The 72,089-nt window shown below is 36.9% G+C and overlaps 2 protein-coding genes across 2 annotated transcripts in view; both read left to right on the forward strand.

Moving 5' to 3' along the window:
- The window catches only part of LOC113232400 (attractin-like protein 1), a 14,567-nt gene extending 9,672 nt beyond the window's left edge, over positions 1-4,895 (forward strand). Inside the window, exons 2-4 of the mRNA XM_026467106.1 lie at positions 541-687; positions 2,922-3,147; positions 3,983-4,895. Coding sequence (XP_026322891.1) covers positions 541-687; positions 2,922-3,147; positions 3,983-4,178 — 569 coding nt within the window. The 3' untranslated portion in view covers positions 4,179-4,895. The remainder of the gene's footprint in view (positions 1-540; positions 688-2,921; positions 3,148-3,982) is intronic.
- Positions 4,896-7,487: 2,592 nt separating this feature from the next.
- On the forward strand, positions 7,488-56,926 carry LOC113232402 (attractin). The gene is made up of 25 exons (XM_026467107.1): positions 7,488-7,766; positions 17,799-18,011; positions 22,245-22,411; positions 24,023-24,103; positions 24,294-24,558; positions 28,132-28,275; positions 28,848-28,990; positions 31,624-31,742; positions 33,379-33,528; positions 34,891-34,999; positions 35,547-35,658; positions 36,556-36,663; positions 37,927-38,074; positions 38,782-38,851; positions 39,019-39,131; positions 39,218-39,331; positions 39,421-39,506; positions 40,137-40,251; positions 41,364-41,605; positions 45,291-45,454; positions 46,525-46,674; positions 49,455-49,680; positions 54,393-54,603; positions 55,674-55,779; positions 56,712-56,926. Exons 1-25 carry the CDS (start codon positions 7,534-7,536, stop codon positions 56,918-56,920), a joined length of 3,798 nt encoding a protein of 1,265 aa, XP_026322892.1. The 5' UTR covers positions 7,488-7,533; the 3' UTR covers positions 56,921-56,926.
- Positions 56,927-72,089: the final 15,163 nt, after the last annotated feature.

Here is a 72,089-nt window from a genome sequence, read left to right on the forward strand (position 1 = left end):
TTTTGTATTTCTAACTACGTCATACATTGGCCTCTAGTATCAGTCCACAGGGTCATTGTGACAGCAAAACAAAATAGATATGGATATTATCTATTAGTTCATACGCATTATAAATCTGTTGTATCAATTAAACTAATCCATACTTGGTATAAACGGCTGGCGTCCACAACTCAACGTCAAAGCGCCTATGGTGTACTTTAGCCGTAGCCGTCGGACCTTTTTCTTCTCATTACAGCCATGGTCATGCAATGAGAAGAAAAAAGGTCCGAAGATTTTATTTGGGACGTTATAGTCAAGTTGGCATGCATGCAATCATACTATTTACGTGAAAGGGATAAAAAAAAAATTTTTACGTATTTCATTTGTTGTTATAAGTCCGATCACTAACTGCAACATGATCTCACCTTTTTGTCAAAAACTGAAACAAAAGTAACTTTTTTCGTCAAGATTGTACGTTAGGGATCGAGAATAAGGAGATATGTTAATGTTTTAATTTCCAAAAATAAAATGATTAATAAAGTAACTTTTCTAATATAACAGCATGCGATTGCGGCTCAAAGGCAGTTGGGTGCGCTCCGGACACAGGCAAGTGCTTCTGCAACACCAAGGGCTATGTGGGAGACCGATGCGACGAGTGTGACAACAGGAATCATTACTACGCCGATGTACACAATAAGGCCTGCTACTGTGAGTCATTCTTCCCACAATTTGGGTATAGCATAGAAATTACACGCTAGACCGATGTGTGATCAATCATCTCAATTCCTCCCCATCTTGACACCCCTTCGGCCATTAAGTACTGTGGCGACAGCGTTTTTTTTGTGATACACGAACAAGTCGTGCCCCTGGTGGTAAGCGACTTGCCTGTCCCATAGCAATTACAGTGCCATTCGGGGCTTTAAATCATAAAGATCTGAAGAACACCGCAACTGCGCCCGTCACCCTGAGGCATAAATTAACAAGTCCCATGTGCCTGTAGTTTCACCAACACCCTTACACCAAAACGAAACGCAGTAATGCTCGTATTATTGGTTGGTTGATGGCCGAAATAAAAACCAAATTTTTTAAGTGCTCCACAGAATTATGTTTCTTTGAGTTGTACGCAAGGTATACCCCGTCGGCCTCTAGGATTGCATCTTAGGGCGCGTTCCCATTATGTCGTGACGACAGATAGTCGTGCAGTTTAAGGTGTCGTGACTTGTATATTTAAATGAAGTTGCTTACTTATAGTAAAACACGATTAACTGTCGTTCGTGACTTTTTTGACGTTACAACGACAGACTGTCGTGGTAATGAGAAGAGCTAGAACGACAGTCGTTTAAAATGTCACGATAAAAATGTGACAGCAAATAATCGTAGCTTCAAACGATTCTGTCGTGCAAACGACTAGACATCTAGAATCGTCGTCACGGTCTAGTGGAAACAGCTAGACACGACAGTCAATCAACGATAAAATAAACGTTCAAGAGACGCAGTCACGACAGATAGTCGTGATAAAGGGATTAGACTAGACTAGACTTAATTTTACATTGCTATATTGCAATGTAAAATACAAAATAAAAACCTATCTATTAAAATATTCCATCAAATAATATCAAACACGTAATTGATTTTTATAAAATAAATAAATGAAAGAGTTGTTTTAAAATTTGATTGACAGGCAATATGAATATCATGGTGGTCAAACATCCTGACATTCAATAAAAAAACTTAATTACAATTATTAAAGTGACATCTTTAGTCAGCGGCTGGTAGCTGTAAAGGTACGTCGCTAAGCAAACAAAAACTTTCATAGATTTCTCACAGATGAACCTACGGCAAAGAAGTCGATAAAGATCTGAAACAAACACATGGAAAAATTCGTGAGGTCCATTGCTTCGTTCCGTCGTCGCTTAGTTGGCATAGCGCAGCTTTTTACTTTTCACTTTTTATTTTTATGGCTCCATCATTACGTAGAATGATGATTTTGTGTCATGTCACGGTGGAAAGAAAAATTATCAAAAAAAAATAACCACAGATCTATTAGACGTTAACCGGTGTTGAGGTGTTGATGGATTGTACAAGTGAGAATCTAAAACAAAAGACGGCACAAACATGTAACACGGACTTATAGGTATATATTATTTAACTACTACTGTACTTAGGGTAGAAATATAATAGGGGAAACACAAAAGCTAAAAGATTATTTATGTTAGTGGGGCGGGGGAATTTATTTATTTATTTATTTATTTATTTATTTGCATATACACGTTATACAATTTTGGAAGAAGTAAGTTATAAAGTGGAACAGCAATATTAGGGCAATTGAAAAAGAATGTGTTCCAAGCTACCGTCTCGTCTAGACCGCACTCGCACAGAGAGTGATCTCGGACTCGTGATTTTACGCAAAAATACAGGGGTGCAAACATAGCCTAAGCGCAAACGTATAATGGTGGAAGTGATGGCGTAGCGTCTAGCACGGTTTGCTGGGAGACGTTGGTTCGAATCCAACCGGATTGAAGTGAATTTTTTTAAATAAAAAAAGTTTAGTGGCAGTAGAACTCCTTGTGAAAGAGTTCGTCCAGAGAAGTACTGCCACCTTACCTATTTTTGCCGCCAAGCAATAATGTCAGCATTACTGCGTTCCGGTTTTGAAAAGTAAGGGTGCTGGTCAAATTACAAGCACATGAGTCTTATCAACTTATGTCTCAGGGTGACGGGCGCAGTGGCAGTGCCCTTCAGATCTTTACGATTTAAAGCTTTGAATGTCACTGCAACTGTTATGGACAAGCGTGTAGCTTACCATCAGGCGCACGACTTGTTTGTCCCTTCACTTGATGTTATAAAAAAAGATCAGATTTTTTCTAAATGTCCGATTTTTGTTTAATAATTATAACAAGCCTGAGTGGCATCATCAAAATATGCACCATTTTCTTTCACAGATGAACTAGCAGTAGACTACCAATACACGTTTAATCTGTCAAAAAAGGAAGACCGACACTTATCCGCAATCAATTTCCGCAACGCGCCCGTGAAGCCGGACGTAGACGCGGACTTCAACATCACGTGCTCGTCTCACGCGCGGATGAACCTCACCGTGCGGACGAAAGGAGATCCCACTGAGCGGACTCTGTTGAGTAATGTGAACTGCACTCATTTTAAATACAAGTGAGATTTTGTTCTTTTTTAACTAGATGGAATAGAGATTGTTTTGTCATCAAAAAGATCTGAACTTGTGATCATTTTTATACATAAGTTCAGAATTGCAGAATTTGACATAAGTAATACTACAGACAATCATCATCACATAAAAAACCAATCATCATCTTCAACTCGACTGGTCACCTCAGTAGTGTCGGCCGTAACTCATCTGTGTTGTCGCCACTTCATCTTCTCTCACGTCCCGCAAACAATATGAATAAAATAATAACAGGTGGAGAAAATTTAACACAGATCTGACGTCGACAAGCGTCCGATGGTAACTGATGGGGCAGTGGGCGGCGCGGTGTGTCGTTAAACCGCTAGGCAATTTACAAATTTTGGGATAAATGTGAATTTAATAACTACAAGGCTTCAGTTGAAAACCAAAATTGAATAGGTCCTCTGTAGTACTTGAAAAGAAATATATCCTTATACAAATTACGTAAACGTTAATATTTTATGCCTAAATTATTCGTTCTAGACTTTTATTGTAGCCTGAACCATTGACTTACTCTCGATCTCCGTCCGAAACAATTACTATCAAATAAGTACTACTCTACCAGATTGAAGTTTCATAGTTTTAGTTTTCAGGTGGTTTTATGATCGGATAGAGTACACGTACAACGAATTAACACATTCTTTAGAAAATATCCTTAGGTGTATCGTATATTTAGGCCGTTATTCAATTGTAAATACCTAATTATTTGATAAAGCAATACAGTTTCTCACCCTAAAATAATAAATAAATAAACTGAAACTTGAAATAATTTCCATATGAGTAACCCCCACCTTTTAACCACAGGTTCACTAAATCGGAGCACGCGTTCGGCAGTGAAGACAACGTGACGCTGACCACGTTCTTCGTCTACGTTTACGACTTCAAACCGCCACTATGGATACAGGTTTCGTTCGCGCAATACCCGAAATTGAATGTAGAACAACTCATCACAACTCTCGGGACGTTATCGGTATTACAAGGACTAAGGGGCGGGCAATGAAATCTTACATGCACTGTATTTTATTTAATAAAGTACAAAGAACAGCTTGCTGGATTTTATACTTTGGCCTTTGAGCCGTCTTCGCACACACTCCACATAGCCCCGCACTAGGTTGACCCTGTGTCGCGAATACCATAGACACCTACAAAGACAATCACTCATTACACCCAAACTCACCAGAGAAATAAATGCAGGTCATGCAAATATATCTCCCGGCCCGGAAATCGAACCTGGGCCCTCTGTATGGCAGTCCTGCATAGTAACCGTTCGGCCACGGAGACAATTAAGAAGCTTCTCTTTCTTATCGTACAAAACTTAAGTCTATAAAGAAAGAGAGAAAGAAAGATAAACATTTATTCATGAAATTGAGTCACTATACACTCTTAAATCTAATACTTAACACTAAAACAACAAATGGCTGCGTGATTTTAAGTTAGTAAGTGTGTATAGTGGCGCAAAAGAAGAAAAGCATACGACTCAGCAATATTCCTGTCTCAGGCGAGACATACGCTGATTTTCAGTCGTTGGTGTTTCAGCGTCGGCTGAGACCTAAGGAAATGGTACATGCTCTGTGTATCCTCTGTTTTATGCCACACTACACATTTACAATACACGTGTGCTACATGTATACTATATTATATAAAAGCTACAAGTAAACATACATAAATATAAATCGGTTAGAAGACAAGAGTTAGGAACATCCGGCATCAGAGCATACGCTGGTTTTCCATCAATTGATTTTTCATACGTTTTCTAAATGCGGATTTTGAGATAGTGCACACAATGATCGTTGTAAGGACAACAACCTTACTCATTAATATAAATCTATGAAATAAATTTTGTAGCAGTTGAGGTAAAAAATTTGGTGTGGTCAACATCAAAATACACTTTTTTATGATACCTGGTGACAAGACGAACAATCGCACGCCTGTCCATAACAGTTGCAGTGCCATTCAGAGCTTTAAATCACAAAGATCTGAGGGGCACTGCCACTGCGTCCGTCACCCTGAGACATAAATCGACAAGTCTCTGTAATTTCATTTCACCAGCACCCTTACCCCACAAAACCGGAACGCAGTAAGGTTCACATTGCGGCTAAAACACATCACACATCTATACATCGTCAAATGAAGTGTCACAGTCACAGGGATTATCCTAATTTGCGTTTAGTATAATAATAAATAAATGTATTTTAATTTGTTGTTGGTTAATATGTATTCTATATCCTAAGATTAAGGGACATTAAAATTGAATTTTATAGATGCAATTGTCGGTTTATTGTAATACCTCTAGTTTTCAACGTTGTGAAAATGGAACATGATAATGTTATTACGTATAAAATCATAACATTTTATTATAATTTAAAAAATTCCCACCGTCAATATAAGCTAATCCTCCCTGAACCCAAACTAGAAATGTTTAAATAAGGTCCTTTGTATAGTTCAATTTTAATCTATAATAAACTCCCAGTGTTTATTAGACAAGAGGGTAACATTAATGCATTTAACAAGCCTGTCGGCGGTTTAGGGCCACAATAACAAATGACAACATCTTCAAATAACCACTTCTACAAATGACCACTTCTTGAAACTACCATTTCTTTAAATGCTACTTCTACAAAAGAACACTTCTTGAAATGGCTAGTTCTTGCATTGACCACTTTTACAATTCAATTTATTTCGGCTTCGGATTAGGAACATTACCACAAGTTTGACGATGGACCTCTAAGTATATATATTGCTTGTTATCGCCCTGGAGGGTAACATCCCTCCGTTTATCGCAACTGGATTTCGCAACCGTTTGACAAAAACAGGCAAATAAAACATTTCAAATAAGTTTTTATTCAATACAACTTTGTGTAGGTGAAGGAAAAAAAATGGCATATCTAGGCATGGTCCTGAAATCTCCATGGCAAAACGGTTTAAAAATAGTGAAAAACCAATTTCTAATTAAAAAATAAAGTGATCAATTCAAGAAATGGTAAATTTGAGAAATTGTCTTTTTTAATTGTGGTCTTTTCTTATTGTGGCCCTAAACCGCCGAAAGGATTTCAAGTGGCTAAGAGTCGTATTCTAGAACTCTATTCAATGCTCAAGTCAGGATTGCACTGGAAATACGACCCTAATGGCAGGGACTTGAGTATGATATCAAGTGCTTTAAACCATACTCAAATCCTAACTTGAGCATGGAGTAGAGTTCTAGAATACGACCCTAAGGATCGTATTCTAGAACTCTACTCAATGCTCAAGTCAGGATTTGAGTATGGTTTAAAGCACTCAAAATCATACTCAAGTCCCTGCCATTAGGGTCGTATTTCCAGTGCTTGTGTTTCCAGTGCAATCCTGACTTGAGCATTGAGTAGAGTTCTAGAATACGACCCTAAGGGTCGTATTCCAGAACTGTACTCAATGCTCAAGTCAGGTTTTGAGCAGACTTGAGTATGATTTCAAGCACTGGAAATACGACCCTAATGGCAAGGACTTGAGTATGATTTCTAGTGCTTTGAATCATACTCAAGTCCTGACCTTAGCACTGAGTAGAGTTCTAGAATACGACCCTAGACTAAGAAAATGCATAGAATTTTTAACTTGTTTAATACTTGGGACGACATCTATCGGGAGGTGTGAAATACTTTGCCGAATAAGTGATTAGATACATCTATAGACCTGAAAAGAGGGCGCGCTTTGTGATTGTTGATCTCATAACACTGTAACCTATTTTTTTATGGTACTTAAGCTCGAGCTATAGTATTTTTATCATAATCGTTAATAATTAGAAAAAGAATATTTTATGTTTGTGTGGAATGTGAATTAATTTAACATTTATTTGATTTCTGTGGTCACCAAAATATTTTTAGCGGCAACACCTAAATGTCAAAACAAAATTGCCAATTTAAAAAATATTCCCGATAAATGAACACTATTTCAAGTTTACTTAAACTTTAAGAATAAAATTTGAAAACTATTCCTAACTTCAATAGTATTTAGTACTCTAATTTCTTTATTATAATTTGATTTCGTAATTTACAATAGCTACTTAAAATGAATCGAAGTAAATCAATGTGTCTCGCGTACGTAATTTCAACGTTATTAAATAAGCATGTTTTGAAACGAAAAATGGTGGCTATTGATAACTTTTCACGTCAACGTTTATTGTTAGTAGTTGATTTATGGAAAATTATTCAAATTCCTTTCATCTTGACAAGACGTAACCAGCAAACTTGAATAATCACAATGTAGGGTACTGTTAACTCTTAGTGTGACAATCCGAAATTTAGTACCGTTCAAAATTTGTAAGACGTCTCCCAGCTTCACGTTTTGAGCTACCAAAACTCGTTGAAAATGCATTCATCAAAATGGTAGAATCGTTGCAAATGTTCTTATTTCTTTTCAAATCAAAGTACAGACGAAAATGGTCGTGGTTCTCGCCGTTTCTGTGTTCAGTTTTAATAGTGTTATTGTTTTGTGACGGTGCCCACAGTAAGTGTAATGAAGAGAATTGTATAAACGGTGTTTGTAATAATGAGACTTGTGTATGTTTTGAGGGCTGGCAAGGTCCAGAGTGCCAGTACTGTGCCGGGAAAGTCAAGTGAGTGCAACGTAGCTTATGCCCAAAAAATGTACACCACTAGAGCAATGACCTATTTGACAGATCGTTTTAATGTTTTCGCTAGAGAAATCAGTCAGATTATCCAATTATACGCTTTGGCTTCTTTTTCTAAGCCTATTCACTCATAACATTACCCTTTGTACGATATACATACACTACATTATTCTTCTCTTACCTTTGCTGACTGTTTTTCGTAAATTTTGGTTTGCCTTCGCAAAGTACAGTTACAAAACAGTAAAGTGTTTTGTTTTTTGATAAATCGAACTATTTTTGCACACTGAGAACATTAACTCACTGCTCTTAATTTAAATTTAAACCAGCGAATGGATATTATACATTTGTGTTCAAAAAATCCAGGAAATTCACATAACCTATGAAACAATCACGAAACAAATGTTACAAACAAACATAACCATGGTTTCCTGTGGCTTCGAACATTATGTGCAAATTTCCAAACTGACTACAAGAAGCCCTAAATTAAACAGGATATCCGTAAGGCAATATTGATGGCATCTACAAATACTATTCTAATAACAAATAAATTTGAACTACCTCAATTGTATTATTAAAGTATTGCTACCTTTTATCATCCATGAAGTATTTTTCTGAAATTTACTAGGGTTCTATACTGTTTGGATGTTTAAACAGATCTGCACTCTATCTTCAAGTTTAATGCACTATTCTGAGATATATATTACGATGTTGCTTTCTCTTTCACACCACACAGATGAAAAATACGCTTTCTTCTCTCCTCCAAAAATTATATGAGTTTTTAGATATTTTGCTATAGAGCATAAGTACTCTAGTGAAAGTGCGGTAGAACATTAATTCTTAATCTGGACTCTGTAGACCCTTTATAAAAATTTCAGTACGTCCAGAAGTTTTGTTTATAAAGTTGAGTAACATTTTTCTTTAATTCTGAAGGGTTCTGGGTGTAGTTGGTAAACACTGTCAGAGACCTAATTAAGCGCATTAACAACTGTCAATTGAAGTGTAAACACCTTTTTCAAACACTTCTGGGACGTGCAGCCCCTTATAATTATTCAACTTTCATATTTACCACAGTACCGCACTGGTATATTCTATATAAAGTGTTATCCGTTACACTGGTACAATGCTGATTACTACTGACTACCCTAAGATACCTGGCCCCTTAACCCGCTATTTGGTTCTGAGTAAAAAGGTTTTAAACAAACAACCTTTTACTTGTGCGTCATAAAATTCAAATTATTTAAATTATATTAAAAATTATGTTTTAAGAAACTTTTGAAATAAATTTGACCTTTAATTATGTTACATAAATATGTACAAATTTTAACCAAAAAGCTGACATGTGTTACCCTTTTTTGTTGAATGCGTAGAAGTAGTCAGACAGGGCATCAACTGTACTTTTCACCTTTCATCTAAGCCTCTTGTACATGCAGTGATTCTGACAAACTTAATAAAAATCATGATTATAAAAGCAAATAATCTTTTATAATACATACTCTGGAGTGATGATTCCCGAAGGGGTCCATATAGGTGTCCACTCTAACCTACAAGGGGTCCAAATGAAAAAATAGCAGGTGCATAAGATGTTAATTGTGGTCCAAGAAAGTGGACCTAATTTGGGCAGATTGTCAAAATTTTGGCTTTCCGTAAACCTATTTACTGACATAATACTTTCTTATACCAAATAAGATAGGTATTTATTGTTATTCGTAAATGTATAAAGCTTATACCAAATAAGATAGGTATTTATTGTTATTCATAAATGTATAAAGCTTAACTAATGTGTTGTTGTTGTTTTTTATATATATTCTCAATTGTTTAATTCACTGTGTTGGTTTTAAATAGCACATTTGAAGTTGAAGAATATGTATAAAAATCTGTATGGCAAAAGTGTCCAGAAAATAGAAAAAAATAGCATGAGATCATGAAGACAAAAAAGTTTGGGAACCTTGGCTCTAGCAAATTCTTGGTATCTGAGGTTTTTAAGCATTTTTAAGCAACATACTAGTACAATAATGCCTACTGTAGATTTTTCAATCTCTCTAATACCTCATAAACATTGTACATAAAACCATTCAAATTTAGTTAGTATCCACTGCAAATGATAATAAATAACAAATTAAAAACAATTATTTTTCAGCTTTGTTGCGTTTTATTTGTAAATAGACATGTAAAGTTACATCTCATTTAGAAACAAAACATTTCTTGTTACAAAATGTACCTACTGAATACATATTTTTAGCCTAGTAGTAATGAAAATCGTCATTATCGACTACAAGGTAGCTGAACAGAGGCCTCTGCAATAGGTCAACACTATTCACAGGAAGGAGAAAACAACTAACATTTTGGCAAAACAAAAAACATAAACGGGACCTAAACAATTTATAATATATTTTAAATCACAAACATATGTTTCAACATGTATTATTATGCACAGTATACTGTGCTATATAATCCTGATAATAAGGTTTGCCCGTTGCCTTGAAAATCACACAATGAAGACATGTATGTATTGTCATTTAAAGTAAGCTAAATTGACTCAATGAATGTTGCATGTATTTTGTTGTAAAATATTAAATATCTATTAGGTTAGTGAGTATTGATATTTCTCAATATATGGCATTGAACACATTTTCTGTTTTATAAGAATAAATGAAATAGTTTTTAATAAAACAGAAACTGCTTACAAGACAATTTATTTTTCTACGATTCTTTTAATTTTTTCTGAAACTGTCTTATAGCTGGGCCAAAACCTCTCCTATTCCCTCCATTTCCCTGTATTTAGGGCACTTCTGTATTCATTATTAACAAAATTCTATAAGGGCCGAACCGTGTAGCTTGAAAACCAGTAATTGAAATGCCAAATCTAAATAACAACTTCTAAAATCCAGTCTCTGAGTTTCAAAACTTTCAAGTACTACAAAATGAATTTCGACATGTCTTGTCATTTCACCTCAATGGGCCGTCAAAATTGACAGTTAAGGGGCAGTTTTTTTCGACCTCCACTTCATTTACCTTACTGTGCTAAAAATTTGTATTCTTGTCGAATACTGGTAGATTTTAAGTATTTACAATCTTTAAGGCTTCAATAATTGATATTCTTCATTACGAAAATGATGATTATTGCAGAATAACGAATGTTAATTTTATTAGTGTACTGTTTCAAAAAGATATAAAATTTCATTTGATGGCCAATAAACGCATCATTACTGTTATTAGAAACCATGCCTTAAAGTAGTGCCACCCCACAATTTGACATGGTATTACAGACACCAGCTAATACTTTCAGTGCAACTTACAACCTGGTAGATGCACTATAATCAATCTTAGAAATTTTGTAGCAATAGAGCTTCTTGTGAATGAGTTTGTCCAGGAAATACTGCCACCTTTCTTATTTCTGCTGACAAGCAGTAATATAACTGCGTTTTGGTTTTGAAAGGTTTGCTGGTGAAATTACAGACACATGGGACTTGTCAACTTATGTCTCAGGGCGTGGTGGCAGCACCTTTGCACGGCAGCACAGCCACTATTATGGCGAGGCGTGTCGTTTAACAGCAGGCGTACGACTTGTTCGTTCCGTCGCATAGTATCATAAAAAAAGATAAATTGGCCATAATTGGTACTTTTTTCAAAGGGGATTATTAAATTGCTAAAAGTAGAAATTCGTTTATGGCATTTCATTACTCATAATTTAAGTATAACTACAATTGTAATTAATAAATAATAAATATTGGACAACATCACATACATTGCTCTGATCCCAAAGTAAGTAGTTAAAGCACTTATTAATGGAATTCAGAAACAACGATGGTACCACAAACACCAACACCCGAGACAATATAGAAAAGTTCTACACTGATCAAACCCGGGACCTCAGAGATGGCGGTGAGAAAACCGGTGTGCATATAAAATGACCATTTTGTGGACTAAAATGCATTGATAGGTGTTGCGTAATTGGAATAAAAATAAAGACTGACTAATTAAATTTTTTTAAATTGTCAAGATCAAAGTAATCTATCTCTTAATAGGCCACATGTGACCATATTAAAGTATAATGTAATTTTATAAATTTGGTTGATACAGTGAAGAGCACAACGCGCTCTTATTGCATCTTTTGGATATATCTGCAAAAGAATCGCTTTGCCAGCTGAAGACACACGAAATTGGCCTACCTGATATTTTTAAATGGTTGTAATACTTTCGCGGGCTTTGGGCACAACAATTCACGAAAGTTTTCTCTATCAAATTGTGTCAATAATACTGGAATGCACATAGAAGAAACATACTAACATTCATTTTGAAATATACTGGGTTATTTGTAAAATACTAACAACCTCACAGGACTATATTACTAACATCATAAACAACAACTTTTATTCCATGACTTAATTTTATCATCAGATTTTACTTTTGTATAAAGATAAAAATATTTCAATGGACCACTCTAAATGGTGATAACTCTGTGCAGTAGCAAAGAAAGCACCAACCACCAAAATTAATTTTATGAATGACAACATGCAGTAGGCTAAAAATACATGTCTAAAAAGTGTAATATTAATATTGTTTGTAATTTAGTCCTGTAATGTTGTTAATATTTTATAAATAACTCTGATATAATATTCATTGTATTAATTCTGTGGTGTAAAAAATTCAATTGCTAATTAATTTTTTGATGTTTTGTTATACAATATTTGTGTATAAATGGCGAAATTAAAATTGGGTAATTTGCATATTTACAATAAAACCCAAAAGTTCCGTTGTTGTTATCAAGAAGCCAAACTGAAATACCCATGGATATGGAATCATTCTCTGTTTTGTAAAATTCCGATTTACTATAATAACAATGTATGTTCTACTATTCTACATTGATACAATATAATGTAATATTAATGAAGAATTAACTGTACTGATAAATTGTAAATTGTTTAGATTTTTTCATTAATAAAAATAACAACAATTCTTGCTTCCGTAATAAATAAAAGTTAATACAACTACATATGTATCTTGTTTACGACTGAGTTACATATTCTATTTTTATAGAGTTGTACATTATACCTATTAAAATATACTTTAGTGCTTAGCGCAATAACTGCAGTATATTTACGTAAACTTCAACTAATACACAGAGTGGATAATAACCCCCCTGAAATCCTGGAATTTAAAAAATGAAAAGTAAAATAGTTATATTTTTTATTCTATTGAATATCATGATGTTTTTCTTCCTTAATATATTTTTTTTAATAAAATTACTCCACTAGTTTTTTAATAATTACAAATACAAAGATTGAAGACAAAGAAAAATACTTTACAGCGGTAAAAGCCGAATAATCCCAATACAAAAGATCTGTAACGAACTTTTTGCTGGACCTGTAGTTCACAATCAAATTCAAATCTCAATTGTACTATTATTTTTTTGAATTTTAATTAGGGAGCTATGTTAACTGTGGTTTATCAAACCACTCCTTAAAAACTTTAGCAAATGAATTTGAGTACAAAACATATGAGTAATAACGTGAGACTGTGTCAGCTGGTGGACAAAGTTGCCTTATTTGTTATCAACCCGAAACCCCCTTGTTTTCCACTCACATTTTCATTCTTTCTTATGGCGTCACTAAAGTTAATACTTTATAATAATTTGCCAGAATTTTACGCATTACCTGTGAAATATATAAATAAAAATTATACAATATCACATACGTTGTTCCGATCTCAAAGTAAGTAACTGAGCACTTGTGCTATGGAAATCGGAAATAACAGCGGTACCACGAACACCCAGACCCGAGACATTATAGAAAAGTTACTATTTATAACTTTACCCGGTCCGGTAACTCCTCCAACAACAGAAAACCGGCGTACAAAAGTAAATCTTAATATCTCAGCATTGAGGTCCAAAATGCTCTTCACTCGTTCAGCGTTTACCTATGACAACCTCGGTGGCCTAAAGGTTTACGTTTTAGGGGCTTGTATGCGGAGGTTCTGGGTTCGATTCCCGGTAAGACCAATTTGGGAATTAACTTTTCTAAATTGGTTCTGGTCTGTGTCTGTGGGAAGTGCCGAAGAATTCTGTAGCTCTGATACTCATAGTACTAGGAATTCCCCAGTTTGAGACATGGCAATTGGTGTGGTTGTCTAGCACGTACCTATTTATGCGTTCTATACAACCTGACACTGCTAATTTGTGGCGAATATGAAGCGTGAAGTATTGATCGTCTTTTAATTTGCTAAGATGCCTATAGCTCTCTACACTAATGTTAAGATAACAATTTCAAATGTCATTCGTTCAATAAATTGTGAAATGTGTACAGATGCTATGTAACCAAAATACTATTAATAGACCGTACAAATTAATAGTCGGCTAATTATCTCTGGCATTGTTTTCCCTTGTCAATGCCACAGGGTCACGAGGACATCAAAACAAAATAAAAATATCTTTTTATTCACCTGTATTGTGAATTTCACGATCTCGGTGGTCCGACAGTTTGCACTGTAGACGCTGGATGAGGTCCAAGGTTTAATTCTCGGTAGGACAAATTGGGAAACAGTTTTTTTTATTGGTTCTGTTTGTTGAGTGTCTGTGCGTTGCTGGCTGTTCCATAGATAGTACCACGGAGTACATTCCATGGCTCTGGTCTTGACTGCTCCACCGGAAAAAAGGCGAGCTGAAGGGTCTTAAGGGCGCGTTCCCATTATGCCGTGACGATATATAGTCGTACAGTTTAAAGTGTCGTGACTTGTATATTGAAATGTAGTTGTTCACATATAGTACAACACGACTTTTTTAACGTAACAACAACAGATTGTCCTGACAATGGGAAGAGCTAGAACGACAGTCGTCTGACGATAATAATAATAATAATAACGCACATACTCAACATAGTCCCGCACTAGGGAATCCCTGTGTCGCGGGTACCATGGACACACACATAGACAACCACAAATTACACCCAAACTCACGAGAGAAATAAATATAGGCCATACAAATATTTCTCCCGGCCCCGGAATCGAACCTGGGACCTCTGCGTCGCACTCCGGCATAGTAACCGTTCGGCCACAGAAGCAGTTTACGCCTCGGTTACGCGTTATTTTACGATAAATAAAACGTCACGATAAAAATGTGACGACAGATAATAGCAGCTTCAAACGATTTTGTCGTGCAAACAACATAGGCGGCTGCAGTGAACCGATCAACTGTCGTCACGATCTAGTGGGAACAGACTAGACTAGACACGACAGTCGTTCAACGATAAATAAAACGTTACGAATTAATGGGAACGTTTTCTGACCCATTGAAAATAAACTAAAACTAAATTAAATACTAAGTAGCAGGCTTGCGAGCGACCAAGCCTGCTACATAGTATTTAGGGTTACCTACCAGTAGTGTGAAATTACATTTTCCAGAAATAACGTGTGCTCGAATTTTCATAACCTCGAAAGTAATTTTGATAGGAAAATGTTTTTTCTTTTAAACCTAACTTAACCTAACCGAACCTAATCGTATCTTTGCGATAAACATCCAACAATCCTGAAAGAACAACAGTTTCGTTATCGGTTTTCGGAGTAATGAAAATTCGAACAAACGTTATATTTCGGAAAAAAAATTCAAGTTTGTGATAGATTACCCTCTCGCACAAGTCGCGCCCTGTCGTGCTAGCCCTACAGGTATTTTGTGGGGTTATAGCTAATTTATTATGGGGTTAAAAACATTACGACACATTTTTTGTAACAATGTAATAGTAATACGTTTATTTATTTAAAACATGACAACAGAAGATATAACAAAAAGTGCCAGTGCAATCACGGTTTGCTTAATTAAATAGCACGCAACGCTAATTATGAAATATTAATGGACTACTACAATGTCACAAGTTACAATTTAACAAACTAAAAATGTCAGGAATGTAGGAAATTAAACTATTTTTTTTTTCGGATTTAAATCGCGTATATTAAATTAGTTTTTTCAAACAAACCAACGTTTCGGGCCCTAAGTCTCATGGTCACGGTTGACTGTAAAGGGCCCGAAACGTTGAGTTGTCTGAAAAAACAAACATACACGATTTGGAACAGATCTGGCTAATGCGCCTGTTTACGAAAGACTCGTGTGCAGCTGCACAGTTGTGCGATCTATTCGCGTGCCGTTAGCGCGCCGCTATAATAGTAACATGTATTTTATTGCGCGCATATGCAGCACCTCGTGTGCTGCAAGCGCGCAAGCACAGTTCGCGTTCTTAGGTTCGATTGTTACACATAGGAAATGAAATTATTTTTCCGGAATGAAATTGCGTTTATTTGTATTTTTTTTTAAACAAACCAACGCCCTTTACAGGTCCCATCGTCACGGTTGATTGAAGTGGTACAATCATCAACCAGTTATGTCGAATATTAATGCAAACTACTCTATCATCGGTAGGACATATTTTGAAGGAATTCTTGGAGAATTTTCTTAACCTTTATGTAACAAAAATGATATATGGCCAGTTTGGCGTTTAATTTATTGTACAAAATTGGACCAAGAAACACAAAATCTGGAAATAAACACATGTTTTGATGATACAATTTTGGGGCACACAATATCTTTCCGTCTTTTGTTAGTGTTTTCAGTACTATATGGGAGTGCAATGTGCTGTTTGAGAACTGTGGACTTAATAAATAATTGCCTTACAGTTAGTACCTTACACGACTTATACAGAAGGTTAGTAGGGTAAAGGAAAGGGCGGAAGGTAGAAACCTTTAGAACCGCTGGCTGGGCTCTCTCAATAGTTACTAATGAAGTTTTAGCAATAATACCCTAAGATGTAATGCAATATGTAATAATTGATTGACATATGGCATAATACACTTGCCTGATTATTTTGAAATCAGCAAAAGCGCGTAGTTTTTTAAACACATACATTAGCTTATGGATACCGCTTAGTGCTTCGATATGGTGCTTAAAAGAGAGGTTATCATCTATTATAACACCGAAATACTTTACCTTGTTAGTAATAGCAATGTCTGGACACTTGCACAGGTTGCTAGTAGTCTCCTTACAATGGTGAGCATTAAGTTGTGTGTTAGTTATAACAGACTTTGGTTTTCGCATATAGAACTGCATGAAACTAGTTTTATCCGCGTTTAGTGTTAATAAATGTTGCTGAAACCAGTTCTTTACGACATTGAATGCTCGCTGAGCATACTCATAGACTTCCTTATCAGAGTTAGCAGAAAAATGCAGACCAGTATCATCGGCATAGGATATGATCATACCGCCATCTAATTCTAGATTACAAAGGTCATTAATGTAGAACAGAAACAGAGTAGGGCCTAAAATACTTCCTCGGGGAATTCCAAATGCCGTACTCTTGAGATCAGAACTGAAAACGTCACCTATTTTGACACATTGGGAGCGGTTCTCCAGATAATCTGCAAATAATTTTAGCTGTATACCTCTTATACCTAGGGATTCAAGCTTCTGCAATAGGATGGGTATATAAACTGTATCAAAAGCTTTCGCTAGGTCCAGAAATATCCCCACTGAAGGACTTACTTTGATCAGATCAGTGATGTCCTCAAAAAGGCTGGAATCCGAAGTGACAAGAATAAAAGAAGTTGTATGAAAATGGTAGTTGATGTATGTGAGGCTCGAGAGTTGAGTCAGGATAGAACAAAGTGGCGCTTCGTGATCTCTGCCTACCCCTCCTGTGGGACTATGGCGTGAGCTTATGTGTATGTATGTACGTATTTTAAATTTTACAAAGAAAACATTATAATTTAGGCTACATTATGTTTTACAAATTATTTAGGTAAAAAGTAAAAAGTCAAAGTACAAAATATTGGTTTGTTTGAAGACACAAATATAAGCGATTGAAATCCGAAAAAAATGTTTCATTTCCTATCTATAGCACAGTTATTAAGAGCGGTGGTCCTGGTGTGACAACAGACGTTGGTTCGATTGCAATTATACCGAAAGATTTTTTCTTTGTGTTGTTTAATCTATGTGCCAATAAAAACACAAATAATTAATTATTTCTTTTCAAATTTCAGGCTGACATCCCCGACAGGGATCATCACAGATGGTCCAGGTAACTACAGCATAAGCACTCAATGCTCCTGGCTTGTGTCTCCTCCGTGGCTCGGGCCTGCGCCCCCGGCGCTCCGCGTGCGGCTCGAGAGCTTCGCTACTGAATGCGGATGGGACCATCTATACGTGTATGACGGTGATAGTGTACGAGCTGAGAGGCTACTCGCTGTTTTTAGGTAAATTCACTCAACAAAATCACAGACACAAGCAATACTTAAGTTCGTATCCTCTACGACGAGCAAATGTCAATATACCGCGGGAACTAATCAGGTTGGCCGTCAACTAATTTGAATATAAAAACAATATTGCACGTTAGAAACATACATTGGAAGTTACTACACGAAATTCTCGCTTTTGAATTTTAAATTTTGTTTCATAAAGTTGACTCTTTCGTTTAGTGACGGTATCAATGTCAACGCGCGATGTGTATATTCTGTATCTATAAAGATGGTTTGGCCTCGTTCCCAATATCCGTTCGCCGGACCGGCGAATTTACCGGGTCGGTAAAACTGGCGGAAAGGCCAGTGGCTGTACAATTTATATGAAGCTGTTCACATTACGCCGGACCCGACATTCTTGCCGGATTCGGCATTTTTGCCGGAGCGTTTGTCACTGCGGGCCTCTGGCAGAACGCCCGGACCGGAGTAATGTGAACGAACTTCCTTCCCCACCTACTCCCCGCGTGTCATTTTTGTCACCAGTTTTCTTGCGAGATCCGGCATAATGTGAACACCTAGTCCGGGAGCCGGTTCCGGCAAATTCGCAGGTCCGGCATAGTGAGAACGAGGCCTTATACGACAGCGAGCTCATGTATAAATAAGGGAATTATTTATTTGTTTACCAGCTTCCGCCATCTGTTAAGCCATTTGGCATTATTGAATAACGAAAGAGTATACTCATAGAAATAAATAAAATAAAATTTCACTTTAAATTTACCATGAGCTTTTCGGTGGAGGAAAACATCTTGAGGAAAAATAAAAAGCAAATTTATTATTATTAAAATTGCACTAAATTAAAGACAGGAGCAAGAATATAAATTAAACGCAGCTCAAGCAAACAAAGGGTTGTCTCTTAAAAGAAGTATCTTCAGATTGCATGTGTTGATACAAATATTTATTTCACATCAACATGACGCTCAGTTGCATAAACGTGTGGCCGAGGGCTTTGAGAAATAAAATGAAAGGCTCCGTCCGCATCATTTATTGTAAAATAGGAATAGGTAAAGAATAGGAAAAGGAAGAAAGGTAAACGCTGTAACAAAATAAAATAACGGTATAAACACAGGTACAAAACACACCCTACTTAAATTACATACAGGTAGACGTGGTAATAAGGAACTTACCCCAAAAGGGCCTGTTTTTGTACAAATACAATGCTTTACTAGCAGTTAGGTTGCATTATTTTCAATGGTATAATCGATCAGAATTTGATGTGAAGTCGAGCAAGTCTGCTCGGTTCGGATATTTAGTAGCAAAGTAAGAATGATGAAGAAACGTAATTATTGAACGATTCGGCCACCAGTGGCGGATTTTGCAGTCTTGGCTGCCCTAGGCCCCAGGCCATGTAGTCAGTACCAGCATCCGTAGTTTTTGAGTTTATCACGATCAGACAAACAGACAGACGTAGTGATGTAGTGATTGTTATTATAGATATGTAACATGTTTATATTTTATACATAAAATGTACGAAACTGATTTAGGAAGATTATTGTTGTACGATGCGGTGCAGTGCGGCCCGCCATAATGTCGTGAGCGTTTATATTATTTAGGTACTTTGAGTTATTTCTTGTTATTATCAGTGAATTTTTTGTCACGACTGGCCACCCCTAAAATCTGACCGCCCTAGGCCCGGGCCTAATGGGCCTTAGGGCAAATCCGCCACTGGTGACCACAGTAGACAATTAGTGTTGTAATAAAATTTAAGAACATTTTACTGGCGTTAATAATTTATATAATAATAAAAAATAAATATAAAAAATATTAGACGTCACATACATTGTTCTGATCCCAAAGTAAGTAGCTCAAACACTTGTGTTATGGAAATCGGAAACAACGACGGTACCACAGACACCCAGACCCGAAACAATATATAAAAGTTAGTTTTCTCTCTCACTCTCTACACTGACCAAATCCGGTGAATGAAAACCATGAAAACCTGTGTGCAATCCACTCGACCACGGAGACCGCCAAATATAATAAATAAATTTTTAACAGATTGTTAACTGTGTCATTACTAAGTATTGACCAAGGCCGAGATCGGTAACTATCTAAAATCGCGGATGACCGCGGTGTTAGACAGTTACCGATCTCGGTAACTGGTATGAAATATGAGTAAATGTATGAACGTTTACTCACTTTTTGCCTGAGCAAAGCGATATTGACCATTCTAATTTATACGTTCTAAAAAGACTGAAATTCCGGCGCATAGCGAAGAAACTAAATAAAAAATGATTATCAGTAATTTCAGGTTTCTTACCACGGTAGGACTTCTTTTTATTTTCCCGATATTTCGGAACACTTGCACGCTCCATAGTCACGGGTCGACTGGACGGCGGTAGATGACAACTTTAAGAGTCGACAACGCAAGCGAGTAGACATATCTGTCTACCCGCTTGCGTTGTCGACGACTACTACCTTCATCGCGATTTGTTGTGGCGTTACCATTGTCACTCAATTTTTTCACACAAACCACACGCACAGTATCCACACGCGAAACGGAACTCGAGGTGTTTTTGTTATTATTACTGCACGCACTAAGGACCCGATTCCTTGCACTGGACAGTTTAAAACCGTGATCACGGTTAAATGTTTTGTACTTCGTGATCACGATGGCTTCTCGTACCAACCGTGATAATTAGTGACGTTCTGACAGTACCTGGGGGCTATGCAACTCGATCCAGTGGTTAGTGTCAGTCTGTGTGAGATGTTGTGCTATATCCGACTTCTGTGTATCATTGTCTTTTACTGCTCGTTGTGTTCTTTATACGACCGACAATTGTTCATTTAGTCTGACCGATATACGAGCTCCCACAATACAGTTCACTTTATAGACACCCGGTGTTTGTAAAGGACGGTGGTCTTTTGGTGAACGTAACATTTTTCCTACTTTGGTTATACTTAGCAACCTGGCTATTTTATCTGTCACCGCTTGTACATAGAGCAGAAAAACTGGTAGTCGCTGTACGTCAATTTGCTTCTTTCTTTTTTGTACACTTCTTTACAATGTTTACGCAAACGGGTAGACAGATATGTCTACCCGCTTGCGTTGTCGACTCTTAAAGTTGTCATCTACCGCCGTCCAGTCGACCCGTGACTATGGAGCGTGCAAGCGTTCCGAAATATCGGGAAAATAAAAAGCAGTCCTACCGTGGTAAGAAACCTGAAATTACTGATAATCATTTAGTGAACAACCACGAAAGCCTTAAAATCTATATAAATAAAAAAAGTCCTCACAAGCCTACACCGCTACAGCAGCATATATAACATGGGAAATAAAAATATAATTAATTCTTAATTCTTTAGAAATAAGACGCAATTATGGCCTATTGACTTTTGCTGGTGGCATCTTGCGAGGACATCCCGATTGGCCAGAATTAGTGGCGCAACTGGTGCGCCTGTTCGTCCTCCCGCTAAATAAATTTAATCTACAGCCACGCGTTTATTATCTGCTGGCAGTGCCGGCGGTGCGCACTGTGTCTCTCAGTAAATCACCGCTTGCTCGCACTCTGCACTGTTTTAATGCGCTTCTCGTATCTACCAGACTGATGTTTTTGTCAGTGGATAGGTTGCTGTGTGTGATGAATGTTTGAGGTTTTGTGAGAGGATGGATGAATGACATCTTCTGTGAATTATTAATACAAATTGTCTATTTATGAATTTCACAGTGCTCTGGTATTTTGCTGTAATGCTGTGTAATAGTATGAAATAAGGGAAGATGATTTCTCCGTACCACTAGTTTGGGATCAAGTATTTCCTCTGATGAAAAATCCCAAACAGACATAAGACTGCAGTACTAATTAATATGTTTTAATTTATTCTAATTTCCATTATTAATTAATAATAAATTTAACTCATAAAAATACATATTGTTAAAATAAAATAATTTGTTGAACATAATGTAGCGTAAATTGGAATGTTTCTTAGTAAAATTAAAAATAAGGTGTTTAATTAATCATTTTTGTAAGTATAGTAAAAAAATAGGGTGGTTTGCATTAATATTAGACATAACTGGTTGATGACTGTACCACTTCAGTTAACCGTGACCATGGGACCTGTATAGGGCCCGAAACGTTGGTGTGTTTGAAAAAACAAATATACGCGATTTGTATCCGGAAAAATAGTTTCGTTTCCTATGTATAAAATAAATGAATATTTATTTTTCTTTTCTGAGTCACAAGGTCTATTTTTCAGTGGCGTCCTCGAGAACGGCGAGTCGAGCTGGACTCGGCAAGTGATAGCGCGATCAGGCAGTGCGTTACTCCATTTCTTCTCCGATGACGCATATGCCATGGAGGGATTCAATCTTACTTACGCAGCGTATTCCTGCCCTTCCGATGACCATCGCACCAATTGTTCTAGTAAGTTAATAATAATAGTAATATCGTTTATTGCAAAACATGTTACATTTAGGTCTTACAGTAGTTGGGAAAGTATCAGACATGTGCCCTGTAAGGGCGCAGCAATGTCAATTTTAACATGAACATTATTAATTATAATATTATTACTATAAAAATAAATAAATGTAAGCAAATACACCCAGAAAATCAAATGATTTAATTTTAAAATGACTGTCAAATTTAAATTTAAAGTATTTTAAAAATAAATCAATTTATTTATCAGTAATTAAGTAGTTAATTATTAGCTGGTAGTATGATACTCAATTTATTTTTCGACAATGCATATACTTTGACGGATTTAATCTCACGAGCAACTTATCCATCCTATCAGACGACCATTGCACTAATATTTTTTTATTTGTTCTAAGAATTATTAAAAATAAACTGCCGGTTATTTTTGAATGTCGTCTTAACAGAGTCCTAAGTTCATTTGAAGGGCTATGTAGTCGCTTCTTTATTGAAATTCCAATTGATATTCACAATTTGCTATTTACGAGCTTAAAACTATAGTGAAATAAAAACTTTATATTAAAGATCATTATACAGCTTCCCGTTTCACTCTTGCAGGTTTCGGTGATAATGTTTGAAATAAATATGCTTTTCACTTCTCATGCTCTTAAGTCTCTCTTCGTATTTATGCTGGGTGTAGGATTTTGAAAATAGGATTTCATGCACTAGTGCATAAAATAAAATCGTCGTTTAAGACCGAGGCTAAGACGCCTGCGCCACACACACTGGAACTTTATAAAATAAAGTTTTACTTTTATTTTTTTTTCATCCGTGTTATATTACAAAATTAAAAAAATAGGTAATAGTAATTCTAGTAATTTATAAGAAATGGAAATGCATAAAAATAAAAGCTTGTAAAATATAACTGAGCATTATGTAGTCCGACCTTGTGTCACATGTAGAATTGACATTCAATTTTAATTAAATAACCGTTTAACTGTAATATTGCTGTTTAATTTCCTCGCAATCGAAGTGAAAAGCAGAGTGTATAACTCGTTCATAAAACCCATTTTACCCTCGACTTGAGTATCCACCCTCGCCTGCGGCTCGGATATACTCGTCTCGGGTAAAATGACGCGTTTTATGCACTTGTTGTACAATCTACTATAATGATAAATGTCAATAAGCCTTTATTTACAAAGAGCAAGTTTCCTACTCATTTTTCTCATGAGAATCCCACTTACGAAGTAGTATAGTTTAGTGAATGTGACAGTTCAAATGTGATTTGTTTGCCTATGAAATAAAGATATATTTTAGTTTAGTCAGTTTAGTTTTACCACACTCCCCTAGAGCAAAATCTGTCTTAGTATATGCGACTTAAACAAACTCCAAAACCAAATGTTGCTGCAGATCAATTTGTAAATAATCTGCGTGAATATATAACCGACCAGCAAACAAACACTTTTTTGATATTTATCACTCCCTATTCTCGTACCTCCTGTACACATTCAGATTCACTTTTAAATTCAAGTGTAAAACGACCACTTCTTGTACCAAGCCACTTTGTTATAAGGACGATACCGTAGGCAAAAGCTAATATATTGTTCGTTTGTTGCGTTACAGATCATGGTGAATGTGACGATGGAACTTGCAGGTGTGAACCATATTGGACAGGAGTCGCCTGCGACCAACCCCTTTGTCCAGGTAACCTTTTCATACAGGTATTTTATCTAATGGTAACCATCTCATGGTACTCTGTAGTCCGGTCAACTTAATCTGTTTTTGAAACATTATTACATTACATTAATGTAAGTAGTATTTGTGATCGGATTTTGTGCTTAAAAATGAGTCCTTCCGCTGCTTTTTGGTTCGATTATCCTTTATCGGCTTTCAGACGATTGCAACGCAGCGTACGGAGCAGGGTCTTGTACGTCACGAGGATGTGAGTGCACTCCATCACGGACGGGCGCCGATTGTGGGCGCGACACGGCAGTCGCGGGGTGGGGGTGGGCGTGGCGGGAAGCGGGGGAGGACGCGGGAGTGGACAGGCAGGACGACACGCAGCCACCTGCCGTTGCCGGGCATATACTGTTGGTGTACGGCGAAGACTTGTTAAGAGTTGGCGGGGAGACGTTTTCCGATAGTGAATTTTTATACAGGTGAGAGACTTACATATGTCGGAGACAGTAGTGGGTACTAACACTAAACCACGGAAGAAAAAAACCAATGGAAGTGCCTTAAGGCTCGATTACTATCAGAGTCGATGTCGCCAAAACTCACACGTTCTTAATTTGCAACACACAAATTCTTGATATTGATTGGTCGTAGTTTCAAATTTAAAAAAGAAATAACAAATTCTGGATTGTTAATATAATTTTAACTTTACCCTGTTGGCATAACGCTGAAAGTTCAATATCATCAATACCTATTATTACAAGTTACGACATTTAGATATCATATTGAAATTTCAACCAATGTGCTGCCATTTATCAATTTCATTGCAGAACAACGACGAATTGGAGTCATTAATTTAGTTCTCCAAACAAGAAGCGACCATACTGCAGGGGTATAAGCTTTACTTTCGTTTCTTGTAACAAAAAAAAATTCAATAAACAGAAAATTGAAAGTGTATTAAAATAAGGCTTTCCGGTGATATAAAATACCACCTCGGGTAATATTTTTGGTGCGGCTATCATTTTTGCACTCCAAAATAGCACAATAAGGCAATTCTGTATGATTTTAGTGAATTTGCACGAAGTAATGACACAACCATACCATACAAAGTGAAAATGGCGGACAGAGCTCAGATAGGTCTTTCGAAACCTATAGTTGGCATGCGTCAGATGCTAACTAATCACTGTATTTATTGTTCTGCGGTGTAGTTCGCACAACGACGTTTCCCGCGCTTCGACAGAGTCGAGACGTTGTTGGCAGGCACGATTGGACACATTTTTCGGTCGGGTAGGGTAGTCGTCGTCATGGGCCTGTTCTACGTTTCGCATAGTGCCTATTTCGATCGTTAAAATTAATAAAAAGTACAAGTTGTTATTCGACTTCATAATGGTTAAGATATACAGTGTTATAATTATTAATACAAAGATCGAATACTCAGAAAAAATTCCTTAGATCTGGCCGGATTCGAAACGACGTCTTCTAGCTTAGCGTGCCAGACGCTATATCAACTTACTATTAAAGGTATTCTCATTGCGCGATCCGTAAATCTGCCTAAACGGTGTCTAAAGATTCAGTTCTAAACCATGGCGGTTCCGACACATATAACTGTCAATTTAAAAAATCCTAGTATATGCATGTACATTACAGTACGGGCACGCTATGATGGCCGTTTTGACAGATTACAATAATGAGGTCAAATCTCAACTCATTAATTCGAAAAAACTATAATCAAATGCGAGTCGCATCTATAGGTTTTTAGATTTTTAACTAGTATTGTAAGGGGTAGCTGATTAAAAAGTTTTAATAAAACGAAAATAAAAATGGTTAACTTAGTATTTCGTCAATTCGAAACAGCTGTTTGCATTGAGCTTTGACGCGAGTTTGCTTGAGATAGAAGTTGGGCTGGACAGCGATCCTATAAGTGACGATCGTATTATTTAATTTTTTTAAATTTCGATTTTCGAAAAACAAATGCCGACTTGTGTCGTAAAATTATACATACATAAATTTTATTGCACGTCACTATTGACAACAATGTACGGACAACGGCACACCAGATTACAAATTTTTGTACGAAAATCGCCTCCAGTGCAACGGAACAAGATACGTCAATGTGTAGCTTGATGTGCTGGCGTGTTTACATCAATTAGCTCCTTCAACGCTGAGACTGGAAACTAAAGGACATGTTATATTGACATATATAAATCAGACGTTATATGTATACGAGCCCTATACCCCACCTATTGCGGCGCGTGGTCGCTTTCAGATGTTCATGTGTCTATGTTCATGGTGATTGACACTTTATTGCTTATCAAAATCCAATTAACCATTGCTTAAAATGCGTCGCTGTGGCAGTAGAAAAGGCGGAAATCAACCGAATGTTACATTACACCGGCATGTCCGGCATGTGCTATTTTTTTGTCCATAAATCATACAATAGCCCAAATATCTCATGCAGTTAGACTCATTTAAGTAGTTTATTCATAAGTCTTGCCGAATTTTGCTTTGGTTACTTTATATTACCTGTGTCTTAGTATATTTGATGATTGTTGATAACGATTATTTTGAGATAGTGTTGTTCTTGTAAGCAGACATATTATCGATATTCTGTTATTAAAACAATTCACTACGAGGTTTTTATTTTTTCATTAGTATTATTTTTATTTTTAAACTTTAACTACAATTGAAAAAAGAAAGAATGGTTGGAAATTATAGGATTGCCGAACATAAACATTGATCAAATATCATTTTCGTTTGTTCGCTCCATTTTGAATAGTCAAATTTTAATAGAACTTTGAAAGTAACTAGATTACATGATAATGAAATTCCATCGTCGCATTTATTGGTAAATAATTTTATATTTAATTTTGAATAAACACGAGACATTGCTAGACATTCTCAGTTCCTTAAAACTGTCCACTCGTTTCGATTTTTCCCCACTGACAACTCTAACATTATATAACATATATTAGATGCATTGACGTAATAATTATAGGCGCCCAATAATAAATAGCAGCAGCTGCAATAACTTGTCATCCATATAGTTTCAATGTAAATGATAAAATGATAACTGACAGCGACCAACGTGTGGGCAGCTACACAAAACTCATCTACAATGGCCGTTTGTAATGTTCTTTTTCAAACTTGTCGAGCGTGTAGACAGCAGCACTAGCTGTATATCAATTTGCTGCGCTCGCGGTGGCCTAGGCTCGACCAATATATATTGCAAGAATACTTGTTTACTCTACAGCCAACAGTACAGCCAACAATACTTCTAGAATGTTAATTGAAGTGCAGAATATGCAGACAACAAATGCTGTTACCAATACATAAATACAAAACAGCTTAAACTATTTGGAAACCTTTTTAAAAAATCTAATATCAGCCTTGAGATTGGAAATGTGTAGAGATCTCCTGATTTATATTATTTTTCGTAATATTTAAGCATTTATAAATGGAAAATAATAAATTCAAAATCTCATATCTATCATCCCGGATATTTCCATATGACAATGAATATTGATTTACTTTAATTAAACATTTTAATCATACTTTGATTACAGTAAATAATATAAATTACAAACATAACAAAAAAAAACAGTTTCAATATTCAAGCTATGCATTTGCATGTCGATATTGACTTATCGATGATTATGGTACAACACTAAAGTAATCCGACATTTGTGGTGGACGTTTTTGGTTTAGGTAGGGACGTTTATTCCGTATTTAGGGCAACTCCTTTTCTTTATTTTTTTCTATCCTTTAAGCTTCAACGTGATTATGAATTAATACGATACTTGATAAGCGGACAAACGTCAAAACTGCCATCATGGCGTGCCGGTACTTTAGTTCATATTGATGAGTACAGACACTTCTTTAAGGGCTAAGCCATATTAAAGATAATATTATAATTAATAATCTCGAAGAGTACCTAAATATTTTGATTCGTTTTTATTATTCGCTTATAAGATTGTGGAGCATAATTTAGGTATTACAGTGCCTGTTTTTGGTTTGTCTATCTTTGCCTTCAAGTGGTTGTTACCTCGAACAATTTACAGATACCAGACTACCCAGAAACGCTGGCAGACTGTGGAGACAGCGGGCGAGCAACCGGCGGCGCGATTCGCGCACTCGGCCGTGCTGTTCGGGCACGAGCTCATCCTGTACGGGGGCGTCGTGGCCTCCGACAACCCGGAACGCGGGTGAGGGTCTACCTTCTGAGAGTCAACAGTGCCTCTACCATTTTACGAGGTCGCGGTCGCCTTTCACCTATGTAGGGTTCGAAACGTTGCTTTGATTGAAAAAACAAATGTACGTGTTTTAGATTCGAAAAACAGTTTCATTTTCTATGTGGAGCAATCTAGCTATGTGGAATATCTAAGAACTCAATACGAGTGAGTATGGCAAATTGTACAGTGTCCCTAGCGTAGTAGTGACGACCTTGGTGGCCCAACGGTTTATTCTGTTGACGTTGGACGAGGAATTGCCAGGTTCGATTCCTGGTAGGATCAATAGAGGAATGAACGTTTTTTTTAATTGGTTCTGGTTTTGTGTTCTGGAAAGTGCCTCAGAATGAATTCAGTTGTTCTGGTACTCCTAATACAGGGAATTTCCGAGTTTGAGATTAGGCAATTGGTGTAGTTGTTTGGCACACTATTATTATTAATAGTAAATAAAAAAAAATTTGGTAAATAAGCATCTGATTCGACCACTACTTATAGTAGTCACTGTTACTTTGTCAATATTGATATTTTCTCTTGGTTTCCTTATACAGGGGTGGTCTAGCGGGCTTAGAAGGCAGAGCAGGCGAAGTGACGAATGAAGTGTGGCGAATCAAGCTTGACTCGAGTCGTCAGTGGGTCAATGCCACACCGACCGCCTGTTCGCCACACAGATCAGCCCCTTTGAAGCACTGTGGTAAGTTTTGGAAAATATTTTTTCACCTCACAAGCTCGGCGTTTTTCCACGCTAGCGTGGAAAAGGTTTTTGTAATTCGAACTTGACGATGGTCAAGTTCATTCGATGATAATGACCCGCAGGCTTATTACCGATCTTTAGCGACCAGTCGTTTTAGCAATAGTTGCACGATTATCGCTGTCAAAACATAAATTCGTATTACGGAACGAACAATTGAGACCAATCGACTACTGCGTCTCTATCGAGCAACTAATAAACTAAAACTGCATGAAAATGCTTTGACAGAAAGCGACCGGTTGCTTTTTCGTATTACCGAACGACATTTACAGCGACGCAAGAGCAATTAGCGACGGACTTTTGACAACTAGTGCCACAGTGGTTGTTTGGTGATTGTTGATTGATTGCTTTTTCGAATTATATTGTTATTTCATCTCCTTAATCGTAAGTAACAACTGATTTTACTTAAAAATAGTTATTTTTATGTAAACCAAGAGAGCAATCAGTTTGCGATTTACATCCGTAATACCAACTTAGCAATCGCAACTGGTAGCAATTGCGTTGCTATTGTACAATTAGCAACCAGTTTCTAATGTTCGGCAATAAGCATGCCGTTCAACTGCGCGATTTGTCATACATTATTTATGTAATATAAATTCGTTGGTGTATTTTATTCTTATTATTGTTGACATTAAATCACACAACTATAACTAATTTTGTTTATTTTTATATTAAACTGATTGGTTATAGTTCAACTGTTTTTCTTTCATCTACCATTTTCCTCGCTATAGTGAGGTGAAAAGTTGCGTGTTTCGTTCGGCAGCAAAGTTGTTTTCGTGGCTCGTACCACGTACCCTCGCTACACTCAGGATTCTATTTTATAACCACGAGGGAAACGAGTGTTAGGCTGCCTTTCCACCAGAGATGTGCGACGTAGCGAGGCGGTGTGCGAAGAAAAAAACCACCAATAGGATTACCACATTTTCCTAGCGAAGCTAAGCATTTGTACATACACAATTGCGAGAGATGTGTACGAGGAATGTGTGCGAGAGATGTGGGCGAGGAATGTGTGCAAAACGGTGGAGGCAACTAGAGCTGAAAAGAGCCCATAACGCATCCTCGCACCGCGCCGCTGCACATCCTCTCACCGCCTCGCTACCTCGCACATCTCTGGTGGAAAGGCAGCCTTAGATTATTTTGCTTGCTTCAAAACAAGCACTCGCGTCAAACAACAACTTTGCAGCCTTGCATAACATAATATTAAAATATTAAAATAATGTTTCCGGTGAGTGCAGTGCCACTCAAAACTGTTAATCACAAAGATCTAAGGGACTCTGTCACCCTGCCCGTCATTGTTTGGTTAGGGGGTGGGTTAAGAAGTCAATTTTTTAATCTGATTGAATTTCTGATTGAAATTTAATTGATTGACGCCCAACACTGCCCGGAACACAGTAATGGTCACATTACTTACACTGCAGAAATAGATATGGTAACAGTAATTCTCTGGACGAACTCTTTCACAAGGAACAGGCGTAATTTTACCAAAAAGGTTACGATATTTACTTCATCATCATTCAGCTATACAGCGCCCACTGCTCGGCATAGGCCTCCCCCAACGATTTCCACGACGATCGGTCCAGCGCTGCCCGCATCCATCGGCTTCCCGCGACCTTTACCTGATCGTCGGTCCATCTGGTGGGGGGCCTACCCACTGAGCGTCGTTTGGTGCGCGGTCGCCATTGAAGAACCTTTCCACCCCAACGGCCATCGGTTCTCCTAGCTATGTGCCCCGCCCACTGCCACTTCAGCTGAGCAATACTTCGAGATATGTCGGTTATCTTAGTTCTCCTACGGATTCCCTCATTTCTGATTCTATCACGTAGAGAAAGAAATACCGAGCATCGCTCTCTCCATTGCCGGCTGATGAGTGACCTTGAGCCTTCTTATAGGGCCCACGATATTTACTTAATAAGAAATAATTAGCTTAACATTTTAAAAAAAACAATAAATTGGCAACTCTCTTAAACTACGATTCGATAGATTTATTTATTTATTCATGGAAAGCCAACAACTTCTACCATTTATTAAAAACAGGGAAAGAAACCTATAGCCAATTAGATACTCCATAGTATCACGAAAATAACAATAACGCACACACTCAACATAGCCCCGCACTAGGGAAACCCTGTGTCGCGGGTGCCATGAACACACACAAAAACAACCACAAATTACCACCAAACTCACGAGAGAAATAAATATAGGCCATGCGAATATTTCTCCCGGCTCGGGAATCGAACCTGGGACCTCTGCCTGGCAGTCTTGCATGATAACCGTTCGGCCACGTAGGCGGACAATACACTTATGTAAAAGAAATTACTTTCAAAAAATTAATATGAAAATTAAACACCCATATGAAAATGGCATTTTCGTCATATTTATCGTTTAATATTTAGAGAATACTAATAAACTATTTTTGTAGTGATATGCTATTATAATTTAATTACAAACTGTAGCTGAAATAATAACTAGTCGTTTAAAATTATTTTGATTGCAGAACGTAATGTGCAAAAATAGACTCACTGGTTATGAATTAGGGTATTTTTTCATATATCTAACATGGTATACAAAATTTACAGGGGGCCTCCACATATCGGGTCACACGGCGGTACTCGTGTATCTCGGCGTGACACGCAAGCCTGTCATGCTCGTCTTCTTCGGACATTCCCCTCATTACGGATACCTACACATCGTACAGGTTCGTACGTTAGTTGCATTACACGTAATAGAATAGAATACGTTTATTAGCCAGAATACGGATTACCGTACCGTACCGTAATGTAATTATACATCAGGTCTTAAGTAAAATTAGGTACATTGTATTCAATTTGTAAGCAGATTTTTTTTTATAATATCGAGTAACGAACAAGTTGTGCGCCTGATGGTAAGCTACACGCCTGTCCGTAACAGTTGCAGTGCCACTCAGAGCTTTAAATCCCAAAGATCTGAGGGGTACTGCCATTGCGCCCGTCACTCTGAGACGTAAGTTGACAAGTCCCATATGCCTGTAAGTTCACCAGCACCCTTACCCTTCAAAACCGGAACACAGTAATGCTGACATTACTTCTTAGCGGCAGAAATAGGTAAGGTGGCAGTACTTCCCTGGACGACCTCTTTCGCAAGAAGCTCTACTGCTATTAAAAAGTGCAAATATTTATGGGATTTAATGTTTTCTCTCTCTCTATAGTTTCAAATTAATGTTATGAATTTGTAAATTCTAAGTATTCCTTAGTACTGTAGAAGCAATGTGTCAAAAACCATTTGTCAATTGTAATTTAAAAGTATGTCCTTGTAACAATTTAATTTCATTTATTGGTAATTTATTGAAAATAATTATGCACATGTTGAAGCAGTTATTGTTATAAACATTTAAATTAAACGATGAATTAAATCTTAACCTTTATTGATGACTCTTTAATTACCACAGGAAAACTCAATTTGGGCTTAAAACAATATGTCAAATAGTAACAGACAACAAAAAAATGCACGTGCAAATTGTCCTGTAAATACGTCACAATTTATTATATTCATTCGAAGATATTCTTTGGTTGCTTTCCCTTTTCAACTCTTAAATTTTTATCCTAAACTAGCCTGGAAGAAATTGGTACTTCGCAGTGAAGTCGCCTGTTCTACATTAACTTATTCTGTGATACATACGTTACTGTAATGTCATAATGTTTTAATGTGCAATAAAGAATATTTCATTCTTTTATTCACTTATAATTTAATTACAAACAATATTGGCACGTCAAATGGCCTGCTTTAAAATATGGTGCGATAAGGTTCTCTGTAATTTGGTAAGGTTTATAGGTTGCTTAATTAGTATTGTAAATTTATAATAATAATTCAAAGACATATTTATATCACCACTATTAAACATGTTTTATATAAATCATTATCTGAATAAGCCTTTTAATTCACTTGCATAATTAAAATTAGTAGGGCCATATTAACTGTATAGTGTACAGTGTAATATTGTCATGAGTATTTTAATATGGATCTGTATAGACAGTTTATAACGTTATATTGTTCTAAAACTACAATAGGGAGGTTGCTATACGTGCAACCGGAGTCGCTCACTCAAGGATGAAGTCTGTATAAACGGGCTGATTTGGGGTCAGGACCTGTTCGGATAATTACTTGACTTTGCAGGCTTGTTTGCACAGATAGCGCGTATAACCAAAGGTTAATAGGGAGTGAGGGGCACTATAATCTAAATTAGCAATGAGGTATGGGACTGTCCCAAAATTATATGTGCAGATCGACTGCAGTAGTAGTTTGACGAAGGCTGTTTTTTTTTTTGCATCAATGTACGAGTATATTTAACAAAACAGGAGTACTACATCGAAGAGAACACATGGTCAGCAGTGGCGACACGGGGCTGGCCGGCGCGCGCTGGTTTCGGCCACTCCGCTGCTTGGGACGACCTCAGTCGCCGCGTTTACGTGCATGGTGGACTCGTCTCCGAATCTGAAGCCACACAGGTACTAGCATTACGACAGACAGTACAAATCAGTAGCTTACGTGTTACTTTCTGAACTTAGCTATTTACTTCTGCGATTGTTAGCAGAAGACATAGTTCTTTGAAATACTTTGCCATCCTTTGGTTGATAGATAGATAACACGTTTATTTAGCACAAATACAAACTGGAACAAACATTTACAATCACTTCACAAAGCATAACACAAAAGCACATAGAACATACAATATTAATTTAATAGACATTTACATAAAACACATACTGTGAAAAAAACAAATAAACACTGTGAGAACTAACAAAATTTAATATATGACTACAGTTTGTGCTGAAATGGCCCTGACTAGACAAATACTGTAGACCGTGAGAAGTCAAACAGTGCTGGTTTTCTACCTGTACCATATCTCGCCATATGATACTGGCATAAAAACAACACAATCGGAACCCAGTAAGTCATGCCATCAAAGTGCATCACACGCAAATACATATACCTAACTCTAAAACTATATTTGTATCAAGTAAAAATGTAAAATGTAAATCAAATAATGCAAGTAGTGTAAGTAATGCAAGTAATGTAGGTATTGACGTATTTAGGTCACTCTTGTTTTTGATGGTATCACGTGTCGGGACGAATAAATTGTGGGCCTGGTAGTAAACAACACGGCTACCTATAACAGTTGCAGTGCTACTCAGAGCTTTGATCTCATCCGCAAATATCTCTGGGGCATTGCTACTGCGGCCCGTCACATTTAGACACTAAACTGACAAGTCCCATGTGTCTGTATTTCACCAGCATCCTTGCCCTTTTTTATTTTATTTTATTTATTTATCGCAAACAACGTTAGTACTGACATTACACAGGTAATTATTAAGTACAAACATACCCCATTACGGTGGTAGCAAATAATTAGTTCTTTCCAATAATTAACAAAAAATAAACACAGCACAAAATTAACAGGAATGTACTACATTATGGAAAAGAGAGTTCTCTGCCTCCACACTGTAGTAGTCCATAAATCATAAGAGACTTAATTTGGTTTTGAATATGTTGTCGGTTCACTATATCCTTTAAAACCGGAATGCAGAAATGCTCATAGTAATGCTTGGCCGCAGAAATAAGTATGGTGATGGTACTTCCCTGAAGGATCTGTTTGTTACGTAATGGTTGCAGCTGTATTTACATACACACATATACGTCACGCACTTTTCTCGTAGAGTTAAACAGAGACACAGCCTTCCACTCTCTACGATCCTGATACACATCTTTCATTTCATCAATACATGTTTCCACAAATTAATTATGGCGCAGAGGTAATAGGCTTATGATCGTTTTGTAGATAGTAATTATAGTCTGTGTTATGGTTACAGGCTCCATCAGCAGCTCTGTACGAATACGATGTGGATAAAAAAATTTGGCGGCCCCTACCGTCGGCGCCTACGCCTCGATATCTACACACAGCAGTTTTCGTTTCCCCAGGTAATTTGTTACGAGAAAGAATATATAAATGTGCAAATGTTATCGCTTTTGAGCGACTCATGCAAGTGCTTTTCTATTTTACATTTTTTTCCTTTCTCCGTCTGTAGTAAATAGAAATAAATAAAAAAACCGTCGAAGGGCAGTATGATTTTTTTTTTATAACATCAAGTGACGGGACGAGCAATTCGTGCGCCTGATGGTAAGCTACACTCCTGTCTATAACAGTTACAGTGCCACTGAGAGCTTTAAATTGCTAAGGTCTGAGGGGCACAGCCACTGCGCCCGTCACCCTGAGACATAAGTTGACTAGTCCCACGTGCCTGTAATTTCACCAGCACCCTTACCCTTCAAAACCGGAACACAGTAATGCTGCCATTACTGCTTGGCAGCAAAAATAGGTAAGATGGCAGTACTACACTGGACGAACTCTTTCACAAGGAGCTCTACTGCTACTAAAATGATAAAAATACCGCCTAGTTTTGGTGCACGTTATATTACTACTTACGAGCAAGTGTGATGAAATAGTTTACATATCGAATGTCGACAGGTATAATGTTGGTGTTTGGTGGCAACGCCCATAACGACAGTGCGGCGGCCGCCATCACCAACCCCGCTGGGTCGAGGTGCTATTCCAGCGGAGCAATGCTCTACGATGTTAGGTAAGCCACGTAATATATACATTTAATACACAGGGTTATTTGTAACATACTAATATCCTCCCAGGACTGTTACTAACATCATAAACAACAACTTTTGTGCTTGATGACTTAATAATTCATCTGAAATAATTATTAATTCAAAGATACGGAACACTTAGAAAAAATCCTTTGATCCGGCCGTTGTCGTTGTCGTCGTTGAAAAACCAAATACAAAAATCCGACAACAAGCACATAGAGAAATTCATGAGGTCCGCTGGTTTGTTCCGTGGATTAGTTGGCATAGCGTCTGGCACGATTTGCTAGGAGACGTCGGTTCGGATAGAAGGATTTTTTTCTAAGTGTACGACTTTCGTATTTATAGTTATAACATACTAGTGGAGTAATTTCACGAAAAATAATTGAATATCATGGTGGTGAAAATTTCTGACATTCAATAAAAATTTAATTCATAACATTTTACTTTCTTCATACAAAAACAACAATTTTTAAATTGATAACTGCCGCAAAAGAAAGCGTAAGCGATGAAAATATTTTAATTATAAAATAAATTAATAATGAAATATTTTTTATACATGAAAAAGCATTTAAATATAAAATAATTGAGTATTTTTTAGTATAATTTAAAGTAATTTTGTAGAAAAAACAATGTTAGTTACACCACTATTGCGCTGATAGCCTCAAATAACCATGTTTAAACATGATAATGGATACGTAAAATCCATTATCTACCAATCGCGTTTCGTTATGTCTGTATTATTGGTTGCTGGAAAACAGGTCTTCGTTCTATACTTGAGTTTAATTTTGAAACTTTCGGTCTGATTGAGTAACAATCATTACAATCTTTGAATCTGTGGCTCGTAAACAAGACATATCAATGTACGAACACTTCCTTCTCAGGTGTTCGCTATGGCGATCGACGACTACACCTCCAGGCGCGGCGAGAGCTGCGCACGCGGCTGCGTTGTTGCCGCGAAGAACGAGACGCACTGCCGTCATTTATGGCGGGTAAGCGTAAAAGTAATCATCGATTAAAGTACTGTGAAGTTGCAGGTCTTGGTCGTTTCGCTCTTAACCAGATCCACAGCCCGGGTTAATACCCAATCAACCCGCCCGGGTGTTTACGCAAAACGCGGTTTTAAACCATTTCTACCAAAATACACCTTGCAATCCTGTGGACTTTACTACTAAGGATGCACATTACGATTCGATTTTTATGAAAACCGATTCAAATGATCGATCGATACGATCTAACATTTTTTTTGGATCGATTTATATCAATGCGATTTTCAAGCGAACCGATTTAACAGAAAGGTGAATCGTCTAGGTCAGAAAGTAATAAACAACAAATATTTTGTTGTAAATAGGTTTTGCCTTCGATTTCGGGCATTAATCGGTTTTAACCCGATTTAAACCCGGTGTTAATGAAGCGCCGGGTTAAAACCCGGACGATTGTCTATCTCTGCTCTTAACAGAACAGATGTAGTTAACGGCGCTGTCATTAGTGAATTATGTCATTCATAGTATGTCATTCGTGGTTGCATGGGATCATATAATGTCACTTGTTATATATCCATAACTGCCTCCGTGGCCGAGCGGTTACCATGCTTTGTATATTGTTATTGTTATATTGCTTCCCAACGCAACATTTACGGCTTTTGCAAATCGCGGGTTTCTTTGCTTTTTTTTAAACACTAAAACATAAAAAGCACAGATGCATTCAGCCACAATGTAGTAAATATAAAATCAATAATTTCGAAATTCTAAAAATACTGCAGAATTTGAATTCATAAATTTAATTTAATCAATTAATTTGGTAATAGTCAAATTGCAAATGTTTAGTTTTTTTTACACTGCAAGTTTATGCGAAATATACGCTCAGATTTTTCGAGCATAAAACTTTTTGCTTAATCTTGACGGAAAAAATCCGTGTATCTTTCTACGTAATGTTGCTTAATACAAAACGTAAACTTTTTTGTTATAATTATTAACTTTATTCCAGATAGGAAATGAAACTATTTTTCCGGATTTAAATCGCGTATATTTGTTTTTTCAAACAAACCGACGTTTCGGGCCCTTTACAGGTCCCATGGTCACGGTTGACTGTCAGTCAGTCAACCTAGTCAGTCAACCGTGACCATGGGACCTGTAAAGGGCCCGAAACGTCGGTTTGTTTGAAAAAACAAATATACGCGATTTAAATCCGGAAAAATAGTTTCATTTCCTATGTGTAACAATCGCGAAAACCTAAGAACTCGAACTTTATTCCAGTTTCGACGGGCGCCTCCGCTCGGACGCTCTGACCTTCGAGACCGGCGACAAGTGCTCGTCCCACAAAACCGAAGCGTCGTGTCTCGGCAGCGCGCAGTTCGCGGCTGTCGCTTGCGCGTGGCGATCGCACGAACGCGTTTGTGCGCCGGTACGGACTTGTTGACCACTTACTGCTGAGCCCTGTAATGCTGCGCTGGTGTGGACTTTTCACACGAAAGTTTCTGGTATCAGTAGAAGATAATGTCACTATTTCTCGAGACCACAGAATAGGCCATAATACTCTGTACAACATGTGCTTACCCAGACTGGCATTGAAATCTTTTCTTTGCAATCCTATTCCTATGAAAGGAAACGAGCGAGTAGGGATCATAATATAGTAGTTTAGTAGCTGTCGAGCTCCTTGTGAAACCGTTCATCCAGGATAATACTGTAACCGTACCTATTTCTACCGCCAAGCGGTAATGTGAGCATTACTGCCTTTCCGGTTTTGAAGGGCACATGGGAATTGTCAACTTATGTCCCAGAGTGACGGGCTCAGTGGCAGTGCCCCTCACATCTTTGCGATTTAAAGCACTGAGTGGTACTGCAAATGTCATGGACAGGCATGTAGCTTAACACCAGACGCACCACTTGTTCGTCTCGTCGCTAGGTATTATTAAAAAATAATAATAATACCGGCTTGGCGATGCGACGCACAGATCGAGGTAAATCGATACAGGAAAGCATCGTTTATTCAATGGCTATTCATAAATTGCATTCAGTGTGTTAATACATTACCATAATATTTATAGTTTTACGTGAGAAATTACACAAAAATGTTATTTAATTTAATTTTGATTTTATTTCTGGTTACAGATCGAAGAAGTCGGCTGGAAAGAGTCATTTGATGGGACTGTAAAAGCTTGTACTAATGAACCAGTGTTTGGTAAGTTTGTATGCACCTGTAAACTGCATTTAAATTCAATGTGGTCCCACAATAGTGTGAGGAGTAATAATTTTAAAATTTTTATCACCGTTTAGTTTTAATTATATTGTAGGGAAAGAATATGAATTTCTATTGTCTTTTAAAAACGAGTGCTTACGTTCCTCCAGACGAGAGCCGCTGCGTGCTGGCCGGGTCGTGTGGCGCATGCGCGGCGGCGGGCTGCGCGTGGTGCGGCGCCTGCCTCTCCGCGCCGCAGTACTGCGTCAAGCACACGCACCAGGTATAACGCACGCTTGTCGTTCTTTCAGAACCAATGCTGTTTCAGCCATTGCTGGTGCTTACGCGTTGTTAACCGTTGCCCAACAGATGGCGCTGTCCATCGACGAATGCAGCACCAACGACGAGTCGCCCCGCGAAGCGTGCGGCCGGTACCACTCCTGCGCAGCCTGTCACGCACACCAACATCATCATACTATGCATGTGAGTATTACTATTTTAAATAAAAGAAATATAAATAAGAGTTACATGTGTTCGTGTACTGACCGTACCGAGTTTTGTTCACTTTACAGGGTAATGAAGAACCCAGTCAAAAGGCGTGTTATTGGGATTACGACACAATAAAATGTCGGCCAGTCAATTCATCTGATGACATAAGGTATAATAATTATAACATCAGTACATTACGCTATATTATTTTGAAAGTGTCCTTCACCGAAAAGCTAATGGTAAATTTCAAATTAAATTCGCATATAAATTCCGAGAGACTCATTAGACCCCGGATTCGAATCAACCATGGCCATGCTTGATAGGCGGTGGGTCACACCACTAGGCTACCATCCATGTCGCATTAGTATTATGTAAATTATTAACTAATTCTTAATATAAATCTTTCTTGTTACATTACTAGGATATGTCAACTTATGTTGGATAACAATCTGACACAGCATTTTATGATATCATATTTTGACATTTCGACTGTGAAGTGGCAGTCGGTACTATCTCAATTTTGACAACTTTACAAGGATGAAGAAAAAAATTGTTTGCTTCATTTATATAGCATCTGATTTATTAAATGAGAGTACGTAGTTTTTAAATATTTTTATTACACACACACCATGTGTTTTTATTTAATAAACCAGATGCTATATAAATGACGCAAACAATTTTTTTCTTCATTGTGTAAAGTTGTCAAAATTGAGATAGTACCGGTTGCCAGTTCACAGTCGATTTATCAATGTAATTTGATTGTTATCAATTTTGTTGTCCATATAACAAATAAATATAGGAGCGTGACGTCAGCGGGCCCGTGCAGTGCTCCATGTTCGACGTTCCAGACATGCGCCAACTGTACCAATGAGGAATGCATATGGTGCGCCTCGGCTGGTCGATGCGTGGACAAGGTAACGCCACAATATCTGATCTCTGAGAGCACAGAGCCACCATCTTATCTTCGATATTAGTGGCGGTGTAAATGTGCGTGTATAGATGTCGGTTTACATCTTCGGATCGATTTCAAAATTAACCAAACATATTTTTTACAATATATTTTTGTAGATTAGATACATCGAGTATATAACCAGAAATAGAGACCAAGTAAGGGCCATCCATCCCAGGCAACTCATCAGTCAAATGGTACTGATATCACTTTTAAATATCAACTCTCGTTTGCGCTGAAATCACAAATTAGAAAGCTGAAATAGTACGGCGCCAACAACTGACCTGTGTGTTCGTCTCAGTATGTTCGAAAAATATTCTGTATTTATTATAATAAAGATAATATCTCTAGCAAAGGGGGCTGTTCCATTCGGTGGTGTGGGGAAAACAGCAAAACATCTAATTACAAAACAAACGGAATCCCATTTCATCGTTTCAATTTTCGTCCATTACAGCAGAGCTCAAGTTAAATTGGTAGATTTGAAGTGAAACAATTGACGACACCCGTCAATTGTTTGGAATTCGGGCTGGCCAATCGGAGCGCAGTTGTCGCAGTAGTGATTTGGCAGAATAGTTTTCAATTTCAGTTATATACTCGGTTATTAGATACAATTTTTAATTCAAACCGTCTTTAATGCATTATTATGATTACAACGAGTGATTGTTTTAGTGCTCATGATTTAGCATGGATGGTGTTGTGTCGTTTCTGAAATACACCTATAACCCCCTAAGACGGCCTACGTACGACATACTGGCTAAGCATCTCATAAATGACATACGATAGCCTATGTCAACACGCATCCACGTAACGAAATTACAGTCTAATAATGAGAGATGTTCTCCAGAGTAAAATTGGTTTAAACCATTCCCTAAAGTATTGTGAAATAAAAGAATGTGACCCTGTAATGCAATGATTATAATCTCCATCTGTTGAATCATTCTTATTGTTTGCCCATTTTTTGCACAAAATATTTTATTCCAATAAAGATTTTCATTATTATACATTTACTTGTATACATTTCATGCAGTCGACTGTAGGTTTGTGAACATACAATAAAATAGTAATAATTTATTTCAGAATGCATATGGCGCGTCGTTTCCTCTAGGCGGTTGTCGAGCCTGGTCCACAAGTGGGGGGTCTTCGACTTGCGGAGCAGCTGGATCCACCAGCGCGGGATGTGGGGCCCACGTGTCTTGTTCCTCATGTAGAAGTGAGCCGGCGTGTGGGTGGTGTGATGATGGGAGCGGGGGTGGGCGAGGGACTTGCTTGGCGGGGGGTGCGAGGAGGCCGCATCAGCAGCATTTATGTGTTCCGCATAGGTTCGATGTTTTTTTGTATTTGTTGCGTAAAAAGTTTTATGTGCATGTGTATTCAAGGGTACTGCTAATCGCGGTACAAGGCGGCGTAGTCGGGTATTTAGTACCTTTTGGTACACCAGATGTCGCGATTAGTACCAAATAGCTATTTTTGTCACTAATTTGTTTCACATTGATGAACTACAATTTATCAAAGCTACTCTAATTTCTAATGATAACAAACAAATGAATTAGATGGCGCTTATTACACAGATTTTTATGCGTACTGCCGGCTATTCTTTTAAATTGTACTGTTGTATTCTTTTAAGTTTACCGCCATCTACCCATACTGGCAAGCGTTAAATTTATAAATTAGTTTTTAACACACTATGCCATCTATTAACACGCATATTTGTTAAAGTTCAGAAAATAATTTTAGCTCATGGTCAATATTTGAATAATATCGCACCCCTCATGGAAGAATGGTGTAAGTGGAGTTACGTCAAACATGTTTATTGCTCCATTAGATACAGAATAATATAACCCACGTCCTCTCCAATTCTTGTAACTCTGACTCTACAATATTAGTCGATACAGTTACAAGAAGGATTGGAGAGGATGTGGGTTAATTTTTTCTGTATCTAATAAAGCAATAAACGTTTATGACGTGACTCCACCTATACCATTCTTCCATCAGGGTTGCGATATTACAAAGAAAAAACTGCCTCCTTATATATTCTCATACTAAAGAGGAATTAATTGATATCCTCAGCATTATTTATAGTGCAAACGAGGGTTGATATTTAAAAGTGATATAAGTCCAATTTTCCTCATGAGTTGCCAGGGGCGGATGGCCCTTATTTCGTCTCTATTTCTGGTTATATATTCGATGACCAACCCATATGCGTCAAAACAAAGTGTACAAAGTACACACAGTGAATTTATTATTAAAACGATTTAGTAATATTTTTTAACACATCTCAGAGAGGAGAATTTAGATATAAAAGCTTATTCATAATTAGGATTATCAGTAACTATATTCTATGTTAACTGCCTACGTGGCCGAACGGTTACCATGCCGGACTGCCACACAGAGGTCCTGGGTTCGATTCCCACGCCGGGAGAAATAAGTATGGCCTACATTTATTTCTTCCGTGAGTTTGGGTATAATTTGTGGTTGTCTATGCGTGTGTCCATGCACCCTCGATACAGGGTTTCCCTAGTGCGGGGCTATGAGTGTGTTGTTGTACCATGAAGGTAGCAATGTATATGAGAGTTAAAACCAATTGTAAGTAAGGAATATTGTGTCATCGAATAACCTGATATTCTCAAAAGAAGAGGGATTAAAACAAAGGCCCTGAGACTAAACATCAGTCTACCACAATATTGTAAAGGTGTAAGCACAGCAGGATAGGAGCTCGGATGCAGTCGGCGCTAGTACGCCACAACTACAGGCAAACAGCACTAACAGTTGGCTGTATTGGCAATGAGTAGTTGTGTGTGCATTCAACACGACTGCTTCTGCTGCCCGAGTTTAGAGAGTAGAGTACCCGAGAAATAACTTTCACTATCAAACTTACATCTCATTGATCATAAAGCTTTTTTCGGATTCCTTTATTTATATACGAGTACCTTTTGTGTTAAACAACTTACATAACTTTTTACAATAGTTTTTAGTAATAAAATTGTTCGGGGTAGTGGTGATTGTTGTTGTCGATCGTGGAAACACCGGTTAAGTTTATGAAGTTTATAGTTCAAAATAGTAAATGTTATGTTAAATGTTAAATAATGTTATGGATGCACCCAATCTATACGACTTGTTGTAATGCACTAAAGTGTCGGCGTGTAATGTGGTCGGCGGCGCGTGTCGCCAAACGCTTACGTTAAAGGTATTCGATAACATCAAACAAAAATATTTTCAATTGAGAATTTATGAGAAAACCAGGGCCACGGCCACTAGAAGATTATTCCAGGCTCAGCGGAAAATAATCTTTTTAATAATAGGGGTTAAAGTATGAAATTGCCGATTTGTACTGAAAATCTAAATTGTTTATTTTTTAAATTTTTAACAAATTTATTTAATCAAAATAGTTGCCATTATTATCTATACATTGCTGCCATCTAATGGGAAGGTTATTAATGCCTTTGCGATAGAACTCCGACGATCTAGACTGCACAAACTGTGTGAAAGCATTTTGTACTGCCTCCTGGGAAGAAAACTTCTTGTCACGTAGATAATTGTCCAAATCACGAAAAAAATGGTAGTCCGTTGGAGCAAGGTCTGGTGAATACGGAGGATGACGAATGGTTTCTAACTGCAGTTCCTGAAGGGTCAAAATGGTTTCTCGTGCTGTGTGAGGTCTCGCGTTGTCGTGGAGCAATAATGGTGAAGATCGATTCATGAGTCGGGGCTGTTTTACTGCTAGTTTTGTCAACATGGTTCGGAGTTCGGCACAATAGACATCTGCCGTTATTGCTTGACCAGATCGGAGAAAACTATAGTGAATAACACCATGCTGAGACCACCAAACAGTTACCATTACCTTTTTATTGGTAAGTTTTGCTTTAGGACACTGTTGTGGCATTTGACCTGGGGTCAGCCATTGCATTTTTCTTTTCCGGTTATCATAAAGAATCCACTTTTCATCACATGTTACAATTCGATCCAATATTCCTTCATTTCTGTACCGGTTCAACAAGGCAACACAAGTTTCAACACGCGTTTCTTTCTGCAGATCAGTCAAATCATGAGGCACCCATTTTTCGTATTTTTTTATTTTATTGATTTGACGCAAGTGAGTCAATATTGTGGGTAAGGTAACGTTAAACCATGCCGCTAATTCCTGGGTAGTTTGACTAGGATCGGCTTCCACTATCTCTCTTAATTCATCGTTATTCACCTATGTGGGCGGTCTTCCTCGTGACTCGTTCTTTAAGTCGAAATTTCCATCACGAAAGCATTTAAACCAAAATCGCACGGTGCGTTCATTAGTATACCCCTCTCCAAACGCAGCATTGATATTGCGGGCTGTTTCTGCCGCGTTAGTTCCGCGTCGGAACTCGTATTCAAAAATCACTCGAATTTTCGCAGTATCCATCTTTCTTGTCTAAATTGAATAACAAAAACAATTGAAAGTCGATATTCAAATGTTTCAAATTAAAAAAAAAAAAATCACAGAAACCATTTGAAAAAAGTTTCATTCGAAAACCTCAAACCATGAAGATTCTATGAAAATTCAAAGAACCTATTGAAAATAAAACGGCAATTTCATACTTTAACCCCTAATATTAGGAGCATAAGCTCTATATATATTATTTTGATTTTGATATCGATGATTATAGTTCGGGATGCAACCCAACAACTTGATCAGTTATATCCATATCAATTTAAGAACAATATAAAACATCTTGTATTATTTTTTTAGACCTTTTCACGTTTCCATGATGCTTAAAATATTTTTTTTTGTGATTATCCATTTTTGGACTTTAATTCCATCTCAGAGTGTAGGATGTTGTATTGTGGGTAAAAATTGATTGGTTAATTAGAAAACAACCTTTTTGAGTCGAAATAAATATACACACGCAAATACTCTTCAAATTTTTTTTTTATTAGTATTTACTTGGATAGTGAACTGCTATTTCGATCTAGTATGGCCTGTCACCGACGTTCGTATTGAGATTGAGAACCGTCATCTACTATACCATCCAGATGGCACTTCACGAAGTGCCCCGCATGCCAGTGCAACGGGCACTCGTACTGCGACGCGCAGGCGCGCTGCATGCAGCCGTGCGCGGGCCGCACCGTGGGCGACCACTGCGAGGCCTGCGCGCCCGGCCACTGGGGCAACCCGCTCAACGGGGGCGTTTGTACACGTGAGTATAAGGGCTGCGACGTAAAGGCCCCACCACTTTTCAGCTGGTGGCATCAAAATAACAAATAATGTCTAAGATTAATAATAATAATAGTTAGCCTACACGCACACGCTCGCACAAGCTTGCGTGCGTGCGCGTGCGCGTTTGGTAAATTTGTCATGTTTGGTCAAAAGTCATGGAACAAAAGTTGTTGTTTATGATGTTAGTAATTTAGTCCTACAAGGTGTTAGTATTTTAAAAATTAATCTGCATAGTCCCACTGCTGGGGACAGACCTACTCTCACAATGACAGAGCTTGGGCTGTAGTTCCCAGTTCCCGCGCGGGCCCAATGCGTACTGGGAGCTTCACACTGGTTTCCTCTCAATGTTTTCCTTCATCGAAAATTTCTAATTCAATTTTCTTTTAATGTTTTATCTACACACGTATCATAAACCCTCTATGATTTGTTATAACAAATTTCTTATCTGTGAAAATGTTATTATTGCGTAATAATAACATCGAATTCAATTTTATTATAACATTCTAATTTCGAACATCTTTGAAAAACAAAACAATTTGATTCGACCTCAATTCTAATATCAGTCGAGATGAAGTTTTATTCCAAATGAAATGCCAATAGCGAACAATTTTGAGAAATTTTACACGTCACTTGATATCGAACGATGTGATGATGAATGAATTAAATAAAAACTACGAAAAAAATGGCGGGCTTTTGAAGTTACAAGTACAGCTATTACAAAGATTATTCTTATTTTAACTATATAGTGAATAAAACACTAGATAAGTAAAAACTAATATATGGCTCAATGGACTTGTATCCAAGCCAAACTTAATAATAATAAAAAAAACTACGGTTATGTAACATGCATGAGAAAATACAGTAACGTGCGGTTCCTGACATCATAAAAAGCTTATAATATGTGTGTAGATAAAGCAGTGTATGTAACTGTAAATAATTAGGCATTTACACACTCGTATTTTAATTGCCTTTCACTATGTAACAGTCACATAAACTACTATTATCTTCCAATGATAAAGAAAGAATAAAATAACGCTTTGTATATTCCAGCATGCGAATGCAATTCACAAGCAGTGGCGTGTGCTCCGGACACGGGCAGGTGCTTTTGCAGCACCAAGGGCCTCGCTGGGGACCGATGTGACAAGTGTGATAACACAAATCATTACCACGCCGATGTGTACAACAAAGGCGCTTGCTATTGTGAGTCACTATTGCCTTAAACTTGAGATGGAGTCGAAGTCCAAAAATGTAAACAAACAACTGTCACTGTCAAGTGACATCTCATCGTAGATCATAATAAACCTTTTTTTCCATATTCGTTTATTAAGAGGTTACACTATTCTGACTAGTATCAATGGAAAAATACCCTTTTGGGTTGAACATTTTACAAAACTTTTTAGAATCATTGTGTCATAAAATATTTTCAATTCAAAAATTACGAAGAATTGAGAAGGGTCACGGCCCATATAAAATTACGGAAAAGAAACATTTTAGAATATTCTTTATACCGGGAACATGTTTTGTTTTCGATGTCAGTGGCTAACATGTCAAATATTGTCTTTTGTTTTTACTCAAGCAAACTGTTCTTTGAACGGTTCTTTCCGATATGAGATATCCCCAAAATCTCAGCGGTTTTATTGACACACTCGCACAAAGACCAATATTCATTTAGTTGCCAGGTTTGAAATGTATGTATGTATGTCTCGGTTACGGACATTGCAGGGCGTGGTCGTTTTTCTGCCTCCATTGTGGTTATGTTCACACGTACATAACAAGAGAGTAAAACCAAAACTTAACAAAAAAATAACAACAAACGAAAATTAAACACAAGGACCCAACAACATGACGCATACGCAACAAGGAAGTTAATTCCATAACGACAGTCGCCAGAAACCTAACGAAGAAAATCGGTGACTGCACTGCTGGATGCAATCCGACTCATTATTCATCCCTATCGATTCAAATTCAAAATTCAAAATAATCTTTATTTCATAGGTAAGCATTATTACACTTGAAATCGTCACAATGGTTAAACTCTACCGCTCATTCGTAAGGCAGATTCCCCTGAGAAGAATGAGCAAAATCAAAAACTGACTTCATTTTTTCATTCATTCTAATTAACACTATATAGTGAAGAACCAGTTTCTTATTTTAATTGTATTATTGTTAATAAAAAAGCATTAATTAGTATTATAGCAATAAACACTCGTGCTTAATAACTCGTTAACATATAACAAATAAAAATAAAAAATCGAAATAGGACAACCAAAGGTTTTAAATTTTTATTGTATTGATATTCAATTATTTTTTGTGAAATTACCCCTTTGTATTGATAATTATAACAAACTAGTGGTGTAATTTCACAAAAAATAATTGAATATCAATTCAATAAAAATTTTAAATACAGCGAATAGCGACATCTCTCGCCAGGACTGGCAGCTATAAAGGTACTAACTGGGTGATAAATCTGTCATAGATTTCTAATAGATGGCGCTACGACTAAAAAGTCGTTGAAAAACCAAATACAAAGACACGACCCAAGCACGTAAAAAAATTTGTGAGGTCCGCTGGTTCGTTCCGTGGCTTAGTTGGTATAGCGTCTGGCACGGTATGCTAGAAGACATCGGTTCGAATCCGGCCGGATCGAAGGAATTTTTTCTGAGTGTTAATAATTATAACAACCTAAGGTTGTTTATCCCCGAAACTTTGCCATAGGGATAAAAAAATCTTTCCATAGGAAATAGTTTTTTGAGATTATCTTATTAAATATGGTGTCTAAATAATAAATATGATATTATGATATGATATTTATAATATATATTTTTATTTATTTATAATATGATATTTGATAATTTTTTGTTTGTACATGCACACAATTTGAAAACAGTATAAATCATCTTGCATTAACTTTTAGCCTTTTTCACTGTTCCACTATTTGTAAAATATTTTTTTGTAATGGCATCACCTTTGTTTACATTTTTGGACTTTGTTTTCATCTCAGAGTTTAGTTTAATATTTCAACCTAATCGAAATATCTGTGGACCACGACCCCCTTTTCAGTATAACCTTCCCCTTGATTTATTGTTTACAGACTTCAGAAAAAGGAGGAGGTTCTCAATTCGACTGTATTTTTGTGTGTGTGTGTGTGTGTGTGTGTTGCGCGATTACCCATTTACGTATTTGTGGACCGATTTTGATGATTCTTTTTTTTTTATTGGAAAGAGGGTACCTCAGTATTGATCCCATATAAATTTGAAGAAAATGTTCCTCTAAGGGTGGCAAGCTAGGGGATGAATCTGGTTTCACGCACTTTTCGTTAACCGATGCCAATAAAACTTGACAAATAGATGTAAATCCATTAAAAAAGGCGGTAAGCACACTTTTGTGGTCGGTTTTGTTTTTATAGTACGAAGTGACGTAATGAATAAAGTCGTAGGCGTGGTGGTAAGCGACACGCCTATCCGTAACAGGTGTAGTGCTAAACGAAGCATTAAATATCTACAATTATTATAGGAAATGAAACTATTTTTCCGGATTTAAATCGCGTATATTTGTTTGTACCGCGGGTGCCATGGACACACATTTAGGGTCGTATTCCAGAACTCTACTCAATGCTCAAGTCAGGACTTGAGTATGATTTAAAGCACTAGAAATCATACTCAAGTTCTTGCCATTAGGGTCGTATTTCCAGTGCTTGGAATCATACTCAAGTTCTGACTTGAGCATTGACCCAGAGTTCTGGAATACGACCCTTAGACAAATACAAATTACACCCAAACTCACGATAAAAATAAATGTAGGCCATGCAAATATTTCTCCCGACCCGGGAATCGAATCCGGGACTTCTTCGTGGCAGTCCAGCATGATAACCGTCCGGCCACGTTTAAATTTTTGATGTGTGTATATACAAAGATTTTTTTAAAGTCCAATAGACTACATGTCACCAGTCGTTATGTTAATATACCTTTTACCTTCCTCAGATGACCTAGCAGTAGACTACCAATTCACGTTTAACCTGTCAAAAAAAGAAGACCGACACTTATCCGCAATCAATTTCCGCAACGCGCCCGTGAAGCCGGACGTAGACGCGGACTTCAGCATCACGTGCTCGTCTCACGCGCGGATGAACCTCACCGTGCGAACGAAAGGAGATCCGACTGAACGGACTCTGTTCAGCGATGTGAATTGCACTAATTTTCGATACAAGTAAGAGTTTTTTAAATCTCTATTTATTTAGGAACATTTGTACAATATATATGCCAGTTCCATTCATGCGACACACTGATATAAATCTAACCATATTGAATGTAAGAAACCGACACCGTTTTGACGCGTCACGACATGACACGTTAGACAAATGTAAATCCGGCTAAATTTGTCAGATTAAGCACCTCTAACAGTGCTGGATGCAGTGAAGAAAGTTCCAAAATCTCTCACTGTATATCACTAGTGGCTCAAAACGCCGAAAGATCCAGTTGCAAGGATCTTTAACAAAAACACATAGGAACATTTTGACAACTCGACAACTTGACACGTAGCTCAGTTAGCAAGAGCAATACTACGGTGCAGTATGGTTGTGGGTTCATATCCCATCGGGCCTAAAAAGTTTTTCTATGTGTTCGGTCTATATTAATAACCGTGATTTAGATATAATATACTTCGTCAATCCATTTTGAACAAAACGTAAACAAACAAGTTAACGGTTTAGTAATGGCCAATTGTAATGCCAACTACAAATCGTTCAATTAATTGAATGAATCTTTTTGTTCAATGGAGTCATACTAGCGGTTTTCCTTACATAACCTGTATAAGAATATTTAAAATTTTGCGAAATCTTAATTTTAAATCCTTCAAATCCTTACACTTAGATACTCGTTCGATTGCGATTGAAATATTCGATTTATTATTCGTTTACAGAAACTTTAATTGAATGAACCGAGTGTTTTTTTTTCGTACAGCACTGTGCAACCATAGACAAGTCATAGATGTATAGATGCACCTCACTCACAGACTATTAGATGCTAACGCATCAGATAGGGCACTCCCATAGAGCAAAAATCGACACAATTTGGCCTCACATATCATACATGACAGTTTTTTTTGTTTTTATAAATACGCAATACTTTTGACAATGGATACTTGCGTTTTGGCCATCAACTGAGTTTTGGCCTGGGGGTTAATCTATATTAAAAAATGTGTAAAAATAAATGTGGCGTCAAAGGAAGTTTGCTACAAAAAAGACAATATGTTTCTTATTATTAATTAATTTTCTTATTTTTTAACTTAGTTTTATATTTACTAAAAGCTCATAATTTGTTTTGTAACCTAACAAACTGTGCCTTTTAAAATCTTATTAATAACATGTAGCTCGGACATGGAAATTGAGTTGTCGTCGTGATTTCGTATATCCTTTGTAAAGTTATGCACAGTGTGGTGACAACTTTTTCCTCAAGGAGACAACTCGATGTCTTCTCTTTATTTTAGGAGTGCAATGCACAACTTAATCTGTAAACAAAAAAAAACAATAAATCTATTTGTTCAAACACTAGTTAGTAATAAATATATGTTTCTTGGCTCAGAAAGTATTCCAGTATATTAATCAAACAATCACACATAATTTTCACTTACTATTTATTGGTTTCCTTGTTACAACTTCATTTCCATCAAGACATCTCAATGTAGAAGGCTTGTTTGAGTCTTCAGCATAAGTTAAAATTACAGCTGTTTCTGGAATTTAAACAGGTATTCAATTAAAATGGATGACATAGTTTTAAAATATAATAGTTTCGAATACAAATAATTTTCTATAAATAATAAGTTACCCTTTGAATGCCACTTGTGGTTTACAACTTGCGGGGTTACAGTTACACATGAAAAACTCAAGTAAAAAAGGAAATTAAATTCACATCACAGTATTAAGCAGCAATCATATTGTAAAAGATATATATCATTTGCATGGTATGGTGAGGTGTAGTGGGTTACTTTTTGCAAGATATATTTATATTATTGGATATTTACATAAAACACCATATTATATTTATAAAATGTCATCTTATTTGTCTGCAAATGGGCTTTTTAATTGAGAACAACTAAATCAGTGTAGGTGATGCTTTATCATCTCTGATTTGACAAATAAGCCAGCAGGACTGCCAGCTTGCTTTAATATTAATAAATGTACCACTCACCGGAGCCAATTTTAGATTGTTTCTCTGGGTCACATGGTAAACAATAAGTTTGATCAATATGTTTACGTTTACTACCATAACTATGGTCAGGTTTAACATCCTCTGAAATAAAACATAATCACAACTATGTTTTCATGTATCTTCAACAGTAGCAGCATTAGTATAAATATACCTGTGTGGTTTTTTTGACAACCACACCAATTGCCTAGTCTCGAACTAGGGAGCTGTCTGTACTACAAGCCAGAGCAACGAAAACCTGAGGCACTTAACAGAACACCCAAAGCAGAACCAATTTAAAAAAGTTCATATCCCAAATTGATTTTACCGGGAATCGAACCCGGGATCTTTCATCCAGCGCCCACAATGTAAACCGTTAGGCCATCGAGGTCGCGATATATTCGTTCCTCACATATTATCATTATAAATGATTACAAAGATTATTTTATATATTTACCTCTTGTATGGACCGTCAACGCACAAAATTGAGGAATACCACTGGATATCTCGCTATCAGAAAACAATGATGGATAGGCGTCGGGACAAAGACGGACTCTATCGCGTGTCGATGCGAAAAACCTTTTCTCAAAATGTTTAGCACACACTAAGTGTTTGCGAAGTTCTTGGAAACTCAAGCTTCGCAATTTTTCACAGTTTAAACTCTGTAACCAGTTTTGGAGTCCTATCTGACTTTTTGAAAACATATGAAAACTGACGTCCTTCCGTGTACTAGCACAATTCACAACACAGCACTTGTTGTACATGGTGCAAAGGATTATTACAGCTTTAAGATTGAGAGGACAAGTTACGGAAATGAATCAACGCAAAACTTTACTCGATCAACTTCAAAACTGTAATGGCGGGCGCGTAGTGTCGTTGGTTTGCAAAAAACAAGTATGGCGTCCACCAACTGCCATAACGGGGGACCAGCGGAAAGGGGGAGAAGAGGGAACTGTCACTTATGATATGTGAACCACAGATAAAATCATAGACTTGAAGTTCAGATTTTTTATTTGAAGATTACATGCCATGACCTCACTTTTGAACTACTATTTTTGAAATACGATTTTACGATGCTATTCAAATGAATATTGTTGGAAAAAGTGATGACATATCAAGTCGAAATCTTCGAAATATACGTGAGAGTGTTATTTATTGGGTTTATTAAGTGATTGCTTTAGAATTTCAACCAAACAGTTTTGTTTACTTTTGTTCAAAATGGATTGAAACAGACTTTAGTTACTTGCATATTCTAACAGATTCTTATATGTGTTATCGTCACTGACCAATGCACTTACAGTTTGAAACATAAGATGGAGCACTTTGAAAAATTCCTTCGATTTGTCTGGAATCGAACCAGTGTCTGTTGCCTTGATTCGAGTCCAGTAAGATCCAAGGAATTGTCTTCGATCTTTGTATCATTAGACAACACGACATTCGTTGTTCTGATCACAAGTAAGTAACTAAAGCACTTGTGAAATCGGAAACAAGGCCGGTACCACAAACACCCAGACTCGACACAATTTAGTATCCTATATATACTCTAGCCAAATTCGATGTAGAAAAAATGTCAACAAACATAACATGATTTTTAGGGCTTTCATCTCAGACTCTTTCACAGTTACCATAATTTCAATATTTTCCTACAAAATTAAACTAGATTATGGATAATACAAAATCTTGAAGCCATTTTTATAATGAACATTATTCAACAGAAGTTTCAAATCACCTAAAAATTACCAGTCATTAATTATTTGTAAATATGTGACTTTTTGATTTGAATGGAGAGATTGCAAACATTCGAGTTCTGGTGGTAATTCAAGTTCAGAATCGGAAATAGATGCTGGATGATTTAATATGTGGTAAATTAATATCAAATAACATCTTACAATTTTGTTTCTTTTCATCTACCATTACCTACCATCTAGCAGTAAATAGTAATATGATGCAAAAACTTATTTTTATTCCTAAATCATACGTACCAATAGGTATTTTTTAACTTTATATTGATTGGCTAGGTAAGTATTATTTCTACATAACCCAATTACCTACTTACCTATTTAAATTCCAATTAAGGGAAGAGGCCAGAGAGCAAACCTTAAAACCAACCTAAAATAAATCTTCTTTTCCTTTGCCATCATTGGTTGCCAGGCAACATTTTGTTATTAAACATTTGATATCGAATTTGGCTAGAGTCTACATTGAACTGACCGGGGATCGAACCCCGGACCTCAGAGATGACGACACCATGAAAACCGGCATGCAAGCCACTCGACCACTGAGGTCGTCGGAGTGCATCAATAATAATTTAACAAAAACATGATATTCAATAAATACACATTGTATAATTAATTGTTTCAAAAAATGGTTTTCAAATCAAACAAAAAAAAAATATTTCAAACTTTGTCCATATTATGTTAGTTACAGAAAACTTACAGCCTATGTTAGCAAAATAGGTTGTCAGAAAAATTACATTAGTTTATACACCAAGCCTCTGGAACCCATGCGTGTGCAGTTCCAGTGCTTAAATGTAAAACAGATTTGATACTCCCAGACCAACCGTATGAGGCTGTTGGAACTGTCACACATACGCCGCATCAGGGAGGCAGTTCTCTTGCGTATTATCGTACTGAAGTTATCAGTACGCGCCTCCGCGAACATCCCTACCTGCATGTCTACCTGCAATAAAAGCTTCAAATACCTGCCAAACGAAAAACCTCCATCTTTTAACCACAGGTTCGCGAAATCGGAGCACTCGTTCGGCGTCGAAGACAACGTAACGCTGACCACGTTCTTCGTCTACGTTTACGACTTCAAACCGCCACTATGGATACAGATTTCGTTCTCGCAGTACCCGAAATTGAATTTACAACAATTCTTCATTACGTTCTCGAGCTGTTTTCTGTTGCTATTATTGGTAGCTGCTGCATTGTGGAAAATTAAACAGGTCAGTAACTGCTTGGTACGAATGAAAAGAAAAAGTGCTCGTTTGCTCGGGTTGCTCGTTTTTTACTCATTATTCTCAAAATCTGCGTTACAATTGTAATCTGTTTAGCTATGAAATAACCTTTCAAATATTCATCATCTTCACAAATTTGAATACATAGTAAGTCTACAGTCGTAATAGGGTGACTGAATGAAAAGGAAAACATTATTTAAATGTAAATATATATTCACATATTTAGAGTTTTTTTCTCATTATTCTCAAGAGAATCTGCATTATTAATGGTAGCAGTAATCTCACCTATGAAAACAGACTTTAAAATAATATCAAGTTACGCGACGAACATCCTGCCACCCTGTCGCCCTGAGACATAACTTGACAAGCCCCATGTACCTGTTATTTCACCAGCACCTTACCCTTCAAAACCGAAACGCAGTAATTTTAACATTACTGCTTGGCGGCAGAAATAGGTAAGGTGGCAGAACTTCCCTGAAGGAGCTCTGCTGCTTGCAAAATGATATTTCAGTTCTTTTATTTATAATTGTTTTTTTTTATATCAAGCGACGGGACCTATCCTGATGGCAAGTTACACGCCTGTCCATAACAGTTGCAGTGCCACTCAGAGTTTTAAATGGCAAAGACCTGGAATGCACTGCCACTGCGTCTGTCATCCTGATCCATAAAGATGACAAGTCTCATGTGCCTGTAGTTTCGCCTTGTTTTGCAAAATTATTTAGTAGGGCTCTAGTCTTCTTTAAGAAGTGAGTATGTGCGTCTTCCAATTGATAATTCATTTATGCATTATTCATGTGGATTAACAGAGGAGGAATAATAGTATACCAGCACACGAACCCTGTAAGGGCACTACAATGATAATGACTTTACTAATTATATTTCTACATATACAATTGTTACAATTATGCAATATATTAAAACCGATATAAAAATTTAGTTGGATTCCAAATTAACAAATTTAGATTTAGATGGATTATTAAAACCGATATAAAAATTTAGATGGAGATTGGATCCACATTAAATGCAAGTATAAATTAAAATAAATGTATATATTTCAGAAATATGACATGTACAGAAGAAGACAGCGGTTATTCGTAGAGATGGAGCAAATGGCATCACGGCCGTTCAGCCAAGTGTGTGTCGAGCTCGAGAAGGGAGTGGGGGGTGAGTGCTGTCATTTGTCCATTGATAATACTGAATTGAACACATTTTAAAGACTTTTTTGACGCAAAGGAAATCGCTGGCTTCGGATTCTGTAATAGAAGTTAAGTTTAGGCTACTCTATATGACAGACGATTTTGAGCGATATGGCTAAAAGAGTGTGTTTCATGGGTAAAATTTATGTCATTAAGGTAGAAGATGGTAGTATCCATCATTAAGAACACCTTTTCCATTTATTTTTCTCCGACAATAAATAATTATTTATTTCATATAGAAGGCGTATAAGAAAACATAGTGCAATTATTCGACAAACTGAGCGAGCAGTTTGATGTGCGAGGTCATACTTCACAATCACAAAACTATAGTATACCTAATACATTTATCAAAACTAGCACGACAGGGCGCGACTTGCTCGAGACCTCCTTGCGAGACCTCCATAGCACGACCTGTCGTGCTAGCCCTACAGTGTAGACTAACTAAATTTACATGCTTTCAAGAAGTATCAACTTAAAATGTTTTCTTGAAAGTAAATTTACATAACAATTCTTTGTATTAAATTTTTTATTGATATTCAATATTTTTTTGTGAAATTACCCCACTAGTCTGTTATAATTACAAATACAAAGATCTTAGAAAAAAATCCTTCGATTCGAACCGACGTCTTCTAGCAAATCGTGACAGACGCTACCAACTAAGACACGGAACGAACCAGCGGAACTCACGAATTTTTCTATATGCTTGTTGTCGGATCTTTCTGTTTGGTTTTCAACGACTTTTTAGCCGTAGCACCATCTATGAGAAATCTATGAAAGTTTTTCGTCATCCAGTTAGAATCTCGTAGAATCGTATCAACGATCGATCGAAACAAGGAATCGCATGCATACGGGGGTAAGGGGGTCTTAACAGGTGATGTAATCGAATACCTGTCATGGTAGGCACGGGCGTGCCGGCGCCAGTGGCGCTGGAGCCGTGCCGCGGCGGGCGCGCGGCCGTGCTGTCGCTGCTGGTGCGCCTGCCCACGGGAGGCACGGGGCGGGCGCCGCCACTGGGCGGGCTGGCCGTGGCCTCGGCGCTCGTCACGCTGGGCCACCACGCGCCGCCGCAGCACCACAACCCGCCCACCAAGCGGCCTCGGCATCACTGACTGCAGGTGACTATATAGAGGACGACTTCAGTGGCTCGACGGATGAGGAGGTCCCGGGTTCGATTCCCGGCAGGACCAGGACAATTAACTTTCCTAAAGGTATGGGGCATTCTGGGCCAAATTGTAATAAGTTGGGTATAGTTCAAAAAATGGTTACATTTTTCTTTTTCAAAATAATGCACACACTCATAGCCCCGCACTAGGGAAACCCTGTGTCACCAGTGCCACACACGTAGACTTTTTCTACTGTTAACTGTTTAAATTCATTCACAATAATCTATAATCTAATTGGGTTGTGTATTATCTAATTTTAGATTTCTCATTTTCCAGATTTAAAATTGGGTTGATTAATTGAATGGCACCCATGATACAGGGTTTCTCTAGTGCGAGGCTATGAATATGTGTGCAAACAAAAATTTAATCCATATAGTGGCAGTGCAACTCCTTGCGAAATAGTTCGTCCAGGAAATTACTACCACTTGACCTATGATTATGATAATGGATATTTTTATAAAAGAACAACCTCGAAAGTTTGTGGAATCACATTGCCAAGTTTTATTGAAATCGGTTAACGGAAAGGGGGTGAAACTCAAGGAACCGGCTTCATCCTCTAACTTGCCATTAGAGGTGGAATATTTTCTTCAAATTTGAATGGCACCGCTGCCATGGTAGGTAACCTTTCCAACAAAACAAATGTTCATCGAAATTGGATCACAAATGTCCAAGTAATCGTAACATACACAAAAAATAACTATATTTTTTCGACTGCGAAATACGAACCTCCTCCTGAGTTTGAAGTCGGCGGTAAAAATGATAAAAATGAAAACAATAACTATATAATAAGGCTACTATCCCTTTAACAAATTATTATACTTGTTTCAGAAACAAAAACACCAATGTATATAAAGCAACGGTAAGCTGTATATATATTTGTAGAGATTGCTCAAGATATTGTTTGATATAATACTCATGTAACGTTATATACGGATTTTTTACTCCACGACGTACTTTGAATATGTTGACTTTAATGGTAACGAGTAATGGCAGTTTAGAAACTGAAACGGAGATAGATGGAGATGTAACTTGTGTCTCGGGAAATTACCATATTGGTGGCTTAACATATAATTTTTTTACGATACCAAGTGGCGCGATGTACAAATCGTGCGCCTTGTGGTAATCGACACGCCTGTCCATAGCAGTTGCAGTGCCACTCAGAGCTTTATATAAGTAAAGATCAGAAAAGCACCTCCACTGCGCTTGTCACTCTGAGACATAAAGTTGTCTGATTTGCACTGCAACTATCACAGATAGGGATGTTGCTTGCTACCACAACTTGTTCATCCCGTCACTAAATATCATTAATGAAATAATAATATGTGTTGATTAGAAATAGCAAATAAGTATTATATATATATTATTTGCTTGCTGTTAATTTCTAATACACGTCACTTCTCTATTTATCTCCGTTCAAGTAAATAACAAGCCTAATCTGTCTAAAAATCTATTATCCAATTATACTTATGTATCTGATGATACTCCACTATTATTATTGTTTGCGCGAAAATCGATTGACAAAAATGCAATTGACTTAATTTTAACCGCTTTCCCAAAATAAGAAATACAATTTCGGATTTGTTATACCAAAATCACAGTACGCAAAGAACAATGGCGAACTCGCATATAATCTTTTTTTTTACATAATTTGTATGCGTCTGTTTTTGAAAAATTTGTGAAAATGTAGAGTTTAAATTCCTGAACAAAATTTTGTTTTGCCTTTACTATTCTGAGAAATTTGGAATTAAAGATATTCTAGTATGAAGTTTTGGAGGTTATATTTTACATAATTGAATAAAATATAACATTTACAAAAAATCAGAGCTAATACACACACAAATACAGGCACTATTTTTTTTTGTGAAACGTGCCATCTATCCCTGACAACGGGAACTTTTTTTTCGGTTTACCACTTTCTCGCGTGGTATATTTGAAGAAGGAATATCTATTTTATTTTTTGTTTCTAATGAAGTTATTACAAATCGGCCGAACAATAATATTACGCGAAATAACTTAATGTGGATCAATCAAGGTATTGAAAATCTCTTTTTGCCGGTAAACTAAGAAACTGACAATTGTAGATATATCAATCCGGTTACATACTAATTAGTCATTAGAGTTTCATTTAAATATGATTTTATTTCCAGACTTACACGGGCATTTAGTATAATTTGAAAAATCTAAGGAATTTATTTTATTCAAACTTGTAATGATGGCGTTTGAAGACGCTAAAGAATTCTTTTAACAATAATTTCGCCATTGTTCTTTAAGCCTTATTTATTACAAAAAATAATATGAAGCCTCTTATTATTTTATTAAACTACATTTACTGCGCAACAAGTTGCTTAACAACTCACTTTCATTAATCTAAGAGCCAGCTCAAACCTGTCGAGGTCGGTCTCAGGAGCATTATAATTTATACCTTATTTAAATTGAAATAGTAAATGACATGAAATAGTGACAGACATCGTTGAATACATTGCAATGTATAGCGTTGACTGTACAATGAAAAGTGTACTTTCTCGAGAGGCTTCGTAATACCCTTACCAGATGTCGCAGGTGACTATATATAGCTATTGGTTCTCTATCAAACAATATAGCTAACAAAAAGAAAACAATAATAATGTCTAAAAAAATAAATGTAAAAATTAGTGATAAAAACACTTCCGACATAGAGGTTGCCAAAATATTGTATTTTTACCACGGTTTAACGTTATTGCACTTTTTATAGGACGCTAGCATGTCGATGTTTTTAGGCATTTTGTAAATCGTCTTAAGTGTTTATGTTGCTTGCAATTTGTAATACAGTAAAAGACGAAAAGATGTAGTATATTTTGAGGGTATTGTTTTAATATAAATAATGGCAACATACTTCATTACAGTGTACATTTTTTTTATGACTCATAAGTGGCGGGACGAATAAGTCGCGCCTGGTGTTAAACGCCTGTCCAGAGCAGTTGCAGTGCCCCTCAGCTCTTTGCGATGTAAAACCCTGAGTGACAGTGCAACTGCTATGCTATGCTAGAAGTGTCGCTTAACACAAGGCGTGCGACTTGTTCGTCCCGTCACTTGTATCATAAAACAAAAACTTATAATGTTACGCTGTCAAGGCATTAGTTCTGCCGATTGAACTTGCATTGCTTATTCCTAAACAATAATTAGAATACATTGACCCTCAAAGATGTACTGATCGTTTATAAGACAACATAGGGTTGTCCATACGTAATAAAGAATCTAAAAATAAATATGAACATGAATATACCGTCTTTAGATTTAAGTAATGAAAAGATATAATTAGTCCGTTACGTTTATTTATTTAAATGGCCATCATCACATTCATTCTGTACCAAATTTGTATGGTATAAAGATTCCATTGGTGAAAGAGGAGTTTCTAAAAGTCGCCACGATTGTTAGTGGGAACCCGATCGCGTCTGTGGTTAGCAGTGAACTTGAATGTGCGTGAGAACTATGATATTGAGTGAGTTAATCGTAGCTCGTTTAAGAAATACGGTGCTTACGTTATTACCTTGCTGGATTGTTTTATAATGGTCATAAAAGCATTATTAAATAAGCCATTTCTCTTGTGTTTAAAATGTTAAAATTACATGGGCTAAGTTGCAATCATAATTCATAAGATTGAATTTTTATATGTTTAATGTTAGGCAGCCATTATTTTTTAGGCATCTATTATGTGCACACTTTATGTATTGACTTTGACCGTATTTGTTCTCTTGACAGAATCGCAAAATGACCTATTGACCAAAACAATGGCTTCGGAATCTTATTTTGTACACCACGTGCGGTGACTCCGCTTTAAAAAGTTTTTCTGAGTTGGATAACTGCAAAAGTTACTAAAAATAGGAAAATGTTCATGGATCACAATTACTGAGTACTGTGTGTTCAGCTTCGTGAAAAGGGACATATTAAAAAAGCTGTCGTGGTAAATTTCTATCAGTACCGTGAGCCCATTTTTGCTTACTAAGTTAACCGTATTTTTCTCTGCGTGCTACACAGAGTAATAAACTATTCTGCTTTGTGTAGCAATACGGTTCACTTTTGTCAAGCAAAAAAAAAACCTTCCCTAACAGTGCCAATAAAATCATTCAAACATACATACATAATGGATAGTGTTGGAAATCTTAGCTCATGTAATTTAAGCGAAATAAAAACAATATTATAAACAAATACTCAAATGAATTCTGAATTTTTTTTAACAATTGCCAAAATATCTTTTTTTGTAGAATAATGAAGTGGTGTTATATCAATATAGGCTAGGTATAAACAACGATGTTATACATACGTACATGGTCATCACAAATTTTATATTCACTATGAAATACAATAAATTGTAAGTTTTATGGTTATCTAAACATTTACTGTTACAATGTTATTTTACAAAAAACATTAAAAAATATATGTTACAAAAATATAAACAAAGGATATGGTAACAGTTTATTTTGGTCACATTCCATAATTAGCATATTTTACCATGGTTTCTTGTTTGAATAGATATTTAAATTGTGCTCAACAATTTGCACTATGGGCGTTGTATCTAGGGCCAATTTAGGAAATGAACTTTTTACAATTGGTTCTTGCCTAGGTGTTCTCGGTAGTGTTTATTGCGTTGCTCTGGTACTCAAGTACAGGGAATTACTTAGTTTAAGACCAGGTAATTGGTGTGATTGGCACCATCGTGTACATTATAAAGACGAAATGTCATTTAATTTGTTTTAAAACTATTCTGCCATATCATTACGGTAACAACTAGGCTCCGATTGGCCAGCCCGAATTCGAAACAATTGACGGGTGTCAGGTATATACGGAGACGTATACACAGGTCAGTTGTTGGCGCTGTACTATTTCAGCTTTCTAATTTGTGATTTCAGCACAAATGAGAGTTGATATTTAAAAGTGATATAAAGCCCATTTGCCTAATGAGTTGCCAGGTGATGGCCCTTATTTCGTCTTTATTTTATATACTCGATGTCTGGCACATTATCATTATAATTACATCTCTCGTTGAAACCAATACTGTCACTAAACGAAAAAGTCAACTTTCGGAAAATTCCATTTAAAGTTTACGAAAATAAGTTTAAAAATGAAATTTGAAAAAGCGAGATTTTCATTTAGTGACCGTTTTGTTTTGAACGTGGCGATATGTTGAAGAATCGAGACAAATAAATAAATCGATTTGCTAAATTAGTTATCGTTGTTAAAGAAACTTTTAAGTTACTTGAAATTTTAGATGAAATGTGACAATGGCTCAGTTACCCCGTATTTGTATTTATTTGTAATGTAATGATTTAATGATACACTTACTGTCATGAAAAAGTATCCCCACAAAAATCACTTAATACGGACATGAACTGTGAATGTTTTGTAATCATAAAAAAGGTTAAGTATTAGTTAGTACTGAAAGATCACTATTACATGTAATATATATGTGATGTAAATAATGTAGTTTGCTTCGGCGGAACTATGATATTTTTCCTACGACTGAGGTGTAAATTGATGTAAAAAAATGTGTTTTTTTTGTACGATTGCATTTATTTTGTAGATGTTGTGTCAAATTTAAATAAGTTGCGCGGAGATTCGCGAGACATTGAACCGCTTTCTTAACGCCCATAAAATCCGGTAACTACGTCACAATTTAGTTTGCACCTAAAGCCATGAAGTTTTCATTACTAGAAAATACATTGTGTGTGACACTGTCAAAAATCGTTAGACGACTAGGTCTGTGAAGCTCACACCAAACAGAAATCTCTATAGTCTTTATCATATGGACAATATTGTAATATGATCTTTCTACTCGAATAATTAAGTGCCGAAATTGCGCGGCAAAACATATTTCCAAATAGTCAAAAACAAAGATGCAATGTCTACAAATTTTTAGTATAAATATATTTTGTATTATAAATAATAAATAGTGAAAACAATTACGTATTTTAATAAAGAACACAATGTAATCTTTAGAATTAGACATTTTCAACCAGCAACTTTACTATTTCCAATGAATTACATTGCTCCCCTAATTTTTTGCTGTACAAAAGCCCCAACAATTCATACAACATAAATGTAAACTCAACCGAATGTAAAACTGTACAAACTGTCGAAATATTGAAACTACTTGAATGCTATGTAAATGGATTTACTTCAGTTGTACGTAGTATTTTAAGTTATTGTAACACTGTAAAGGAACTTCCATTATATCTGAAAACGAATATAATAAATACTTCGTAAAATTATTCTCGAATCAAACTGTTCTTATGTTTTTACACGTTTAAGTATAGAGTATAAGGGCGCCTTCACATCATTCATCAATCATCAAACTTCAAATCATAAACATTTCATTTAAAGGCGCCTATTGTTAAAATGAAATTTGGTCGATTATTTCTTTTTAAATTTGCAAGTCCGATCAACCAAGACAGTACCATACTGTTTGTATACTGCCACGTACAAATAGTATGTGTACAAAATATTCTGCGATATTAGAAAGTTTATTATACTTCGTTTTCTATAGGAATTGGTGTGAAAGCTGGTACTTGCTCTTAGTTTTTTATTATTTATTTCATGAACTTGGATTCAAGTCATAAATAAATATATTACAGATGTAAAGAAAAGTTTTAAGCATAACCATACGTGAAATGTACGTATTTATTGTTTGTGTTATTTGTATATTGGGCTTATTTAATCAATATTTTTATTTAAAGGTCGGATCTCATTTGACAGCAGTCGTCGACACTGTCTCTCACCAGTGTTGACGAGTAAAGGACATAAAGTCCACACATTTTGACACATTAAGTCCTATCATCATCTGTTTTTATTTGACCTTAAGGGTGCCTACAATTTGGACGCTTATAGAAGTGCTGCAGTGGCGCCATTATCGTGACACGCGCGCGCCACTTTTGCAGCCTAGATATTGTATGAAAATTCGTACTAGTAGTAGTAGTACGTACTCCAGCGCTTCTACAAGCGTCTGATTTGAAGGTGCCCTAAGATTGATTTTAAAGGCCTAATTAAGAGCCTCATTCTCTTTAAAACGCTCTGTAGTAAAAATTACTGTTTGGCGCTTAAAGTTATTTACCTCCAGAAACACTTGTTTATAAAGTGTTACATCTTTTTGTGACCGCTAGGGGTGCTGTAGAATTTGCCATACCCGACGGCCCAACGGTTTCAAATGTGGGCGCTAGATGTTTTGATAGGTTGATTGAATTCCATTGTAGTACAGGAAATTCCGTAGTTTTGTTACACAAAATTGTGAATATTTTTTCCCAATTGATAGCAACAACTGTTGTAAACTCGTGGTAGACGCACATGCCGCTTCATGTAAATAACCAAACTATAGAAACCGGCGTAATTGAATTTTCAATTATAAAATTTGCTAGTTTTCTATGGTGGTGTATGTATTTCTCTCATTTCTTTCTAGGTTTTTTGTCTCAAATCTTTCTTTTTCTAGGTTCACTTTCTATTGATCTCATCTATAATGTTTGTAATATATATTTTTACATCTTCAATACACTTTCAAAGATTTTATCTTCTATTTACATTTGTTTAAAGATTATTTTAAACAAAAGATTATTCGTCCTTATTTTCTATATTCTAATTTCGACATTTCCTTATAGATAGAATGATGTTACAGTATATGTAAGCAACAGTATAGCAAAGCTTCACGAGTGCTTGTAACGTTGAATGTAATTTTCATCAAGCAAATTATGAAACGATTTGCATGTAAAATTGTTTATGCTAAACTTGTTATCACGAGCAAGATTACTAGCTGAAATATCGTCGTATCTTTCTTTACCACATTATTATTTTTTTATTTTCATTTATTACATTTATAGGGCAGCTGTCTTTTTATAAGGGTTACTTTGAACTCTTAAATGGCGGATCTTTGACGAATTGTTAGTATTTCAGCAAAAGAAATAACTGCTTTCAAATTTCACAACATGACAGGGGTGAAATCTTACTTATCAGCATTTATATCAAACGATGCAGCATTATAATATTCAATGTTAGTAACAAAGTTCGAAGGGCATAAAATATTGATTATTCATAAATTTTATATAAAAAGTTGCATTTGATAATTCTACTTAATAGAAGATGTGAGTTAAGTTTCAAATATACTTCATGTTTGTTTATATTTCTATGTCTTTCCATTAATTTATTTCTACGTGTATAATGGGTTAGTAGCCAATGTCGATTAAACCCGATTTAGAAGCTCGGAATCAGGTTGAATCAACACTGTCTCTTTATAATAACAATTATATTTCATAATGGTCTCTTCCACATCACTGTAAACATTACAGTTAATATCTTTATTATTGAGTGTGGATGATATACCTAACGCCTTATTTATAGAAAAATCGCATAATATAAAATCTCATTTATTTCAATTTTTTTATCTTGGTTAACAAAAATATGCATTTTGCATTTAGTTGCCATACAGTAAACGTGCTCCTTACTTACCTATTTTACGACTATGCTCCTATTGTACGCATGAATTAAATATATCAATATATAATGAAAACGACGAGGTAAATCGAGACAGACTATTAAATAAATTTAAACAATTTAAGAAGAAAATAAGATGCTAATAATAATATACTTCAACGTTCCATATTCTCGAATAGTAGATTTCTATTGTCATTGACGCTATCGACTTGACCTGTTTCTCCCTATTCACCCCAGATGTCTCTATTCATCCCATGTATTGTTTTGACTGTAAATGTAATTATTGTATAAATCCATCCACACTCTTGAGTCACTCTTGTATAATATTATATACATAATTAAGCAGTACAGTGCCCCGTAAAAGATTTTTAACTTTATTTAATACTATAAGTTTAAAAACAATCAATTTAACTTTTACAAATAAAGTTAACTTACATGAGACTGCCGAATAAAAATTAAATTTTATATTCTGTAATCTATATATTTATTTCACTGTTTTATAATAATTAATTTTCAATATTTTAAATGTTTTTTTTTTTCTATGCTTCCCTAGTTTTGTTAGCAATAAAAATCTTTACGGGATACGTATTAGAGTTAATTTTAGAATAGTTCATAAGCCTAACGTAATTTGTAAGCGTTGCGTTGTAAATATCCTGACACATAAATTATTGTACTTCATAATAAAATAATCGATCAGTCATTTGGTTTGTTTTCTTTAAACATCGTAGTAATTAACAAGATGGTGGGGATAATCATAAAAATGTGAACGTACCTTCGTAGCAGAAAATTCTAATTTACTTTTCTTTTTGCTTACTTCTCTCTATCTATCGAATGTAATGGAGCCGTTACCTAGGTTTGTGGGACGTAATTGAAAGATAGATAGAAACATACTGCTTATCTTCGATACCAATCTATCGCTAACTGAAGATAGGTTATTGGGAACGGCCGTTAGTAATTTAAGGATACTTCAGTGCCGGCTTTACCTATGGTGCAGGGTATGCGGCGTACACGGGCGCAAGGTCTTAAGAGTCTGTACGACCTCAGCTCCAATTAAAATTTTTCCTGTACCAGTACGGACTCGCTGGGGTTTGTGGTTAGCTGCAGAGACGGACATGTTTGTCTGCCCCGGTTGGGTGTGGCCGAGGCGTCCGTCTCGTGAGTAGCTAGCGCGTCTTAGTAGCGGTCTAGTTGAGGGCCTGAAGCGAGGAGACGCACGGGCACTCGAGTTGCCCTTTAAATGGAAGCTATGTCCGGAATTGTCGCAGGACAGTGCGACTGGCATCTCCGGCAGCCCTGACAGCCCGGAGAGCTAGTATAGGATAAGCTAGATATCCACCGGTCCCTCCAGCCGCTTAGGTTATTGGGAACTGGAGAGACGTCGTTTTTCGAGTCGGCAGGTGAGCGTGGCTTACAGCTCCGCCACCAATGAGGGTTTGGTAGTGGACCCACAGTCGACGACTTAGCGATGGTAACCGCTAGTTGTGCAATCTGCAACGGGAAGTGAGCGTGCCTACAGCTACGGTACCTATCGGGAAAATAGGGAGGGTACTGTACGTGCACCCGGGGCGGCTCACTCGAGGCACTAGCCTCTCGAAGAATCGGATGAAATCAAGTGACAGAAGTCTGTGATAACCCTGTACACTGGCTGATCTGGGGTCAGAATCAGAACATATCGTGTCAGCACTGTGCCGTTATCGCTGCACTTTCGCAAGCGCCTGGTGATCAGTGATAACAGCGCGCATCAGCTTGTCTAACTGGACTGGTTTTGCGGGATCGAGGTTGTACTCATTGTATTTCTTTCTTTACATTTAGTTCTTTTTACACATACTTTATTTTATGAGTCGACATTGTGTTTACATTATGAGTGATTTCAAGGAACTTATTGCACAGAGAGGTCGTATAAGAACACGTATATCTTTATTCGAAAGGTATTGGACGCCTTTGCAGGAATCTAACATAAATAAGAGTCAGTTTAACGAGCTAACATTGAGGATAAATAAATTACAGGATTTGTTAAAGAACTTTGATGAAATATATTACAAATTGAACGTCTTCAGGAACATAATGCTCAATTTTATCAATGGCAGTTATGCAACAATTGTCTTCGTAGTGGTCATAGGTCTCATCAATGCAAATTAGGTGGCTGTCGTATCTGTAAGGGAAAACATAACAACGTTTTGCATAATCAATCTTCTCTTCCACAAACCAACACACATACACATTCACAGAATCAAATACAAAAACAAGGTCATGATGACAATACTACCTCTTCTTTCTACGTCGTCTACCAAAGTATTTCATCATAACTTACCTTCATCTGCTACTCCTCAGTCTAATGTTGATCCTTCGTGCGTCGTTAGTATGTCTGCTGTTTCCTCGACCAAGGCTCTTCTGTCTACGGCCTTAGTCGAGGTTACAAACAATGACAGATCGTATACATTGAGATCGTTCCTGGATAGTGGGAAGCCAGTCTTCTTTTATTACCGAGGCGGCACTAGCCAAAATCGGTCTTCCTAAAATTAAAAATCTACTGCTGTCTGTATCTTGTCTTAACAATGCCGTCATCAATATTACAGAACACTGCAAAGTCATTATTCGTTATTCATATACGTCATTTAATATGTCTGTAAAATGTTTTATTCGCGACTTAGGTATTCCTAGTAACATCCAATTATCCAATTGGCAGATCCTCACTTCTTTTAACCGTCAGAAATTGACATGCTCCCCTAGGAGCTCCATTCAATTTATATATTAATTCATAGAAGATCCATTATGTCCCAGAAACTTGGGAGTTGATGTTTTCTGGGACATAATGGATCTTCTAAAATAAAATTGGGTCCTAACAAACCACTTTTGCTAGAAACCGAACTAGGGTGGATAGTTGCTATGGGGGGAACATCGCGCTTCTTCTAATCGCACTATCTGTCATTTTAGTAAAAACATTCCGCAGCAACTCTCTAAGTTCTGGGAACTTGAAGTAGTACCCACGGACAATATTTCTTCTCTAAATGATCATCCATGTGAAAAAATATTCAAAGAAACTACTTACCGCGACCAAGACGGTAGATTTTGTATGCAGATCCCTCTTCGTGAATCACCAGATGTAGGTACTAGGCGATTCATATCATATTGCTGAAAAAGGCTATTGCAAATGGAAAGAAGTGTTCGATGCACAGCTGAAACTTCATCTGGCGTGTCCCTTAATGATATACAGTACGTTGGTCCTGTCGTGCAGGACGATTTATTCTCAATGTTGTTGAGATTCAGGCAACACCAACATGTGGTATTGGCTGACGTAGAGAAAATGTACCGTCAGGTATTAATTCATCCACTACAACGCCATCTGCAAAGAATTTTGTGGCGTGATAGCGATGATATCCCTACAAAATATTTGAATTAAATACAGTCACCCGTAGGTGACGTAGAAATTGTCTGTTACTAGGTCAGAGAATAGGAATAAGAGAACGGACACTCTCCGCCCCTCCCTAGTTTTAGATACCGCACCACGCCCCGCACGTTGTCGGTCACATTGACTGAACGACAACAAGGCTGCCGGCGAGCCGTTTTCGCGCGAAGACGGTTTTGATATTTGAATATAGTTTTCATTTATTCATTACGAAATTTGTACGTTAATATAAAACGTAGTCTTACGTCACTATTTATAATGATCGTGAATTGTGCTGTGTACGGCTGTTTATCATCATTTTCCGAAAGATGAAACGTAGTAAGTAAAAAAAAACTTATGTCTGAGACTCATTCTGTTATTGTTTTCTTCATTTATTTACTACTGAGTATGTATGTATGTATGTCTAAAAAAAACAGATTTATTATATCAATATAATGAGACGCCATGACTTCGCGAATTTTCTATTCGTATTGCCGATAAATATTACGTAGGTGGTGAATACATCTAATTATTAACTAAACTTAGATAAGCAATTTCAAATATCTTGGTTACCCTATGGTTACCTTACTTAAAAGTACATGTCCGAAATATAACATTTTAAGTACTTTTAATATATTTTTGAAATAAGTCTTCAATATTACTCTATGTAGTGAATTAATGAAAAATATAATAATATATCAATATAAATACCTAATAGACATGTATAATTATTAGGATTCTATTAATAGAATCATAGATAACAGATTCGAGTTAGAATTTTCGCTATGTTGCCGCTCTGACCACGTAACGTAATAGTGCGAGAAAGTTATGAGTAACCTGCCACTTTACGCACACGTTTGCACGTGTGCAGATATATATTATATACAGATAAGTATATATAGATAGCTGCATGCAGTAGTAGTAGGTAAATAATTTTCGACCGTTATATGGAGTGTCCGGGGTGTACTAGGTGTTTAATTGAGTGTGCAAACGACTGTATACGGACGTAAATGTAGCACAATCAATTAGATCTCACTTTTACGTCGACGATTTTCTTTCAGGCAGTGCGTCTAAAAATGAATTATATCACATCGTAACTACAGTCACCACAGTACTTCATTCTGCCTGCTTTCCATTGCGGAAGTTTCGCTCAAACGTTCCTTCTATTTTTAAGAATAATCCAAGTTCTCTTATACCAAAGAACATGGATTTTTGTTCAAAATCCAGTGCACTGGGACTCAAATGGGACCGTCTTTAAACTTCCAACAGAAATAGAGTGTCCTTCTTTAGCAACAAAGAAAAATGTTCTTTCCAATACTGTTAAGTTATTTGATCCCCTTGGCTTATTGAGCCCATGCATAAAAAAAGCATAAAAAAGGGTCAGACCTGCAGAAACCTTTTTAAGAAATACAATATAATGACCATGTACTCACAATATATTTATGATATAATAGTTTATGCGCGTCAAAACTTGGCTACTTATGAGCGACATACGGGCGGAGGCCGAGCGTTACGAAACGCGGGAACACTAAAATCCGTTGCCCACCGTACCGAACTTGCAACTAGAAATCCGCGGGTAATAGGTTTTTTTTTTTTTTTTTTTTTTTTATTGTGACTCGGCAAAATGACTGCACCGCGCCTGATGGAAAGTGCGAATACAGTCCAGAGATGAGAGTAACGGATGGAAAACACAAATATCTTCACTCCGTCACTATCATTTTGCCGGTCTGGCCAAATGCTTCTTCACACTACGTTTGAAGGACCCGATGTTATAGAGGGGAGGGAATACATGCGCCGGGAGTTGGTTCCACAATTTGATGGTTCGGCATAAGAACGAATTGCCAAACTTTTTAGTGCGGGACGGTATTGAACTGACCGTCCAACTGTGGCAACGCAGTCCGGCACGGGTGGTCCGCTGATGGAAAGGAGAGGAAGGGATAAGGTTGAATAACTCTTCAGAGCACTCACCGTGGTACAGGCGATAGAATACGCTAAGAGACGCTATATCTCTGCGAAGCTGTAACGACTCCGCATGCTCAGTTACATGAGGATTGTTGACAACACGGAAGGCGTAGCGCTGCAGTCCATCTAGGGCATCGAGCAAGTACTTGGCAGAGCCGTCCCAAAGGTGCGAACAGTACTCCATGCTGCTTCGGACCTGAGCTTTATACAACAGGTATCGCAGCTCTGGAGTAAAAAATCGGTGTACCTTGTTCAGGATGCCAAGCTTGCGCGACGCGGTACAGATGACGCTCTCTATATAGTCTTTGTTGCTCATGTCCTTCCGGATGCTCATCCCCAGCAGGCTGAGCTTGTCCTGCAGCGTCAGCGTTGTACCCTGAAGATGGGGAAGTGGAAGGAATGGGGATTTTTTGGAACTGAACGCGCATACCTGGGTTTTCTTGGCGTTGAACTCAACCAAGTTTCGGGAGCCCCACGACGATATATGTTCCAAAACATGGTTGAGCTCAGCGACAAGTTTTTCCCGGTTTCTCTCAGGGTCCTCCCGGCTGCTTGACGGTTGCTTATAATAGCAACCGTGCACTGTGCTATCATCTGCATAGCAATGAATGTTGCCAAAAGGCAACAAGTCATTGATATGCAGAAGGAACAGCGTGGGCGACAGCACGGAGCCCTGTGGCACCCCAGCATTAACTGTCACGAGCCGCGAAGTGCCTATTGTGTATATTGGTATAAGTGAATATTGGATCGAATTGTAACATGTGATGAAAAGTGGATTCTTTATGATAACCGGAAAAGAAAAATGCAATGGCTGACCCCAGGTCAAATGCCACAACAGTGTCCTAAAGCAAAACTTACCAATAAAAAGGTAATGGTAACTGTTTGGTGGTCTCAGCATGGTGTTATTCACTATAGTTTTCTCCGATCTGGTCAAGCAATAACGCCAGATGTCTATTGTGCCGAACTCCGAACCATGTTGACAAAACTAGCAGTAAAACAGCCCCGACTCATGAATCGATCTTCACCATTATTGCTCCACGACAACGCGAAACCTCACACAGCACCAGAAACCATTTTGACCCTTCAGGAACTGCAGTTAGAAACCATTCGTCATCCTCCGTATTCACCAGACCTTGCTCCAACGGACTACCATTTTTTTCGTGATTTGGACAATTATCTACGTGACAAGAAGTTTTCTTCCCAGGAGGCAGTACAAAATGCTTTCACACAGTTTGTGCAGTCTAGATCGTCGGAGTTCTATCGCAAAGGCATTAATAACCTTCCCATTAGATGGCAGCAATGTATAGATAATAATGG

The sequence above is a fragment of the Hyposmocoma kahamanoa genome, unplaced genomic scaffold (assembly GCF_003589595.1).
Source record: "Hyposmocoma kahamanoa isolate Upper Pololo Valley unplaced genomic scaffold, ASM358959v1 76, whole genome shotgun sequence".
NCBI lineage: Eukaryota > Metazoa > Arthropoda > Insecta > Lepidoptera > Cosmopterigidae > Hyposmocoma > Hyposmocoma kahamanoa.

What these genes read in the sequence shown, in the direction of transcription:
- LOC113232402 (XM_026467107.1), top strand. Translation starts at nt 7,534, where the DNA reads ATGGTAGAATCGTTGCAAATGTTCTTATTTCTTTTCAAATCAAAGTAC. An exon ending in CCATCGCACCAATTGTTCTA is followed by an intron (nt 22,412 to 24,022) that starts GTAAGTTAATAA and finishes GTTGCGTTACAG; the next exon opens with ATCATGGTGAATGTGACGAT. An exon ending in GATACCTACACATCGTACAG is followed by an intron (nt 31,743 to 33,378) that starts GTTCGTACGTTA and finishes TTAACAAAACAG; the next exon opens with GAGTACTACATCGAAGAGAA.